Raw genomic sequence first — 72,089 nt, 5'->3', positions numbered from 1 at the left:
TGACATACAAAACTGAGAATCAGTTTGTGTGTCCTCTTTGGAACCCTTCGTTCAACCCTCAAACCTCCAACAAAACTCGAGTTTCTTGTTCCTAATTAACCACACAACATCCATCTATATCTTAGACAAAGATTTACGAGCCAAATTGCCCTTGAGAGTACAAGAATCCCCTCGAAAAACAGAGTGTTATACACTCTGTTTTCGCGGCTTTTCCTGTCTGTCCAGTTCTGTTTGTGCTCGTTTTTCGTGCCCAATAACTCAAAACAAGCAGGGATTGTTTTAAGATCTTTGTTCTCCTCTCTTTCTAGTTTTCAAAACATCTTTTAAATATAATTCCCACCGTGAAACGAGTGAGAAATTGCATTTTGAAAGTTGCTGTCCAGATTTACAAAAAACGTGTTGTTGCTTTGTTCCTTCGTCGACGACGGCCTCTCGAGGTAAAATATACCATCGATTACGACCCAAGACGGTGTCAACGATACATGTAGGTTGAGGGTTCATCAAATCCTCTTCTTCTCCCTTTTATTTCGTTCTTTTTTATGTTTGTTTTTTTATAGTTCTTTTTACTTTGTTTATCGTTTGTTTTCGTTAACTATGAAACTAGTTCAGTCCGAGTATGAGTTAAAGTACCACCACGAACACCCGTGTTGACTTGAGATGGGAAAGAAATCCGCTACATCAGTCGGTTGTATCCCCCGTCTCATTTACATATCCTCGTGTTCAAGGTAGGGCATTAATAAAACGAATTCTAACTTCGCTCTTCGCTTTTGACCCCTCTCTTGTTTCGTTTAATTCGACCTTCCCAAGGACCATTCACATGTTAGTTCGACCTCTGATTGTTAACTTATGACTCATTTAGATGACATTAGATCAATTTAATAACCTAATTAGACACGTTAGGTGGCATCGACGTAGCTTTAAAAACCGATTAACAATTCTGTAACTTAATTGAATGCATCTTTCTCTTTCACATAATTTCTCGCTAGTATAAGAGTGCATGATTAGCACCTTCTTATTAACACTCGATGAGTTAAATTAATTAGCGAACTTGACCTAATTCGACCCTTTAGGCCGTGTAGAGCACCCGGTTTTAGGCAAAGCTTTCTGACCTTTTTTTATCATCGTTTTCTAATATACATCCCGCATCGCTTCGCACATCTATCTAACCTAATGAATTTAACCTAGGAACTAGGTTGGACGTGGCTTTAGGCCGTGAGGGTGGCCGTGCTTCTTCTTGTTTCGTTTGTCTTATATCATTTGTTCTTTGTCGTTTCGTAGCTTGTAATTTATAGTTTGTCCATCGAGTTGTAACTTTCAAGTTTGTTTTACTTTTATCGAGTCAAAAGCTTCTTCAAAAACCTTAGTCTTGTTTGGTTAGATGGTTGTGCTCCAATTCATGTAAGGGCGTAGTAAATCGCATGTTGTTTAAAGCAATATGGCCCGATTTATGCTAATGCATGCTTTGGTGTGTGGCCCTATGTCTAATTCGATAAGATTAAGTGAAAGCACACATTACGAGGAGTGACCCAAGGCCGTGAGTCATGTAAGCCGTGGGCCACCCCCCTTGTGCACGTTTCCCTAGGCCGAATTGGCCGTGTAGTGTGTCGTGTATGGTTTTGCGTATAGCATTGTATTTAAATCGAGTTGTATCTTTAAATTCTCGTTGTGTCGGCATGAAATGCCTGGGTTGTAATAGGGTAGATCCCAACGGCTCCCCCATTCCCCCTAAGCCTTGTTTGCTTTGTTTTGTATGTTGTTATATCAATCAACCCACATGCTAAATTACAACTTTGACAAAGTTAGTTTAGTTGCATCTAAATCAACATAGAAACTTCACATGTTAGGGTTTTAAAACGATGTTTGCATATCATATATCGTAGTAGCTATGACCTTGTTTGAAATCCGACACTTGACTTAGTAGAGGCCGTTATTGACGGGCGGAGTTAGGTGTCCTTATGGGCTTCCTAACACGTACCCTCACCCCTTACTCAAGATCTATGGTTTGTGGATCCGTCTAAATACCATGGGATTACGAGAGTCATTCAAATCGAGTGACATAGGGTACAAGTCTTTATCTTTAATCACTCGTAGTCGATTGGCTTTATGCTTTTCGATGAAAGGTGTAAAGTTGACTTGAACGGTTCCAAGTTCCCAAAAAACTTGGTGGCGACTCTAATTTGTCTTAATTCGTTTCGAAAGAACCTCGAGTCGATTATGCCTAGTGTGGATCCCGCGGACGCAGTTCCCGAGGGCCTTGTCCACAGTTTGGCGACTCTGCTGGGGAAAAGAGGACTAGTTACACTTTGTTTCTAGGGTCTTTTCCTCCGAGGTGAAACTTGAAAAGAAAGTATTGGAAAGTTAAACATTACTCATAGTGCTACGATTTATGCATAAACCCTTAAGGACTTTCCCGGGCCGTCCCTGCGTTTCTTTGTGATGCGTGGGGGGCGACGTCCCATTATGCCAGGAACTCGCACATTGCTTGCTTCCACTCCGCCTCGTCGTGGTTCTTGATGGTGGGGATGCTCTTGTAGTTACTCTACCTAAAGGCCCTTGCTCTATAAGACCCAAAAAGGATGGAGGGCATAGACCTTCTTGTAGAAGACTTGCCGAGACTTAGAGATGTCTAGGAGCATACATCCTTCTAACATGAGAATGACAATGTGCGAAATGAATTTCCCGAGTCTTTTCAAATTTTCCGTATCGATTTCAAAATCGAACTTTTGAACAACTTACTTTCAAAATAGCATGGTTTTAAAAACGCGGAATGCTGCCCAAGTAGGACTAGATTTTTCGGCCCAAAATAAGCTTTTATAGCAAGATGTTGCCCATTTCAAATCTCATTTTCAAATCGATCATTCGTTTTTTTCAAATTCAATCCAAAATATTTCTCGAACCTTAACCAAGCATGAAATGCGTCGAGTCGTGTCCGGGCCCTGGCCGTGTTAGGCTAGGTGTGTTTTGCCCCGAGAGTCTAGAACCCGACCTTGTTGGGTCGCCCAAGCCCACTTCTTGGGATTCGAGTCATGTTGGTCGACCATTTGGTCTAGGATAGTCCACAGAAACTTCCAAGCTAGGCCCTTTAGGGCGTTTGACTTAAACCTATGGGCTATGATAGTCCAATTACGGGTTTAGTCACACCGAGTCCAGTTTAGAATCGAGTTATGATGGTTTGGGTCGTGTCATTTTGTCGAGTCCAAAATGAATCGAGGTCTAAATTCAACCGTGATTCGAACCTTTTGGTTAGTCAGTCATAAGTCGAGTCTTTGTTTGAGTCAAGTTGGTGTCGTGTCCTTAAGTGTGCAGGGGCTCTTACATTTGAATATTGACTCAGTTCGGGGTTTTCTTGTAGAAAGGCCGCCAAAAACCCGACTTCAAGCAATGGAAGATGCTTTTAACAAACTCACTGAGGCCGTGAACCTCATGATGGCCAGAATGGATGTGATCGAATCCAAGCTGGGTGAAGATTCCTCTTCATCTACCCCACCTCTGACTGATCTGGAGAAACGGTTTAAGTTCATTGAGGACCGTCTGAAACTCTCCCAGGGGAAGAACATCCATTACGAAAATGCTAGGGCCTATGCCCCAGTTCAGGATAAGTTGCCCACGAACATGGTAATCACTGATATCCCAAAGTTTAAGGGCACAGAAGATCTAGTCCACCATGTTAAGGCCTATAAGGGGTACTTAGCACTGAAGGGAGTACATGCTGAAATGCTCTCTGAAATTTTCGCTCAATCTCTGGATGAACACCAGAAGGCGTGGTTCTACAATCTGGACCTTGAGAACTTCCCCACTTTCGAAGATATTACGGTGGAGTTCTGCAAGCACTATGCTGATAATGTCGAGATTCAAACCAACATAAGAACATTGGAGGTGATGACACAGAGAGAAAAAGAAGGCTTTACTGAATTCCTTGCAAGATGGCGCGCTGAAAGCGTGAAACTAGCCAAGAAGCCTGATGAGGTTGAAATGGTAGATAAGTTCGTAAAGAATCTACGACCTGTTTACCGTAATGCTCTGAAATTCCAGAATTTTGGCTCTTTCAAAGAATTGATAAGAATCGGGATAAAGGTAGAAGATGATGTCATAAGGGCAGAGGCTGAAAAGCCGAAAGGGTACCAAGGGGCGTCATCGTCTAAGGGCAAGGCCCAAGCAGCGGCCCATATTAATGAAGCCATCAATCTCTTAGAAGGGTAATCGAAGAAGTCGCAGCGCCAAACACCTAGGGCATTCACCGATATCGGATGCACTTATACATACGCTCTCCAAAGGCTCATGGCCCAAGGAAAGCTGAAGCCTATTGGTCCAACTCCGGACCCTCCCACTGAACAACAAGGTAAATGGTATAAACCAAATGCCTATTGTGCCTTTCATCAAGGGAAAGGCCATGATACTGAAAGGTGCTATCGAATGAAGCACGAAATCCAAGACATGATTGAGAATAGAACACTCCCGATCCCAACTTTTAAACCCAATAACATCACCAATCCATTTGGTGATCACGCCAATTTTGTTTCTGTCGAAGACAATGTCGATTATTCCCATTTTATCCGCCCATGTCACTTGAAAGAGGTGTTTATCGGGGAAATATTTGTGGATTTCTTTGAATTATTGCCAAACCCGAAGAATGAAATTCAAATCGGGAGTCCTCGCTCTAGAATGTACTCCTCTCAATAACGAAGTTAATATAGGACAATTCGATTCACCAACCTTCATCACTAACGTAGATCCTCAGAGGACTACCTCGGGATGGAGGCAGATCATCAAAGGGATCAAGGACCAGAGCCGGGCATCTAAGCTGACAGCTGAATAAGAGAAAGCTCAAGACCAGATTTGAAAATTATGAGTCGGGATCTGTTTTCTTATCTTAGTCGAGTCGAGTCTAGAACTTTCTTTTTTTTGAATTTGAGTCGTTTGTTCCGCGATGACCTAGGATGTGTCATAGGAATCGTTTCTTCGAGTCTGTTAAGCATTTCTCATTCCAATAAAAAGTTGCAGTTTCGTTTCCAAATATCTCTTGTTTTCAATCCTCAATCATTCCGAAACATGATAAAATGCACAACACACTCAAAGGCATCCCTGGGGTAGAAATATGTCCTGTTTCAAAATGTAAGGTACACTAGGATCCTGTGTTTGATTCCTTTACCTATTCCATGTCTGGCGGTAGAAAACCTCCATCAGAACCAGTGCTTATGACAAGCTTTTAGATGATTCTATGACGAACCCGGACTAGCTCCTTGTTTCCCATATCGATGACGGAAGGCAAGCCTATCCCCAACAAAATCATCCCATCTCGAAGAGAGAAGATATCAACCCGTTCTAACAAGGAATTGTTAGTTCCTACCCAAACTAGTTGGCGAAGCCCAGTTTTCAAGGTGTATCCATTTATGACTAAGAGAATGAATAGAAGATCAAAGAGAGAAAAAAGATGAAAAAGAATGAAAAATGAGAAAAAGAGAAAAATTGGAAAAATGAAAAAAAATGAAAAAAAAGAAAAATGAAAAAAAGATGAAAGAAAAAGAAAAAAGGAAAAAAAATGTTGAAGTCATTGCAGAACGCTTTTGGTTGAATGTCGAAGTTACGGAAGCCAGAAGTCAAGTCAAGTACCCATACTTGAAGTTCAATGGGCGAAGCCCAAAAGCTTAAGTAGTAACCTCTTTACCCCTAAGTCCTTCCTGAGACGGTTACAAGGAGATAGTCAGGAATTTTGAGAATCATTCCGCTTGTGCTGTTACACCCAGCCTTTAGGGTCCAGATATGGAGATTTGAACCCACATTGTTTTCCAACCCATTTGCACTCGGGTTTCATCAAACCCGAGACACCTTTTCCAACCACGATGTAAGCCATAACCTTTTGGCCTTAGCACCAGAAAATGAACCTTCAGAATGACGGTCCACTATTCAAGCCTTTTGTTACCAAGCTCCACATCCCAAAGAACCACAACCTTTTGTACCAACCCTAGACACGGGATTTAACGGTACCTTACAGGCTAGAATGGGATACGACATGATACCTTAGGTGAAACCTTCGAGTGTGTACACACAATCAATATGCCAAGTTTATGCACCTTGATCGAACTACGTCGGATTTGATTTCGCTCCACGCGAATACGTAGGCAGTCCTTCAGAATAAGGGATTCAATCCACTCCTCAACCAAGTTGTCATCTTGTCGGTTTCTTACGGGTCTTAACCAAGTCCAAATAAAGCCACCTTTGTTTGAGTCGGTCTTAGCACTCGATGTAGGCTAGTATGAGGATATAGGTTCGGATGAATAGTATCGAGTCTCAGAATGAGCTTTATCTAATGGTTTAGGCGAAGATGCTGAGTCACATAGATGTGAGTTTGTGTTGGAAATAGAAAATATGAAAAACCCGCTGAAAAGAAAGAAGGCGTGGAAGAAAAATAGTAAAAGCCCGCTGAAAAGAAAGAAGGCGGTGGTAAGAAATGATGAAAACTCGCTGAAAAGAAAGGAGGCGAGAAGAAGAGTGGTAGAATGTTCCCAACAAAAGTCATGTGTGATGTCTAAGTGTTCTCATAAAATCAGTCTGTGTTTAGTGTCTGGGCGAAGCCAACGTTGTTGCTCCGTGAGTTTAATCCACCTTGTCAATGCCAAGTGATCTTGATTCCCATGTGCCCTTGGGAGAACGCCCATGCCATACGATATCTCCGTCCTAAGTCCGACGACCTTGTGATTCCCATTTGCCATCTTTTGGCGCCAGAATGGCCAATTTACATTTCTACCCCCAACCAGTTAATAATCGAATTAAAACCCGGGCACACTTACGGTTTTATTTTCCTTTTTGTTTTACGGTAGCGGGCTACGCCCACGTTGTTTACGGGTCATACAGAGTGTCTGAGTCGTATTTCAAGCTCACCAATCAAGGTTCGATTTCAAAACTTCAAAATTTCAAAATCACAAAAATTTCAAAATCACAAAAACTTTTTGACACTCTGTTTTTCGAGGGGATTCGTGTACTCTCAAGGGCAATTTGGCTCGTAAATCTTTGTCTAAGATGTAGACAAATTGGTAGTACGTTTAATTTTCGGGTCGATGACCCAATCTTTCAAATAATCCAATTTTAAGATCGATGATCCAAATGTGCTTATGTGATGATTATTGCTAGTACGTTTTTGTGTTTCAAATGTAGAAGGATATGCTTCAACTGGGGGCTCTAAAGTCTTCGACTTTAGGGCCATTGCAAACTGGGGGCTCTGAAGCCGTTGGCTTCAGAGACCATTATCAAGATGTAAAGGATGACATCCGCCAAGAATTCAATTCAATACAAGAGTATGAAATGGAAGAATTCCTTAGCTGAAAGCAAATGATGAAAGCGGCGGCAGCCTCCTTGGAAAGTCCCGTCCCATTCGGACAAGCGCCAGCAGATGATAAATTTTGGGCAAATGTCAGCAGATGATGAATTTTGGACATACGCCAGCAGATGATAAACTTTGGGCATGTGTCAGCAGTTGCCGAACTACGACGCGGGTTTGATGCCGTCAGAAACGGATACGTAGGCGCCCGAGGATAAGGCTCAACCCACCATATATGCAATTTATGGGTCGACGACCAATGATGACAATTCGACACAACGAAAGCAAGAGTCAATACCCAGCGAAGTTTCAGGTATAATCTCTTCTTATGGCTGGCGAGCTTATATACGCAAGTCTAATAGACTCTAAACGACCCGCAGAATCCTCAGGTCGAAAGGGACCTGGGGTATACTTTGACTTTCGCCTTGTGCAAGCCTCAGTCAAAGTGGGGGCTCTGTAGATACCCGTATCCGCCGATATTGGAATTTATAGAGAACCCGACAAACACCCGATGATGATAGGACACATGTATTTATTAGTTGTCATTGTCATTATTTGGGTTCGTTTTACGATGTAGAATGAGCGTTGTCGACGGAGTATTTTATTAATTTAAATGATATTTAAATTAAAGCTTTTTTAAGGTGAATTCATTTTATTTTATTTTGAATTTATTTTCTCAAGTTTATTTTATTGAAAATAAAATAAAATATTTGATTTGAAAAATCATTTTATGAGTGTATTTGATTTGAAAAATCATTTATTTTAATGTGTTAATCGATTTGAAAAATCGATTTAAAAATCGAAAACTCGTCTTAACCACACGTTTTGGAGCTTGATTATAGCTCGGTTTTTGAGCCCGTTTTCTTTACGAGTTGGCACGAATCTCGAGTATACTAACCAACCTAAGCCTCTACCCATCCAACCCCAGTTCGAACCCCCTTAACCACGGCCCAAATCCCGTCCCAAACACTCCCCAACAGCCCGCATAAAACACGAGCAGCCCCTCTGTTTTTTGTGCCAAATCCCGAGCCCAAAACCCGCTCCAAACTCCACCAAAACCCGTGCCCATTAACCCTAACACATACCCTAGTATCCTACCCATATTAACTTAGATTAACCACCAAGCAAACCCCCCATAAAAACCCTAAAAAACCCCACGAATAGCTGATGGGCAGCAGCTATGCGAAACAGGCCCGACTGCTTGTTGCCCTACTTCTACCCTTCGAAACTCCTTATAAATACCCCCCCTTCACCATACATTCATTCCTCTAAGTTCTCTATACATACTAACGTCACTTACAAGCTTTAAACTGACATACAAGACTGAGAATCAGTTTGTGTGTCCTCTTTGGAACCCTTCGTTCAACCCTCAAACCTCCATAAAAATTCGAGTTTCTTGTTCCTAATTAACCACACAACATCCATCTACATCTTAGACAAAGATTTACGAGCCAAATTGCCCTTAAGAGTACACGAATCCCCTCGAAAAACAGAGTGTTATACACTCTGTTTTCGCGGCTTTTCCTGTCTGTCCAGTTCTGTTTGTGCTCTTTTTTCGTGCCCAATAACTCAAAATGAGCAGGGATTTTTTTAAGATCTTTGTTCTCCTCTCTTTCTAGTTTTCAAAACATCTTTTAAATCTAATATCCACCGTGAAACGAGTGAGAAATTGCAGTTTGAAAGTTGATGTCCAGATTTACAAAAAAACGTGTTGTTGCTTTGTTCCTTCGTCGACGACGGCCTCTCGAGGTAAAATCTACCATCGATTACAACCCAAGACGGTGTCAACGATACATGTAGGTTGAGGGTGCATCAAATACTCCTCTTCTCCCTTTTATTTCCTTCTTTTTTATGTTTGTTTTTTTATAGTTCGTTTTACTTTGTTTATCGTTTGTTTTCGTTAACTATGAAACTAGTTTAGTCCGAGTATGAGTTAAAGTACCACCATGAACACCCGCGTTGACTTGAGATGGGAAATAAATCCGCTACATCAGTCGGTCGTATCCCCCGTCTCGTTTACATATCCTCGTGTTCAAGGTAGGGCATTAATAAAACGAATTCTAACTTCGCTCTTCGCTTTTGACCCCTCTCTTGTTTCGTTTAATTCGACCTGCCCAAGGACCATTCACATGTTAGTTCGACCTCTGATTGTTAACTTATGACTCATTTAGATGACATTAGATCAATTTAATAACCTAATTAGACACGTTAGGTGGCATCGACGTAGCTTTAAAAACTGATTAACAATTCTGTAACTTAATTGAATGCATCTTTCTCTTTCACATAATTTCTCGCTAGTATAAGAGTGCGTGATTAGCACCTTCTTATTAACACTCGATGAGTTAAATTAATTAGCGAACTTAACCTAATTCGACCCTTTAGGCCGTGTAGAGCACCCGGTTTTAGGCAAAGCTTTCTGACCTTTTTTTTATCATCGTTTTCTAATATACATCCCGCATCGCTTCGCACATCTATCTAACCTAATGAATTTAACCTAGGAACTAGGTTGGACGTGGCTTTAGGCCGTGAGGGTGGCCGTGCCTCTTCTTGTTTCGTTTGTCTTATATCATTTGTTCTTTGTCGTTTCGTAGCTTGTAATTTATAGTTTGTCCAACGAGTTGTAACTTTCAAGTTTGTTTTACTTTTATCGAGTCAAAAGCTTCTTCAAAAACCTTAGTCTTGTTTGGTTAGATGGTTGTGCTCCAATTCATGTAAGGGCGTAGTAAATCGCATGTTGTTTAAAGCAACATGGCCCGATTTATGCTAATGCATGCTTTGGTGTGTGGCCCTATGTCTAATTCGATAAGATTTAGTGAAAGCACGCATTACGAGGAGTGACCCAAGGCCGTGAATCATGTCACTACTACAAATACAGGCAACCACAACGGCCCTTTAAAAACGCTTATTCACGAAAATCATCAAAACACGTTGTAAAATTTATTCCGCGAATTTTACCAAACTTAATTACAACGGTTATGTGTTGTTAGCCGTTGTTATTGGTTTTAACAACGGGTCATACTTAAACAACCGTTGTTAATGAAAAAACTAATAACAACGGTTAAATTTTAACCGTTGTTAATGGTTTGGCGCCAAATTAGTGAAAATTAATCACAACGGTTATATTAGAACCCGTTTTTAATACTTTTTAACAACGGTTGTAGACTCAATAACCGTTGTTATTAATATTATGAAAATCTTAAGAACAACATATTGCTTTATTCTGCTATACGCTACAAACACAAACACAAGCTAATACTGCTACTATATCATCCTCCATTCCTCCCTGATCGTCTCTCTGTCTTCATCTCCGTCCACCGTTGTTGCGTCTTCTCTCCTCATCATCATGTTTATCAATCGTATATATATGTTTCTTAGCAACGCTTATAACTAGATATAGGATTTTTGGGTTATTATCTAATTTGTTGATAATTTAGCTTAATTGCTTTCCGAATTTCGTTTATTTGTTTGCCTATTATTGTATTTTCTTAATTAGTTGCCTATTATTACGAATGTAGAATAAGGACTCGAACTTGGATGATTGATGCAAATATGAGTGACCGCACCTACAAGGATGGTTTAGCTGAATTTTATGAATTCGTTTCGAACAATTTGAAAGGTTCTTCTAGTATTGCATGTCCTTGTGAAAGATGTGGTAATATTAGCTATATGGCTTTTTCGGACGTTAAAATACACCTAGAAAAGTGGAGATTTAGTCGATCCTATACACTTTGGATTTTTCATGGGGAATCATTAGAGGAAGAGAATAACTCTGAAGAAGATGATGTTGAGGTACACGAAAGGCTAACTGATGATCCTGAGTTTGCCGAGTTTTTTGAGTTGGAAGAGTTGGAAGTAGAGAAGTTGAATGTTGGGTCTATATATAATGAAGAGAATGATGATGAGTCCATTGCTTTTGAAGATGTAGGTGATGACACTAGTAATTGGGATGACCTTAACAACATGTATGAGAAGTTGTGTGAGTCCAAGCACCTCTCGTATCCCGGTTGTAAGTTCACAAAAATGTCGGCTGTGGTGAAGTTGTATAATATCAAGGGGGCAAATGGGGTGAGTGACACGTGTTTCACTAGTTTTTTAGCCTTGATAAAGGAGTTGCTTCCTGATGGTAATGTTCTACCTGTTAAGACATATGAGGCGAAAAAACTAATAAGAGGAGTAGGTATGAAATATGAGAAAATACATGCATGTCCAAATGATTGCATATTGTATCGGAAATTATATCAAAACTTAACCAATTGCCCTAAATGTTTGGAGTGGCGTTATAAGGATAAGGAAGGGATCCCGGCTAAGGTGTTGTGGTATTTTCCATTGATACCAAGAGTCATAAGGATTTATGCGAATCCCGATGATGCAAAAATGTTAACTTGGCATGAAACAGGAAGAATAAATGATGGAAAGCTAAGACACCCGGCAGATGGTAAGCAATGGAAATCGTTCGACGCTAAGTATCCCGAGTTCGGCAATGAACCTAGAAACTTACGTCTAGCGCTATCCACTGATGGAATGAACCCACACGGAAACATGAGTAGCCAACATAGTACTTGGCCAGTAGTGTTGGCTATTTATAACTTACCTCCATATGTGTGCATGAAAAGAAAGTATTTGATGTTGTCGTTGTTAATTTCCATCCCTAAACAACCTGGAAATGATATAGATGTATATTTGGAACCTCTTCTAGATGATTTGCGATTGTTGTGGGATAGTGGGATAGAAGTATTTGATGCATATAAGAACGAAACTTTCAATTTGAGAGCGATGTTATTGTGTACAATTACTGACTATCCGGCTTATGGCGACCTTTCTGGGCACACAGTTCATGGGAAAGAGGCTTGTCCATTGTGTGGGGAGGATATCGAGTCTGAATACTTGAAGTCTTCTCGTAAGTATGTGTATATGGGAAATAGGAGGTTCTTGTCTCATGACCATTGTTATCGCAAGATGCAGAAAGCATTCAATGGAAGACAAGAACTTCGTCAACCTCCTAGAATTTTGAGTGGGCATGAAGTTTATCAGAAAGTAAAGCATATTGAGATAGATTATGGGAAGAAGAGCGGCTCTAAATTGTCTACTCGTGGGTATAAGAAAAGATCCATATTTTTTGATAAACTTCCATATTGGCTCGACTGGAGGTCGGCATTGCCTCGATTTCATGCACATTGAGAAAAATGTCTGTGATAATATTATCAATACCCTTCTGAATGTTCCTGGTAAAACAAAGGATAACGCCGCAGCTAGGGAAGATATGAAAATGATGGGTATTAGGCTAGAGTTGGCACCACAGAAGAGAGGTAATCGTACATTTTTACCGCCTGCACTTTTACCCTTTCACGGAATGAGAGAAAAGAGTTTCGTGCATGCTTGAATGGAATTAAAGTGCCACATGGTTATTCGTCGAACATCAAAAGCCTAGTGTCGATGCAAGACCTAAAACTCACCGGGTTAAAGTCACATGATTGTCACACTTTGATGCAATAGTTACTACCTGTGGCTATTCGTTCCATTTTACCTGAAAAGGTAAGATATGCTATAACTAGATTATGTCTCTTCTTCCAGTCCATATGCGAGAAAGTCATCGATCTCGATGACGCGGATTCATTGCAGGATCTCGTTGTAACCTCTCTTTGTCAGTTGGAAATGTATTTTCCACCCTCTTTCTTCACTATCATGATTCATCTGACCATTCACTTGGTTAGGGAGATTTTGTACCTTGGGCCCGTGTACTTGAGATACCAGTATCCTTTCGAAAGATTGATGAAAGTCTACAAGGACTATACATCTAATCGGTATCATCCGGAAGGTTGTATTGCTGAACGGGCTATTTTAGACGAAGCTCTTTCATATTGTTACGCTCATCTGTCCCCTGAGGAGTTGATTGGCGTTCCTAAGAATCATCATAGTGACTGGATGACCGGAAAAGGTATTAGGGGCCGGGTTGAAAAAATTGTGACACGTGAAATGTTGCATTTAGCACACATGTATGTGCTAAACAACGAAGATGAGGTGCAACCTTATATTCAACAACACAAAGATGAGCTCAAATACGATCACCAAAACAAGACCGAGAAGTGGATTGCGAACGAGCATACGAAGACGTTTCCAGAGTGGTTTAGGAATATTATCTTACAAAGTGTATCTTGATCAAACTGGTGATGACATCTCTCCTAGGTTACTACGTCTTGGTTTAGGTCCAAATGCCAGGGTCACCTTTTACAACAGTTTTGCCATTAATGGATATACTTTTTTACCCATGAGCAAGATGAGGTCAGCACAATGCAAAATAGTGGTGTGAGTTCTGAATTTGAGGCAATGCACTTTGCTACTTCAAAAGATAAAAAGCCTATTTGGGGAAAATGCCTTTATTTTGGTATTATTCAAGAAATATTGGTACTAGATTACATTGATTTCACAATGCCTTTGTTTCGATGTAACTGGGTTGGTAACAACATCCATTGTGTCCGAAAGGATAAGATGGGATTTACGTTGGTCAATCTGGGTAAGGTTGGCAATAATAAGGATGATCCTTTCATAATGGCATCCCAAGCTAAACAAGTGTTCTATGTCACCGATCCTATGGATAAGAAGTGGTATGTTGTACTGTCTATAAGGAAAAGAAGGAGTAGTCCATCCGATAATGGTGATGATGATCAGGATGTCGTTTTTGAGGGAATGGATGTTGACACTGTATCTTATTTTGACGATGTTGACACTGATCATGAGGACACTGAAAGCATCTATATGCTTGATGACCATGGTGAAGGTATTTGGGTTAACGAAGAAACTATGACATCCAAGAAACGTCCCCGATCCTGAGATAGTTCATCGGGACACAAAGATGCATGCATCTTGGTGTTGTCTTATTTTCTTGATCTTATTATTAGATGTGGATGCTGGTGTTGAAATTTTGTTAAGTATGTATTGTTACAGTTTGGACCGTAATGGAATTACAAGTAATTTTAAAAAAAAAGAGAGGTTCAACAATAACAACGGTTGTATGTAAATTACCCGTTGTTAATACTTTCAACAACGGGTGTAGTACCTCTACCCGTTGTCAATTATTTTTTTGACATATTTCATTTTGGCGCAAATTTGGTGAAAATATATTACAACGGGTATATTTTAACCGTTGTAATAAAGTTTTGACAACGGTTGACTTTTATTGACCCGTTGTTATTAACATATAACAACGGTTTTGTTTTGAGAACCCGTTGTCAATAGTTTGTCATAATAAAAAACTAATATAGAAACCCATACAGCATGCCATACACAAACACACACAACATTATTAGATCAACCGTTGGTATCCTGAGTTAATTCTTCTCTCTTCCTCGCTTTTTACATTCTCGTCGCTGGCCGTCGCCCAGTTTCCGAAGCCCAGATTCCGTTGCTTTCCCTTATCATCCTGCTCGTTCTCTTTATCATCATCATCAACAGGTATGTTCACTTTAATTTTGTGTTTCGTCATTAGGGTTTTAAGACGATCATCTTGTTTCTTTTTCATGCATCTGTTTGTTTTTCGTCTTCTTTGTTATCTTTATCATCCCTCATCATCTACTTTACTCCTCTTATCATGGTTTAGGATTTTAGAAGCTCAATCTGTTGTTTTAAATTTTCATTCCTATTAGGGTTTAGGGTTTTAGATAATACTCTGCATGTACGTTGTTAAGTTGTTCATTTCATATATCATTCATATTTGGGTTTTAGGATTATCATGGGTGAAAACGTAAAAGAAGTCAAAAGAATAATGAGCCTGGTGATAATAAGCCTGGTGAGAGGGGTGCTACGAAGTGCAAGAAAGTCCTTGCAGCTATAGCCGCTAAACAGCCGTTCGAAATAATATGGAGTGAGATGGGTTTCCCTACTGGTCCAAATGCGGGTCTTTTCTCCAGTTGGATTGGTGCTTGCACAAGACAGTTTGTGCCTATCCATTTAGATGATGTTAGAACTTTGAATCCAAAATTGGCGGAGTTATACTTGGCTCGTGTAAAGGAAGGCTTTATTATACCCGATAAAAGCCATGATGAGTATTTAATGCATAAGGCAACGGATGTCCACAAAAGCGGTGGAAGTGTGGCATTGCTAGGGATTGGTTGTATGTGGACAAGGCAATGGGGGAGATGCGTAAGAGCCCACCGGAAAACAAGTGTCCCACCATCAAGCGGGGAAGAATGGGATCTTTTCAAAAGATGAGAACTACCGAGAAGTTTCGGGTTAAATATCCTCGCCTTTTAACGATTTACCTATCATTTTTTTAATTAATGAGTCCTTTATATAATCTTTTTATTATCTCATCTACTTGCGCTTTTATATAATTATTTGAAGGCCGTTAGCGGAAGAAATCGTGCTAACATTTCATGCAAGAAGGGGAAATTCTATGGTTCTCGAGGCGGTTCTGTAAAGATAGAAGAGGACCTCGTAAGTAGCATGCATTATTCCCCTGTGAGACTTTATTTTTTTAATCACACTTGGACTTGCATTGATACACATTTACGTGTATAAATGTTACCATGTTAATGTGTAGGTGGCAAAGGGAGTGAAAGAAGTGGATCGGCATGTAACTTATAAACAAGGGCACACGCCTAAAGGATCCCGGTCGTCGCGTGACAAATATGATGAGGAAGTTTTGGCCAACATAGTAAGCATTATTTTATTAAGACGAGTTCATTACTAACTTTATTATTTTAGTCACAAATATAATTTGAAGTTTATTTAATATATTATAGGATAACGTATTGAAAGAGGTAGAAGAAGGGAAATTCACCCAAAGTGGTCGTAATGACGTTCTTGCTAGAGCGATCGGTGACCCGAACATCCGGTCGTTTGAGGGGCGTCCCGTTACAGGTTGGAGTAACGAAATATTATGGGAAAACTGCCCAGATAAAGAAGAAAAGGAAGACTAAGTCTGAGAAGGCTGACATGGTAACATTTATTCTATTATTTTCATTTAAGTTCAATTCACATGTTATTGTTGGGATAAAAATTGCTGACACATTACATTCTTGGCAAGCGACTTGATTAATGGCATCCGTACTACTAAAGTGAATGCTTTCGGAGGTAAGCTTTCCGAAGAAGAAGTGAAGATGATGGAGGATGTCATTTCTAAAGGGGGTAATAATAAGGTACAACTGATTGGTCAAGAGGCCGCTACTACCTTGGCAATACATGAGAAGGAAGTATCGGTCAACGAGATTCAGAAAGATCAGGTACCTAATAATGCTTCTGAAGTTGTAACAACTAAAGCCGATCAGGTACCTAATATATACTTCCTTATTTTTCTTTTGTTTTTTTTTTTTGGGTAAGATCAGGGGGTGTTTTCACTGCCAGCTCTAATGCTATAACTTCTGACATGGTGCCATTGAATTGGCTAATTTTATTAGGTAAATAATGGGTCTAAAAAGGAGATCCAACTTGAGAAGACGGCTGATGGAAAACAAGATACATCCCCTTCAAGTCGTTTCCTGTTTTCGTAAGGTATGCATGAAGTGTTTAATTACTTAAATTTATATGAATGCTGAAGTTTGTGCAAAAATCGGCCCGAGATCGAAAGCGTTTTTGCAAAATCTTTTGAATGCTGAAGCGTTTTTGCAAAGATATAATAATGTATGTGTATATTCTTCAGGCCGTAAACAAGAGGCCAGTTATTCTTGCTGACCCTAATAGAACCGAAAAGCCACATGTGCGTGTTGGCCGGGGTCTCGTAGAAAACAAATCTGCAGCAGCGGAAACTGTAGTTCATGGCGAAAAACTTTTGCCGAATCATAGAATAGTAGAGATAACTACAGTCTTTCCAGGCCATGAAAACTTTCAACTGCCTGTCCCAGTTCGTGACGAAATTACCATTCTGGGAGATGCGCTTTGAAGTTTCATCCAATGGCCTGAAACTCACATCTACTTGGCGAAGATATCTCCGACGCCTCAGCAGCGGAAAGCAGTTGGGGTTAGAAGAAATACCTTTATATATATGTTACATTTTTAATTGTTGAATGTTTTTATATGTTAAATTTATATGTTATTTTTTTTTGTAGGGAAAAAAAAAGACGGCTTTGGCGGATAAGCCTAAGTCCACAGACATGCCAACGACCTCGACTTCACAACAACTTGATGAGGTATTTAATTAACTTCTCCATTTTTTTAAAAATTAACCTCGCTCCCTTTATTTATATTTTGTCTGTATTTATAAAAAGCATGGTAATTTTGTGTAGGGGACAAAAAAGACTGATAAGCCTAAGTCCCCAGTCTTACCTGCTACTACTACCTCATCATTGAAAGAGCAGGTTGACGAGGTATTTAATTAAGTACGCTTTTATTTTTATTACTCCAACTAGGATATGTTACCTTTGGATTTTTTATTATTTTAATTATCTACTACATGTGTAGGCTGGTGGTAGTAGCACAAAATCAAAGACTCATTCTTTCCGGACCGAAAGTTAGGACTTTAAACTCCACACAATATAAAGGGAAGGATTACATGCAAAAAGTAAGAACGGTGACGATGATGAGATCGCATGAGGAGGTGGCCATCATCGCATAGCCACCGAGCAAGTGATAGTTATTCCGCTCGAGGAGGATATTCTAGGGGCTGAGCGCCAAGCGCTTATATCATGGGATCTGCTAGCCGTATGGGCTGGCCTAGACCAGATTGATATATCACACATATTTGTTTGGATGAAGTAAGTTTCTTAATAAATAATTTCATAGTCTAATATTCTGACTACTAGATAGTGTTTTAAATACCGGAATTAATACCGTAATAATGTAGGATATTGAAATTGAGAGTGATCCCGGAGAAGAATATTCCATCCGATCTATACGGATTCTGTGCCCCTATGTTTTATCTTTATTTATTCCGGATTTCTCGTTCGAACAACGGGTAGATTATATTGCTCAAAGAATTGGCGACAACCAAGAAGCTGATTTTTGGCGCTTATAATGAAAAAGGGTAATAAACAAATTAATATTACGTTTTCCCCTACAATTGCATTTTCATAACTAATATATGTACTTGTTAATAATGATGATGTCTCTTGATGTAGGACTCATTGGGTGCTAGTCATCATCATGCCGACAAGGAATAAAGTTTTCGGTTGGACTCTTTACATCATCAACCAAGCGAGACTTTTAAGCACTTGATTAATATGTAAGTTTATAATATTGATTTATTTATAATAACATTTTCATTTTTTATTTATAGAAAAAAGCTCTTTCATATTTTTGCCCCTAAAAAATTAGTTTCGCCTCCTTTTTATTTTTTAAAAAAGGGCCTTTAAGAAGAAAAGAGCAAACGAGCAGGATCAACCCACGGAAGATTCTCGATGTTGGCCCGATTTTATTACGATAACAGGGGGTACGTGCTCAAATACAATAACATTAAGTGCAAAATCTGTGTTTAATACTAATACAATACCTAAAGTTCAAGATTCCGATGTGAGCCTTCTCTCGTCTGTTTTTTTTTATGTAATAATAGGCCCCTCGCCAGCCAGATAGCATACAATGTGGATACTACGCTTGTCGGTTCATGTTGGAGATTATTAGGCGAAGATATCTCGTTATTCCAGGAAAGGTTAGTAATAATTTAAACATGTGTTTATTACTTTTTTTAAATTAGAGCTAATGTTGTCTTGCTTGTTGCTATATATACCATGATGTTGCTAATGTTGTCTTGCTTTCTGCTATATATACCATAATGTCTTCTCTTTGTTTTTTCCGCAGATGCAATCAACCGGTCACAACAGATTGAGCAAAGACTCAAGTATAGATATAGACGAGGTAAGAGACATGTGGGGCAACTACGTCTTAGAATATATTACAAATGCATGATACTGATCAGAGTTTAGATCAACTTATTAGTAAATTTTTTGTTGAAGTTAGGGAATGATTAGTTCATGTAAATTCAACTCCTTGTAAGTATATATATATATATGATGCATTTCTTTGTTGTGGTTGAATTGAATCTATTGAGTTCGATGAACCCACTGTGATTTATCTTTGGTCTTTGGTATATGGTGTCACGACATCCGCAGGTTTTTGAATGGCATGAAACAAATTTATTTTTTCAAAACATTAGGAGTTTGTAATAAAAACGGTTACTAAAAAAAACCGTTGTGAATACCTTTCACAACGGTTAATAAAAATAAAACCGTTGTGAATGACATTCACAATTACCCGCACATAATATTCAACAACAGGTTTTAATCGAAGAACCGTTGTTAAAAGTCTTCACAATTTTGGAGGTAAATTTACAACAACGGGTATTAAACAAAGAACCGTTGTTACTAAAAATTTCAACAACGGGTATGTACCATAAACCCGTTGTCAAAAGACTTCACAATTTTGGAGGGAAAGTTACAACAACGGTTATACATACGACAACCGTTGTTATATTATTCCCTCCAAAATTTTGAAACACTTTCCACAACGGAGACCACCCAACAACAACGGCTTTTAACCGTGGTGAATACTTTAGACAACGGTTTCACTAAATAAACAAACCGTTGTAAATACCTTCTACAACGGCCGCTTTAACAACGTCCGATTTTTAATTTTACAACAGTTTTTACCCGTTCTTATAGGCTGTATCTGTAGTAGTGTGTAAGCCGTGGGCCACCCCCCTTGTGCACGTTTCCCTAGGCCGAATTGGCCGTGTAGTGTGTCGTGTATGGTTTTGCGTATAGCATTGTATTTAGATCGAGTTGTATCTTTAAATTCTCGTTGTGTCGGCATGAAATGCCTGGGTTGTAATAGGGTAGATCCAAACGGCTCCCCCATTCCCCCTAAGCCTTGTTTGCTTCATTTTGTATGTTGTTAGATCAATCAACCCACATGCTAAATTACAACTTTGACAAAGTTAGTTTAGTTGCATCTAAATCAATATAGAAACTTCACATGTTAGGGTTTTAAAACGATGTTTGCATATCATATGTCGTAGTAGCTATGACCTTGTTTGAAATCCGACACTTGACTTAGAAGAGGCCGTTATTGACGGGCGGGGTTAGGTGTCCTTATGGGCTTCCTAACACGTACCCTCACCCCTTACTCAAGATCTATGGTTTGTGGATCCGTCTAAATACCATGGGATTACGAGAGTCATTCAAATCGAGTGATATAGGGTACAAGTCTTTATCTTTAATCACTTGTAGTCGATTGGCTTTATGCTTTTTGATGAAAGGTGTAAAGTTGACTTGAACGGTTCCAAGTTCCCAAAAAACTTGGTGGCGACTCTAATTTGTCTTAATTCGATTCGAAAGAACCTCGAGTCGATTATGCCTAGTGTGGATCCCGCGGACGCAGTTCTCGAGGGCCTTGTGCACAACTCTTTTAATCTAATTTTTCACATTTTAACATGTACTAAATGAACAATTAAATCATGCAAGAATCCTATCAACCATGCAAATTACGACTTTAAAACACATCATATCCCAAACAGGCAACGCTCCTACAAATAAATGCATTTCATATGAAACAATTCTCTACTCATATCACATATACCCCACTCAAGTAGACATTTCCATTTCATCCTTTCAACTATCATATGTTATCATTCACCATACAACCACTATATCATGCAAGAAGCTCAACAAAACTATACATAAGTATATCATGCAACATTTTACTTCACATTTCCTGACTCATAACCACCCACGTAGTGACCAACCGAAACAATAGGATCTAGTTTTGAAATAAGGGATCTTTCTCACCCAAAACCAACCTTCTATTGTACTCAAGTCGGGTTCATTTTATTAGACACCCCTAGATTCATTTTCGTTCATTGGTTTAGGTTCCAAAATCGTCGCTCTGATACAACTTTGTAACACCCCCTTCTTACCAGGCCAAGGTAATTGGGAGATGTTACCTTCTCGGTTTCCGGAGGCGGTGAATCGGAGATACAATAAAGAAACACTTATTATAAATGACAAGTTTAGTGATTACAAACCATTAACTAATGAATAAATACAACTCATGGCTACTATACTCATCTAACTAACTACACTCGTCTCGTGACTCATCAAGCTCGTACCGCCTCCAGCGTACTATCTAAACAACCTGTACTTGGCACAATAGCGTACTATCCGAGATCAGGAATATACTATAGCTAAAGGGTATGAGTGTCTCCGGGACAAAGGAGAGATGGTTCCTTGGCACAATAGTGTCTGGACAAAGTGGACTCTACCTAAGCATGCTTTTATATCGTGGCTCTATCATCATAAAGGCATGAATACAAAGGCAAAACTCAAAAGAATAGGTATTTGTGAGGATGATACCTGTTATTTGTGTGGCAGGACCAGTGAAACAATTGATCACCTCTTTTTCGACTGTGAATATAGCAGACGACTCATGGATTGTATCAGTTTGTGGATTGGGGAGACCTTACCCATACAAGACATCTTGAATTGGAGACTAAGGTTACGAGGACCTAAGATACGGAAGGAAATTCTTAACTCCATCTTGAATGCATGTGTGTATCAAGTATGGCATCAAAGGAATGTGTGTAAAATTGATAACAAAATCTTGAGACCGGAAAAAGTGAGAGATCAATTGATTGTAGAGATAAGACTTAAGGTTATGGCGATTCGCTTTCAAGCAACAGATGCAGATCATAGATGGTTGTAGAGGATATGATTGAAAGGAGGGGAAGAATCAGTATATTCAAAGTGAGAAACTGAAGCAAGCGGATAATGGAGATGATGAAGGCGACATTTGTTTTTGTTGTCGGCTATTAGGTTTTGTTGGTTTGGTCTTTTGGACCGTATTGTTAATGTGGTTGTTGTGGGCTTGTCCAAAACAATCTAAAACCCGTGTATTTCTAGTTCTGATCTTAATATATTCTTACATTCTATCGAAAAAAAACAACCTGTACTTAGCCTGCTCCCCATATGGCCAAAGGATATCATAGAATTGACACAGGCCACCCCAAAAGAGACAGGTGACTATGCATAGACACACAAACGTCAGTTTCAATAAATAAATAAAGTGCAACACGACTCAAGTGTGTGAATATGCAACATGACTACTAATATGAATGAGACGCTATCAAACAACCACCACACCGGTACCGGGACACGCCCAGACGTACCCACAACCACCGCGGTACCGGGACACGCCCAGACATACCCACAACCACACTGGTACCGGGACACGCCCAGATATACCAACAACCACAAACAGGTACCAGGACACGCCCAGACCAGACGTACCGGGTCCGGAAGCCAACCGCATCCCCTGCCAGACGTCGTGTCTCAACCACACGCATCCCTCCAATCTCAAGCCATTAATGTGCACATCCCTCTTGGAGTGGGACGCTCCAAGAGGCGACTCAAGCGTAAGAGGGTCTCCCAACCGTCTTACATCTCCTCAACAACAAGAATCACCACCAACAATTATCAACCATCATAAATATCATTAAATGTATCACAATATGCCAATATGCTCATCTCTTAATGATTATGTATAACTCTTACCAATTAATCACCTTTTTCTCAAACATCATGAATACCAATTAACCACATGACACAATATAATCCCAACAACATAAAAGACTCACCAAAATCCTCAAGATTTCCATATGGTACAAATCCGACTCTTAAGATGCAAATGATGGAAAAGACATGAAATATGCACACACATTATTGAATCTGAGTAGGATTAACCTACCTTTTAGCATACTCCATAAGCTAATCCAAGACAACATGAATCCATGACATAAAACCGTCTCATCCTACAATAATCACATAATAACTATCATAATACATCCTAATCTATTATACAATACAAAACCCCTTCTTATAACCCATTAATTACCCATTTAACATATACTAATTAACTACCCATAGCAAAACCTCCAATTTCTAGGGTTCATACTAAATAAAAAGGGTAGATCTATACTTACAAATCAAGAGGAAGGAAGGAGGAAGGTGAGAAATCAACCAAACCATGCTTGAATCCCCTAATATGGTGTTCGTGAGGGTTTTAGAGAGAAGGGAGAGAGTTTAGAGTGATAAGGAAGAAGATAGAAATGAAATAGAAGAAAGAGGGTTTGTGGGTTTAAAACCCGTATGACCAACATGCACTCGACCGAGTACCGAGTCCACTCGGTCGAGTTCCAAACACTCAATCGAGTGACACTCCACTCGGTCGAGTGAAACTCACTCGGTCGAGTATAACGCAGTTCTCAGCAATGACCAATTTTCGTAAAATAGTCATATCTCACTTGTTTCTTGGTCAGTTTGTGCATATGAACTACCGTTGGAATCTTAAGAGAACAGGCTATCACCTCCAATTGGAATAACATCAATAGCATGTCTAGATATCAAGTTATGACAGTTTTAAGATGACCCTTCTATAAGCGGGCATTATAACAACTCCACTAAGTCTAGTATTGGTTATAGTCGGTCTACTCGGTCGATTGAACGCCTTAGAAACTACGGGGTATTAAATTAGGGTTGGATTAGGTGGCTCTGCGGTAGCGGGCCACCTAATCCAACCGTAAACCCTTTCCCGTCCCGCTTTAGGATACACGTCCCCCTCGTTCTGATAATAGGGGAAAGGGTTTAGGCTTGGATTAGGCGGCTTCGCGGTAGCGGGCCGTCTAATCCAACCCTAAACCCTTTCACGTTCCATTTTAGGATACCCGTCTCCCACGGAAAGGGGTTCACCCTTCCCTTTTAGTGTTCAGTTTACGGTTCCCGTTCCGATAACAAGGGAAAAGGTTTAGGGTTAGATTAGGCGTCTCCGCGGTAGCGGGACACCTAATCCAAACCTAAACCCTTTCCCGTCCCGCTTTAGGATCCCCGGCCCTCTCGTTTAATCCCTTTACCTAGTAGGTACATTTCAAAAGAGTCTTAGGTTCATTTTTAATGTATAGTAGGTATGTTTCTTCCGAATGACCGCTTTATGATAATAAGGGAAATGGTTTAAAGTTGTATTAGGTGGCTCCACTGTAGCGGGCCGCCTTATCAAACCCTAAATCCTTTCCCGTCCCGTTTTAAGATACCCGGCCCCCTCAAAAATGGTTCACCCTTCCTCTTTTAGGGCTTACTTTACGGTTCCCATTCTGATAATAACGGAAAGGGTTTAGGGTTGGATTAGGCGGCTCTGCGGTAGCGGGCGCCTATTCTAAACCTAAACCCTTTCCCGTCCCGTTTTAGGATACTCAGCCCCCTTGGAAAGGGGTTCACCCTTCTCCTTTTAGGGCTGAGTTTACGGTTCACATTCCATTAATAAGGGAAATGGTTTAGGATTGGATTAGGCGTCTCCACGGTAGCGGGCATCCAAATCAACCTCTAAACCCTTTCACGGCCCGCTTTAGGATTCCTGTCCCCCTCATTTAATCCCTTTACCTACTAGGTACGTTTCAAAAGAGTCTTAGGTTCATTTTTAATGTATCGTAGGTACGGTTCTTCCGAATGACTGCTTTATGATAATAAGGGAAAGGGTTTAGGGTTGGATTAGGCGGCTCCACAGTAGCGGGCCGCCTTATCGAACCCTTGATCCTTTCCCGTCCCATTTTAAGATACCCGCCCCCCTCGAAAAGGGGTTCACCCTTCCTCTTTAACGGCTTACTTTACGGTTCCCATTCTGATAATAAGGGAAGGGGTTTAGGGTTTGATTAGGCGGCTCTGTGGTAGCGGGCCGCCTAATCCAACCCTAAACCCTTTCCCGTCCCGTTTTAGGATACCCGCCCGTCTTGGAAAGGGGTTCACCCTTCCCCTTTTAAGGCTGAGTTTACAGTTCCCATTCCGATAATAAGGGAAATGGTTTAAGGTAGGATTAGGCGTCTCCGCGGTAGCAGGCCACCTAATCCAACCCTAAACCCTTTCCTATCCCGCATTAGGATACCCGACCCCCTCGTTTAATCCCCTTACCTACTAGGTAAGTTTTGAAAGAGTCTTAGGTTCATTTTTAGTGTATAGTAGGTACGTTTCTTCTGAATGACCGCTTTCTGACAATAAGGGAAATGGTTTAGGGTTGGATTAGGCGGCTCCATAGTAGCAGGCCACCTAATCCAACCCTAGATTCTTCCCCGTCCCGTTTTAAGATACTCGCCCCCCCCCCCCCCCGGGAAAGCGGTTCAGCCTTCCCCTTTTAGGGCTTACTTTATGGTTCCCGTTCTGATAATAAGGAAAAGGGTTTAGGGTTGGATTAGGCATCTCTGCAGTAGCAGGTCGCCTCATCCAACCCTTTTCCGTCCCATTTTAGGATACCCGACCCCTTCGGAAAGGGGTTCACGCTTCCCCTTTTGGGGTTGAGATTACGGTTCCCGTCTTGATAATAAATAAAATGGTTTAGGGTTTGATTAGGCGGGACCGCGGTAGCGGGCCGCCTAATCCAACCCTAAACCATTTCTCTTCCCGCTTTAGGATACCCGGCCCCCTCGTTTAATCCCTTTACCTACTGGGTACGTTTCAAAAGAGTCCTAGGTTCATTTTAAATGTTTAGTAGGTACGTTTCCTCTAAATCTATAGTAGGTACGTTGCTTCTGTCTAATCCCTTTACCAATACTTGTTAACAAAGACTCAAAGAGGCAGAACACTCGAATTCTACAGCATATAAAACAGTGAAACATATCACGACTCATCTAATTATATGACGGACAATCAAAAGAAATTGAACGACGTGTCAGTGATGTCACACAGCAAATTCAAAGAGTAATAGCTGTTGCACATCATTGTTCTTGAGGCAAAGTACTGACTTCAATTTAACAACTCAGAAGCATGATCAATACAAATTAGATCTAAAATCTTCAGCAATGGAACAATTTATCCACCAAAAATTAGAATAATGATTCAATTTAAACATAACCAATAAATCGAGTTAAATAGTACGTAGTAAAAGACTGTTCCACTGCCAACTTCATTCAATTTACACATATTCACTTCCAACTTTTCACAGTCTTCTCTAAGAGAGATTTTAACCAATAACTGCAAACTAATAGAGGGCACAACACACACCAACAGCTTAGATCAACAAAATTCAATATCCATTCAAATTAAAGTTTCCTCCTACATTTGGACATACATATATTTAAATCCATCTTGTGTAGTCGGCTGTTACACCCATCTGGGTATAATTGATGCGCATCTCAAACCACAACTATTTCATTGTCAATATCTATATCATCAGATCATGTAAAATATCATTAATACTTTGTATATAGGCCCTCCTTCACTAATATGTAAATTAAAAAAAAAACAAGCAAATAAAGTACCTGACTATGAGATTACTTGTGAGCAACTTGACTCGGGCAATTTCTACTATCATGGTGTGCCATTTCCCCACAAGCACGACAGTTTCTTAGAGGCTTAGAGTGCTCCTCCGCCGCCATTTATTTTTCATAAGTCATCCTTCTACCAGGTCCCTTATTTTTTGCTTGCTTTGGAGGTAGAATATTAGCTTTAGTAGATATTTTAGACCCAAGAACTGTCTCGATTTGAGTTTTCTTACTTTTTGACTTCCCACCACCACTTGAATGCAATAACTTCTCATTGAAACTCTGACGCAATTCGAGTAACTCTTTCTCCTTCTCCTCATCATCCTCCACAAGTGACACTGAAGTGAATACCTCTGACCATAACTCACTTATATTGTTTTGTCTTGTGTCAATTGACGCACAATCAGCTTCTAAAGACGTCCCTACAACATTAAAGATAGGATAAAATGTTGCACAATTGCTCCACCTGGCCAATATATATTCAGAAGGTATTTCATCAAACCCCTTGTTATGCAACATCCATACACAATGTCTACAAAGTATCCCAAGTCTCTGAAACCCCTTGTATAAACACACACAAATTTTCCCACCAAAATCGACATCATAGACTTTCTTGCTCTCACAATCCATAACAAATAAACGCTCCACTTCACCTTCTTTCGTGATTTTGTTGCTTCATTACAAGAGTAGCATGCACCTTTCAACTCTTCTTGAAAATCATAAAACACAGGTGGTGTGTAAAATTCAGCACACTTCTTTCTATAGAAAGGGGAGTTGACAAGATAGGAGAGGAGTTTTTAGAATCAGCAGTTAACTTAGAATGCTTCCAGCGTTGAGCATCTATTGCGGACTGGAAGCGCATCCAAAACTGAACAAGTGATATGTTGGAGCTGGTGAAGTTGTCGAAGAAACTATTCTTGGATTCTGACCTTGAAGTTGTCCTCATAATCCCACCCATATAAGTGTCCCGAAAATATGCAGGAATCCATAACTTGTGGTCCTCAAACATGGATTTCAGCCACACATTTCCAAACAAATCATGTTTTTCAATAATTGAAAACCAGCTCGACTCAAATTCAGTTTGCTCAAGATCTTCATTCCAAACGATAAAACTTATTTCTTTTAGAAGGTCCGTGTCTTTGTAAATGGTTGAACCAAAGTTGTGAGCCAATTTTTTCATGATATGCCACATACAGAATCTGTGTTGCGTATTTCCTGAAAACACATTTTTATCCCCTGCGTTAATACTAAAACATTGGTTAGTAATTAGAGTAATAGAATAACACCCACCCATTGCCTTCATAAAATTGTCAAAAAGCCCGGTAAAAGACTCTTCATTATCCCACATTATCAAACCAGCCGCAACAGTGACACATTTTTTATGGTTGTCAACACCCGTAAAAGGACAAAACACCATACAATATTCGTTAAAATCGAATGTGGTGTCAAAGGACACAGAATCACCAAAGAGCGCGTAGTTCTTAATTACAATTGGATCAGCCCAAAAAACCTTAGTGAGTCTTTTGTCCTCATCAACGTCAAAATCGAAATAAAATGAGGGACACCTAGCTCTTTTTTGTATGAAGCCCTCTATCAGCATTTCCGCATCATACTCTTTGATGTATTTCTTTACATCCCTTGAAAAATTCTTAAAATATTCTAAGGACGCCCTTACGTTTTTATATCTCTTAACGTACTCTTTAAACATTCTAAATGTCTTCACAGGCCCATGGTTAACACGTGAGTTATCCATTATCATTTTCTTATGCACAAGGTTGACCTTCCTACATGACTTTAGGTGAATCATTATGGCTGGAGTTACCATTGCATGTGAGTGCACCTCAGCAAATTCATACATCTCATACTCACCAGCAGGTAGCCTCCTAAACTTAATCTTGGCATACAGTACACCCAACTCTTGTTATTGCCCTCCTTCTTTTTTTCCCACCGTGCTTACTAGTACCTTCCTTGTTAGACACACAACACTTGTGTGTAGTAACTTCATCGACGATTTTACTTGAATCCAATCTCGGACTAAAGCCAGAAGCTTTGGCATATGCTTTGTAGAAAGGCAAGCCATGCTCCAATTTCTCAAATATCATTCCAGCAAATCGTTTAAGCTCTTCTGAACAATGAGGCACTCCGTGAATCTCACTACTAGCAACAATTTCCGGGGCATCAAGAGCACACAAATTAACAAAAATTACTTATAAACTGTCGTCTTTCTTCACACTAACAAAATGCAATAAATAAAACTAAATGATTTACCTGGCATATCATTCACTAATAATTTATCTCGACAGTTAGTAACCAATAATATTTCTCCATCTGGATTTGTTGAAAAAGTCATGTCATTAGTATTGTTAGGTCCAATTTAGCCTGGTTTGACTTCAGTCTAGCCTGACTTAATTAGGCTGATTGGGGCAACCAGAGTCCGGACAATTACAGTTATTATTTGAAAGGAAAGCTGCTCAAGAGGCCTGATAGCAATAGTAGAGTAGCCTGGTGGGAATCTTTAGCAGGATGAATAATCAACAAATCAACAAGACAATTATGCACATGCTATATTCTTACGGAAGACCAAGTCCAACTACAAGAACGTGCAATTTCCATAAACTACAACGTGCAAGAAGAGAAAAAGGAGAAGTTGTTGAGTTAGAATAAGTCAACCGGATTAATAGTGCACATTCCCTATTAATTAGGAGACGGTTTCAACAACCAGGGGGAGCGTAAAATAAATTGTAACGTTAGAATAGAAAGAGTATAAATAGAGTGGAGGAACATTTGTAAAGCATACGAAGCAATATACAAAAAACATATATAATTAGCTTCTTATTCTTACTACACTTTCTTCTTACTTTCTTTATTATCATTCAACTTATCCAGGAAACATAAACATTATTGCTCTTATATAATTTATTTCATTCATCACTGTACATTTTTCCTTAAATATTAGAACTAGATACCTACACTACTAAATCTTCAGGCCGGATCCTTTCAGAGGAATTCGTGCTAAAACAATTGGTGCCCACCATGGGGCATCTAGTTCATTAATCAAAAAATTTCCTTCATCATTTTCCATTTAATACTCAGATATAAAAATGGCAGAACTCACCCCAGAACAACAATTGGCAGCTGCCTTGGCTAAGATCAAATAATTGGAAACAATTCAGGAAAAGGCGGCTCAAGTGGAGGCTGAGATCACTAGGCTTAAGGAATCTGAGTCTAACTTGAGAAAGAAATTGGAAAGTCGGGCTTCAGACTCCAAAACCAGATTCGAGCCAGGAACCCCATTCTCATCCATCATCAAGCAAATTGATTTCTCCAGTTTTGGAACTCCGGAGAAGGATACCTCCTCTGGTCTGCAAATCATTCCTGACAACGAGACAAACAAGACTGAAGCAGCCATAATGATGGCTATGCTTCAGGAAATCCCAAAACTCCATAACAAGATAGCAAATATACCCGGGTGCCAGACCTTGTGGCTGAGGTGGAAATTGATAGCTTCGCTGACTCACCCTTTGCAGATGAAATTGGAAAGATTGATCTCCCCAAGAAATTTACCGTCCCATCCATGAGAACTTATGATGGGACCTCTGATTCACAAAACCACGTTGTTATATTCAAACAGAAGATGTTAGCTGCCTCAATACCCAGTGAACTCAGGCAGGTTTGCATGTGTAAAGGCTTTGGTACAACCCTGACTGGAGCAGCGTTGCAATGGTTCATCAATCTCCCAAATGGAAGTATCAGGAACTTTGCAGACCTGGTCAATGCCTTCAATCAACAATTTGCATGCAGCAGAGACATGGCTAAGAGACCCAGTATTTTGTTCAGGGTAAAACAGCTTCCTGAAGAATCCCTCAAAGAATTCCTAGCCAGATTTGTCAAAGAAAAGGTGGCCATTCCCAGATGCGACGAAGAAACAGCGATGTAAGCTTTCAGGCAAGGATTTCTGCTTGGCAGTGACATCTACGCATACCTAACCAAAAAAGCCTGTCTAACCTTTGCCACTGTTCAATCCATCGCCTTAGAGCATGTCAGATTGGAAGAATATCTCAACTTCACAACAAACTCATCCGGAGGAAAGCAAAGCTATGGACACACTAACAGGAAGAGCTCCTACCAGAAAGGAAGCAACCCCAGATCATCACCCTATTCCAGATCTGAACGATCTGAAGTCAACATGGCACAGGAACACAAAGGTAACCTTTCTAGCTTACCAACTATTCCTGAATATAACTTCTCTATAAATACTGCAGAATTGAGCAAACGCTTGGAAAACCTGGGAGACATGGTTAGATGGCCCAAGAAATCTGACAACCCCAGGAAAGATCCAACAAGATGGTGTGACTTTCACCAGGATATCGGACACACCACAGAATAATGCATTTAGCTCAGGAAACAAGTGGCTTACCTTCTAAATAAGGGCTATCTGAAAGACTTAATCCAGCAGCCCAAGAACAAAGATAAAGGACCGGGCAAGAGAGATCCAGGAAACTGCAGAGATCCTCCTCCTCTTCCCCCCATCTATGAAGTCAAGTTCATAAACGGAGGCTTTGAAATCTGTGGCTTAACCAGCTCGGCTGCTAAAAGAATCGCCAGGGGGTCTAAACTTCAACCCCCTTCTAGATCTAAATTATTACCTGTCGTTACTTTTGATGACTCAGACTTGCAGGGAGTACCAAACTTACACCATGATAGCCTGGTAATTACCATGCAAATCGGCAAGGCTAAGGTATCAAGAATCCTGATAGACGGAGGTAGTTCAATCAACTTGGTGATGCTCGATGTCCTTAAAGCGATAAAAATAGATGAAGAGAAAATCATCAAGAAATCTAGTGTCCTGGTCGGATTCAGAGGAGAAACAAAGAACACCCTGGGAGAAATTAGCATACCAACCTATGTGGAAGGTGTAGCTTCCTATGAAAGATTCGGGGTAATGGATTGCCTATCCTCGTACAACGTAATCCTGGACAGACCTTGGATCCACAACGTCAAAGCAATCCCGTCTACAAATCATCAATGCGTGAAAATACCAACCGAATGGGGGATAACCACCATTAGAGGAGAACAGAAAGCAACCCAGGAATGTTACACCCAGGCTTTGAAACCTTCAAAGTCAGGTAAGTCCCTCACATATCAACTAAAGTCCCATGTCAGGAAAGAATATATTGCCCAATCACAAATGGAAACAGGAGAGGTCATTCTGGACCCAGAATTCCCTAACAGGAAGGTACTTGTAGGATCAGACGCACCTGACTTAGTCAGGCCCAATCTGGTCAGCTTCCTCAAAACTAAAATGTCTTGTTTTGCCTGGTCACATTTTGATATGACTGGTATAGATGCTTATATTATAACTCATAAATTAAATATTGAAAAATCGTTTAAGCCTGTACAGCAAAAGAGGAGAAAATTTGTTGCAGAGAGAAATGAAATTATCAATCAAGAAGTCGACAAGCTATTGGACATGGTAATGATCAGGGAAGTGATGTACCCTGACTGGCTTGCAAATGTAGTAGTTGTCCAAAATAAGAATGGCAAGTGGAGAGTCTGTGTGGACTACACCGACCTAAACAAGGCCTGCCCAAAAGATCCATTTCCCCTGCCACATATTGATGCAATGGTAGACGCCACTGCAGGCCACGAGATGTTAACATTCATGGATGCTTCCAGTGGATTCAACCAAATAAAGATGCATCCCGCGGATCAGGAAAGCACAGCCTTCATTACTGAAAGAGGAGTATATTGTTATACTGCCATGCCCTTTGAATTAAAAAATGCAGGTGCAACCTATTAAAGATTAGTCAACATGATGTTCAAAGATCAAGTTGGAGTCACCATGGAAGTCTACATTGATGACATGGTAGTCAAGTCAAAAAAGGAAGAAGACCACGTCAATGACCTGGAAGTAGCATTCCAAATCTTGGAGAAATTCAACATGAAGCTAAATCCACAAAAATGCCATTTCGGAGTCTCAGCAGGCAAATTCTTAGGCTATATGGTGACAAAAAGAGGAATATAGGCCAGCCCTGAATAGATCAAAGCCATCCTGGAGCTAGAACCACCAAAAACGGTCAAAGACATACAAAAGCTGACAGGAAGATTAGCAGCCCTGAACAGGTTCATTTCAAGGTCATCAGAGAGGTACAAATCATTTTACAACCTGCTCAGGAAGAATAAAGACTTCCAGTGGACCCCAGATCACCAAGCTTCCTTTGAAGATTTGAAATCATACCTATCCTCTCCGCCCTTGCTGGCAAAACCAGTCAAAGACGAACCCCTGATAGTATACCTGTCAGTCACTGAGACTACTGTCAGTGCAGTTCTGGTCAAAGAAATGGACATACAGCAACACCCTGTCTATTACGTAAGTAAAAGTCTACTAGATGCAGAGATCAGGTATGGCCTACTTGAAAAATATGTTTTACCTTTAATTATGAGTTGTACCAAATTAAGACCATACTTCGAAAGTCACCCTATAATAGTCAGAACCAATGTTCCTATTAAGTCTGTACTTAGGAAACCAGAACTATCCGGACGAATGTGCAAGTGGTCAGTCCAGCTAAGTACCTACAATATAACCTTTGAACCCAGGACAGCAATTAAGTCACAGGCACTAGCAGACTTTGTGGCTGATTTTAGTCCAACCCTAGAACCCGGCCTGATAAAAGAAGTAAACAGACTGACCAATGACCAGACAAACCTAGAATGGACCCTGTTTGTCGACGGTGTAGCCAACATGAAGGGTACCGGCCTAGGCGTAGTCCTAAAATCGCCACATGGGGGATAAGATAGTACAGGCTATAAGTTGTGCATTTGAAGCTACCGACAATGAGGCTGAATATGAAGCCCTAATAGCTGGATTAAAGGTATGTATTGACCTTGGTGTACAAAACTTAAAGGTTCGTCCTGATTCCCTCCTTATTTCAAACCAAGTAAATGGAGTCTATACTGCAAAAGACTCAAAAATGATGCTCTATTTAGAAGTTATCCAAAATTTAAAAAGAAAATTTCGTAACTTTAATATTGATCAAATACCTAGGGACTTGAATACCCAGGTCGATGCCCTAGCCAGCCTAAGATCCAATTTCAGCCCCCCTGATTTTGATAAAATCCCTATCATACATTTATTACAACCTGCAATAAATAAACAAGATGAAACTTTCCCAATATATGTCGCCAATTCATGGACAAAACCTTACTATGATTGGCTCCAGCAGGGAATCCTTCTCCTGAATAAACAAGATGCCAGAGCACTTAAAATAATATTTGCTTCATATACTATTAATAACAATGTGCTTTTTAAGACATCGCAGGCAGGACCATACCTCAGATGCCTGGAGCCACAGGAAGCTGAACAGATACTATCAGAAATCCATGGAGGATACCGTGGCAATCATAAAGGTGGCAGGAGCTGTTGGAATATGTGTCCTCCGACAATAATGCGATCACAACTGTCGATCATAATGATCACATGTTTAAATCTTATTTTTTAGAATACACGTGGGATGTAATATTTTACTGTCAACTGGTCCACACATATCGGTAATGATTGGCTGACTAGAGTTTGACATTACTGTCGTGCGACAGTGGTGATCAGTTGATCCCCTTAGGTCATACCTATAGGGAAATACTCTTAATTGATTATTTAATTAATCGTATGCCGATACGAGTTAATTAAATTGCTTAAAATTGACGGATGATTTGTGAGTAAGATTAACGTGTCTTATTATAATTCGATTAAATTAGATACAGTCTAAGTAATCGAATTGTTTTATTACTTAGATAAAGTTATTGTTTACGAAATAATTGAAATTGAAATTGAATGAATAATTTATTATAAATACAAGACGTTGTAATTTATAATTTGATAAACCGTTTTGGTACAAGTAATTACGAATTACTAGTCGATTTTGTATATGAGTATGTTGACTTTTAATATGTTAAAAATACATTACAATTTCACATGTCAAGTAACATGTCACATATGTCACAATTGACAAATGACAAAAATAAAATGGACCTTCCATTTTATGTTAAGTGTGCCGAAATGGGGACGGTTAGGGTTTTTAAATTGTGTTAATTATTTTACATGGAAAACACAATGATCACCCGAGTGAATAGCCATGCAAACCTATTATTTCTTGGGAAGAATACAAGCTCATGCATTGGCCACCCTTCCCCCCTCCCCACCGGTTTTCTAGAGGAAAAGATAGAGGTTTTTTCCTCTATTATTGATTCACCACTTTACTAAATTTTTCTAGTGTGAGAAAAATTCTCTCTACAATTGTGAAAACTTAGAGAAATAAAAACCTCATAAATAATTCATCTCTTGGCCGAAAAACACAAGAGAACAAAATTTATTTTTGTGTTAAATTTTAAGTAAGACTAATATCATTACTAGTTCATAATAATATTAGTTATTAAAAGTATTCCTTGGGTATATGCTTTTGGGAGAGGTTCTAATTTGAACCTTGTTCATCCATTGTTGGAAAGCTCAAGAACTAACAAGAATGAGATCTTGTTGGTGCCCAAAAATCCGAAATCCCAAAGTAAGATTGACGATTTCTTCTCTAATCTTGTTTTAGTTTGCATGCATAAGATCTTGTATTTATTTTATCACCAAATAAATTAATTCATATATGAATATGTAATCTTATGAGATTATTAAATTCTAAAAAGTGGTATCAGAGCCTTAGGTTGTTTGCATGCAAATCGGTTTATGGTTTTTCGGAGTTATAAGATTAACATACAAAACTAATTAATTTGGATTTATGAAGATAAACCTATAAATAACTTTGCATGTTAAAAGTTTCTGGTCCTAAGTGATTTTTAGGATATTTTGGTTTATTTATGGATTTTATTGTTCATTTTATATATTATTGGCATTAAAATGCGATTTTTATCATAAAAATGTCATTTTTGGACGAAAAATAGCTAACCTTCGAATTTTCCAGTGGTTTTTGGATATGTTTTCACATGTAATACATACTGATGGCCTGTAAATCTTCATATTAAAATAAGTTGTTTTGCTCGAAATATGAATTTTATAAGTTAAAATCGTATTTAAATGGGTAAATAGGTTAATATGAGTTATATTTCGAATCTGATTATGGAAATTTAGTATGTTGTCACATGCAATTTTACAAGATATGTGTAAGATATTCGGCTATAGTGAAGTCTTTTTGCATGATTTATGAATTTTTTGATGAAAAATCACATAAATAGTGACTATAATTAGTAATAATGCTAAAACATACTTCATGACTAAAGAAAAACGTCACATGTTGCATTTTATCATATATTTCAGATCTAAAAGTGATAAGTTGATGAAAATAATTTTTCCCATATTTTAATGGTCATATTTGTTAAAACCGATAAACCGCAACATTGTTTTTTCTCGATATTTTTCGAAATTTTTAACCTAAGTTTTGAACATTATGAGTCATGGTATTTTTCCAGAATGTTCATAAATTTCAAATTTTGAAATTATTTGAAATTTTTATAATTTAATTTGAAGTTTATAGCATAATTTTGTATTTTTGGTCCATAATGAACAATATTAAGAAATCAAGTTGAGTTATTGTCAAAATATTAGTGAAGACTAAGTTTTGAGTCCTAAGATGGTTAGGGTAATTAACTTGTACATAAATATGAATTTATGTAATTATTGTGATTTTAACAAGTTATAATCACGCAAATCCATAAAAACCGATAAATATACGATATTGGCTCTTAAAAGGCGATTTAGCATAAAATTAAGCATGTTCGTACATTTTATAATGCTGCATTTTATTTAAGATTGTCATATTTTAGTTTTATGTAATTTTTTGAAATTATGTAATTTTACTTAGTATGGCCTTAGTTTTTAATTGGTATTACCCGAAATGTATGGGAATATCGATTCGGTTGTAATTATTGTGATCTCGTATCACCGTTTTGTAATTTAATAGATTTATTTTATTTTTATTACAAATGTATAATAGGAAATTATGTAATTCGTTTTGTAATTTATTTATTCCGGAGTTCCTTGAAGACGGTGTCATTCGAGAAGGCGGTCCATCAAAGAAAGTGTTACCTCGAGATGCGCACCAAGACCGAAGTTCAAGGGACCAAACGAGTTGGTTTCCGAATTTGTAATAGTTTATTAGATTTACTTTTTTAGGAGGCCATACTAGGATTTTATTTTTATGCTTTGCATTTTATTTATATGTTGCATGCATCGCTAAATCGCCATAACTAAACATGCATTTCATTTTAAATCGAGTTTATCGACCGTGTCAATTAAAAATATCATAGTTCACCGCTTTAGTTCACTTAAAACGTGATAAATAATAAATTGACATGACCTCTCGCTAAAATAAACAATTGAGACTTAGCCTTACCAAAAAGTAGAAACCATAAAAACCTATTTCGTGAGGAAGTGCGCTCGACCAAACCGGGGTACAAACCTTGTTACGTAGGGGAAGTGGGTGATAAATGTCTATCCACCGAATTCGTGTTGATGAGGGTTGTATCGCTAAAGCGTGCCCAAGTTAATGTGGATTTGGATCATGGACACATTTATTCGAAATTTGGGTTGAACTCAACAAAAGTATTCTCGACCATAGCCGGATGTGTTTGGGGCTAAAGATAAATATTAATGTAATTTTCTCGACCAAAAGTTCTAAAAGTAGAATCGATTAAAGAGTTAATCCACCGAGTTATATTGATGAGGGTTGTATCGCCAAAGCGTGCCCAAGTTGATAAGAATTTGGGTCTTGGAATCATTTATCAAGTTGGGTAGAGGTCACTAGATAAATGCAATAAAACTTGTTTAAATTAAAATTTACGAGTATTATTATTATTTAAAAAAAAAAACGACAAGTGTTTTATTCCTTCTATTTTTGTTTTGTAGACCACTTTTATTTCTCATAACAAATGGCCGCACCAAACACCAATGCCACCACACTTACTAATGTTTCATGGCTCCGATCTTTTATGGATCGTTGTAAACTTGAAAAGAATGGGTCAAATTTCTCCGATTGGGATGCCGAACTCAAATTAGCCGCTCAAGGTGACGACAAGCTTCGTTACCTCATTGAGCCCTCTCCACCCGAACCTAATGCTAGGTCGAGTGCCGCCACTAGGGAAGCATATGAGGCTTACCACAAAGAATCCGCCGCTATGAAAAATGTGTTGATTTTTGCTATGGAGGCGGATCTTCAAAGGAGATCCTTTAAAATGGGCACCGCTTATGAAATCTATTCCAAACTTATGACAATGTTCTCACAAGCACTGAGGATCGTCCAATATGAGGCGGCCTCGGTATTCTTTGATCTCGATTTCAAGGAGGGCCAAAAGGTTAGCCCTCACGTGCTCAAATTATTGGAGCTAGTCGAGACATTGAAAATTCAAAAGGTTGAAATCCCCAAGGAGCTCATTGTTGATAGGATTCTTCACTCCTTATCCAAAGTCAAAGCATATGTACAATTCCGGGTGAATTTCAATATGCAAGACAAGGACATGTCTCTTGAAGAGTTGCACAAGTTACTTGTGCAAGCCAAAAGAGACATGGGGCTAAATGTTAACCCACCTAAGGATGTGCTTAATATAAGCACTAAGAGCAAGGGGAAGTTCATGAAGAATGGGAAAAAGGGTAAGAGGCAAGCTCCTATGTCCACCAAGGCTAAGACTTTTGAAGCTAGAACTTCCAAAACCAAGAAGGGTCCTCTTGGTAAATGCCATTATTGTAATGGTGTTGGACATTGGAAGAGGAATTATTCTAAGTATCTTGGTGACATCAAAGCTGGAAAGATCACTCCAGTAGGTAAATGACTATCCTTTCTTTTGTGTTTCTAATTCAACTATGGTATTTTAATACAAAGTAGTGATAATGTATCCCCTTTTTATTGTAAATAGGGCCTCCTCCAAGCAAAGACAAGGGAAAAAAGAAGCAAGCTTAAGAAATCATGAAGGAGCTAGGAGTAGCTACCAATGAAGCTTGGCTTTTATTATTGTCTTTATTTTAATGTTATGAATTTTAGAACTATTTTGATTTCCGTGTTCGACATGGAAATGGTTTATCCTTTTAAACAATGGTTGCATTTTGGATTTTGGTGGCTTAGCTTACAACCCACGTCACCCCTTTTATCGTATTTGTTTGTTCTAAAAATTCGTCTTTTATATGCTTGCACATAGAAACATATGATCATCTATTTAAAGTGATCCAATAGACAAGTATAATGATAGGATTCATTATATGTCCACAAGCTTGAGGCTTGTGTATGATCAATTATAAAGTGATGTTGAGTTGATGAACTCTCCTAAAGGAATGTCAATTACCAAGTACACTCATCAAATCTAAAATCTATTAGTCAATCTATGAGATAATCCTCCTTCTACTTCAAAATCATTATTTGTTTCTTATAAAGCTATCTTTGAATATCTAGTGTATTTATTCTAAAGATAGAGTGGGAGAAAAATGAAGACACAAAGAATACAAAGAATAATTTGTATGCTTGAGTAAATGAGATCTACGAATGAAAGAATGACTTGTATACCAAAATAGATAGTATACATGAATAGATGCGATCTATGGTCTCGAATAGATGAAATCTACATGAAAAAAGAGACCAAGTGAAGTAATCAAAAGAATATGTTCTTAAGATAACTACACGAGGAGACCAAAAGAAAGTTTTTGAAAGATAATGACTAAAGAAAAGTCTCAACAAGAAATTTTGCTAGTTTATGACCTAGATATAAATAGAGTTTCAATATTGATATTTACTTAAGAGCCTAAATGAAACAAAGTTGAATCCTTGAATATAAATGAGATTTATGCTTAAAAGTTGCAAAGAAAGATATGTCGATATCTACAAAAGCTAAGTTAATTGTTAACCACGCTAGTGTCGTTACTTAACCTCATTATGAAAATGAAATGGTTAAAACCTCCTTCCGAAAAGGGTATTTTGAGAATGACGTGTATTAAATGGGATTTAGCATTTAAGTGATGACATTGCTATGCATCATTATAAAAATGAATGAGTTAGAGATTAAAATCTCATTCCATAAGTTTAAGATTGAAACCTTTTCAAAATAGGTATTTTGAAAAGATATGTTGGGAACATATATGGTTTTATCTTAATAACTTGGCAAAGCAAAATTGATTTCAATTCTTGAAATGTTTCGATTGAGTAGTCAAATACGAAACATGTGGGATTAAGTGGGAGTTTGAAATTATCATGTGAAGACATGAAATTTAGTGGGAGCTATCATCTTCTAAAATTTATAACTCATCACTCATTGAGAATGACGAGCTAGTACTATCTTTCACAAAGAAGTATTTGAGTTTTTAATTTTGGATGAAAATGGACTACGATGAATCCAATCACGTGGGATGTTGGATAGGCATTGAGATATGCACATCAAATCAACAAGAAACGTAGGTTATTCATATCGATGAAAATAGAATTACCATAAGCAGTCACGGTCATTCATTGAACCTAAGAATGGTTGATTACATGATTTAAGATTACTAATATTTCCGCCATTAGAATAATCATGCACATGTCCTATAATGAATCATATGCTTAAGAGCATGATGAGTCATTGGTAAGCCATATAACAATCGTCATGAATTCTCGAGGAGAACTAATGAGCTATTCTAATGTTTGATAGAACACTCTGTTATCACTACAACAAATTGTCACTTGCGCAACGAATTATGCCACGGGAATTTAGAATTCGTGGCTAAATTCAGCTTAGCCACGGGAAAAATGTATTCATTATTTTGGAAAACAAATTATGCCACGGGATAACTTTTCCCGTGGCAAAAAGTCACTTGCGCCACGAAATAGGCTACACCCGTGGCAAATAATCATTTTAGCCATGAACTATGTCACACCCGTGACGAAAATTTAATAAGCCACGAATTGTTCTGTGGCCAAAAAAAAAATTTAGCCACAAACTAACAAACTCCCGTGGCGAGTATCTTTTCTGCCTTAAATTAAGATATTTTCATGTTAAGGCAAACTTAAAATCGAAAAGAAATTTAATCAAATATAAATAATATGAAAATGCATTTAAATATAATATTTTGCAAACACTTTGATTAATTTAATTAATATTTTATTATTGTTTTAATTTTTTTATAAAAAATTTTAAAATTTTATAAATTTATATGCAAGCAAAGAAATGTTTATCGTCCAAATTTTTTTATTCTTTCATAAATCACAATTATGTTTTGGAGGTTTTTCAAAACATTTCTAATTTAAGAAATTTGTTTTAATATATAATTCTGTTTATTAGAGTCGTGAATTTCTTTTAAGTTTTTAATTAAAACATTATAATCTTGAATAACAATCTTAAATGATTGTATCACATTTAAAGACATAGCATATAAAATTAAATAAATAAGTTATTTATCATCTATCTTTGATAAATCTAAAATTAACATATTGTCAAATTGGTTTATTCAAAATTTGATTTACAACTTTATTTGTGAGATATTTGTAGAAAATTTTGAATTTGATATATAATTTAACTTGGTGAGAAAAAAAGTTTGGGAAATTTTTTTTTAGGAGTGAAAAAAAACGACAATTAGATTACAAAATTGATTAAATAAAATAAGTGCGCTGAGAAATGAAAGAAAAAAAATGATCTTCCACAAATCAATTAAGAAAAAAACATATCAGAAAAATTATCAATATAAAAAATTCAAGGGTTAATTGATAAATATTACCAATATAATGACCTTTTCATAATCAGTACCAACATAATCAATAATTAGTAATCAATACCAAAATATTAACTTTTTTCTACAACCGGTACTAAGTCGCCTGAAAATCTAATCTCAACTTACTTGAGAAAATCCAAAAAGTTATCATTCAAGTACAAATCTCCACTCACCCACTTCCAAAATCTCTCTCTTAGAAGAAAACACCTTTAAAGTAGGAAAAAGAAAATAGAGCAAGAAGGCGACTTGATACCTATCGTAGAAAAAAGTTAATATTTTGGTAGTGATTACTAATTATTGGTTATGTAAAAGATGACTAAAGTTGGTAGTTTTTATCAATTTACCCAAAATTCGATATGGAGAAATTTTTTCCATTGAAAATGAGCACATCACTGGGAAAATATAGAAATTATAATAATTTAATGTCACATGTGCAAAAAATGTGAAAAATTTGAGAAAAAAATGATAAATTATAACAAAGAGAAATCAGTTTAAGAAAATAAGCGATGATGTTGTACGACAATGTTTTTCATGTTTCTTGAGTAAAACGTGATTACTTTTTGGTTAATAGTGACCCCATTTGGGAGGAAAAAAGACCTTAAGTTATAAAAAGTGGTCATTATTTTACCAAAAAACGGTTAATTTTTCATATCGTATGTACGACGGTCATACAATAATATTTGCGTAAAAATAATATACGAAAACATGAGTACAAGAGAAATAAAAATAAGAATGTCGATAAACTAAAGAAATAAAAAAATATTAGGAAAAAACGATTAAGTTTACTTTTTAGAGAAAATGGTTTTCCTAACGCGGGCAAAAAAATGACGTCAAAATCATTATTCGGGAGGGTAACATCGAAAATTTGATTGTTTTAGCCAACATAATGTTTTTCCCACAAAAATTCGTAAATCATGTAACATTTTTGTAATTAAATAGTACTAAAGGTAAATATTGAAAAGAAAAAAATAAACTTAAAAGGATTAGAAGTACTAATTATATCAACAAAATTAACTTTCAGTTTCGGTAGCACATCAAAAGAACTCTACAGTTAAGCGTGCTCAGGTGAGAGTAGTGTTGGGATGGGTGACCTCCTGGGAAGCCTCTTTGATGCGCGCGAATGCATGACCGGTGAACGTTCAAATGAATCGAGTTAACTAGCGAAATCAGTACTGAGATTGTCACTATTCCATATATGATAAAATATCGATGGTGAAAAAAAAAATTATTTACCATTTTATTTATTTAATTTCATATATATTTTTTTGGCCACGGGAGTTATTAGCCACGAGAGAATCCGTGGCCAAAAATTTAATAATAGCCACGTTCTTGTTTTTCCCGTGGCCATCTCTTTGCCACGGCCACTTGCGTCACGGAAGGTATTCCCGTGGCCAAATGATTTAGCCACGGAAATTTAACACTTGCGCCACAAATTTAGCCGTGGCCCAAGTGCTCATTTGTAGTAGTGTATGTGACAAGAAGTTGCACATATTGAAGTTCGAAAACGCGTAAGGATTTATGAAAATCCTAAGCTATTTAAGCTAAAAAGAGAAATAAGAAGTTTGAAAAGATACTTGGTTATAGTAAGAAGTTACTCAAAACTAGTATTTTCAAATTTACTAGGACTTATGAGATATGCTAAGCTAATCATCTTGACAATTGTTGCAAGATCCTACAAAACATATACCTGGTACATTATGAGTTGGAAGAACACTTGACTAGTGCAAGTTATGTCGTCCACCATAATACGTTTTTTATGTGATAAGCAACAAGAAAGTTCTCTCAAAATAAAGAACCGAAACCTAGTCAGGGTAACTAGATATGTACTTGGTAAGATTCATGCTATGTAAGACAAACATGAAAATAAAGGAAAATGCAATTCAAGAGTTTGAACACATGGACACATGGTGTGTTAAACTCATGTTGCAAATGACTAGTGTTTACACACTTACAATATACATCACAAGGTGGTAATATGGTATTGACTACCCGAATGTGATGTCCATATTAGTCGTTTGAGTTATTATTAACTCACCCTATACATTGTTACATCCAAACGGGTTGTAGAGATAATTGAACCCCGTTAAAGTGAACACGCATTAGCATTGTATTCGCCCATAGTCACTTTCATGAGGTGACGTCTCGAAGTGACTAGAGTGTGATGCGATTGATGGCAAGTTCAAGTGCCATGGAGTCATGTGAGATGACTAGTCGATCACATAGGCAGACTGTTAGGAACACTTTGTCGGGCTAATGACCGCTTATAGAGTTCTGGCAAATTTATATAGCCTGGTCGTGGCAAGAGCTACTATAGTATTCTAAAGAGTCAATTCTTTGAGTAAAGATTGTTCGCCTAAGGTGGCACAGTTTCAGATTAACTTTGATTTATGTTACTACGACCTTCGTAAATGGGGTCAAATGGGCATATTTTCGGTGATGATGGCTGTGGCTAATCGAAGGGAATAGTGCGATAGGAATTGTCCACCCCTTGTCAGGGTTAAAACAATATCTCAGGGCCACTCGAGGAGTAATAAACTGTAAATGCGTGGCCACGCTCGGAAGGTATCTATGGTAGATAATTCCGGTCAATCAGTTATTCTCCAGATCGAGGAAACCACTCTCGATATGATCACTTGCAAGTACGACCTGAAAGACACCTTGCATTGAGTGGGAGATAGTAATAGGATAAGAGAGTTGGTGACGCACACTTGTCGAGGACAAGTGGGAGATTGTTGGAATATGTGTCTTCCGACAATAATGCAATCACAACTGTCGATCATAATGATCACATGTTTAAATCTCATTTTTTAGAATACATGTGGGATGTAATATTTTACTGTGAACTGGTCCACAGATATCGGTAATGATTGGCTGACTAGAGTTTGACATTACTGTCGTGCGACGGTGGTGATCAGTTGATCCCCTTAAGTCATACCTGTAGGGAAATACTCTTAATTGATTATTTAATTAATCGTATGCCGATACGAGTTAATTAATTTGCTTAAAATTGACGGATGATTTGTGAGTAAGATTAACGTGTCTTATTATAATTCGATTAAATTAGATACGGTCTAAGTAATAGAATTGTTTTATTACTTAGATAAAATTATTGTTTACGAAACAATTGAAATTGAAATTGAATGAATAATTTATTATAAATACAAGACGTTGTAATTTATAATTTGATAAACCGTTTTGGTACAAGTAATTACGAATTACTAGTCGATTTTGTATATGAGTATGTTGATTTTTAATATGTTAAAAATACATTACAATTTCACATGTCAAGTAACATGTCACATATGTCACAATTGACAAATGACAAAAATAAAATGGACCTTCCAGTTTATGTTAAGTGTGCCGGTATGGGGAGGGTTAGGGTTTTTAAATTGTGTTAATTATTTTAAATGGAAAACACAATGATCACCCTAGTGAATAGCCATGCAAACCTATTATTTCTTGGGAAGAATACAAGCTCATGCATTGGCCACCCTTCCCCCCTCCCCACCGGTTTTCTAGAGGAAAAGATAGAGGTTTTTTCCTCTATTATTGATTCACCACTTTACTAAATTTTTCTAGTGTTAGAAAAATTCTCTCTACAATTGTGAAAACTTAGAGAAATAAAACCCTCATAAATCATTCCTCTCTTGGCCGAAAAACACAAGAGAACAAAATTTATTTTTGTGTCAAATTTTAAGTAAGACTAATATCATTACTAGTTCATAATAATATTAGTTATTAAAATTATTCCTTGGGTATATGCTTTTGGGAGAGGTTCTAATTTGACCCTTGTTCATCCATTGTTGGAAAGCTCAAGAACTAACAAGAAGGAGATCTTGTTGGTGCCCAAAAATCCGAAATCCCAAAGTAAGATTGACGATTTCTTCTCTAATCTTGTTTTAGTTTGCCTGCATAAGATCTTGTATTTATTTTATGACCAAATAAATTAATTCATATATGAATATGTAATCTTACGAGATTATTGAATTCTAACAGGAGCCTGGCAAGCAAATTACTCAGAACAGGCTACTTCTGGCCTACCCTGAGGGCCGATTGCTTGGAATTCAGTTCTAAATGCGAAGCCTGCCAAACTCATGGACTATATACCCACCAACCATCTGAGGAGCTACATTCCATATCCGCTCCCTGGCCATTTATGAAATGGGGCATGGATATAGTAAGAAAACTACCTCAAGCACCCGGGCAAAAAGTTTTCAGGCTAGCAATAACTGACTACTTCTCCAAATGGATAGAGGCTGATTCATACAGGCAAGTCAAAGATAAGGATGTCATAGCATTCATCAAACGTAACATCATATGCATATATGGCATACCCTCAGAAATAGTATGTGACAATGGCACGCAATTCGTCGGAAAAAGAATAGCAGCTTTCTGTGCTCAATGGAATATCAACCTGGTGACCTCCACGCCAGGTTATCCAAAAGCCAATGGCCAGGCAGAATCCAGCAACAAAGTAATAATCAGTTGTCTCAAGAAGAAGCTAGAAAAAAGGAAAGGTAGATGGGCTGAAGAACTCCCTTTGGTCCTCTGGGCTGACCGGACCACGCCTAAAACATCCACAGGCCAAACCCCCTACTCCTTGGTCTATGGGTGTGAAGCAGTAATCCTAGCAGAAGTCGACATCCCATCAGCCAGATGCAACCTGAATACAATAACAAGCAATACACCTCTAATGGAGGATAGCCTGGACTTAACAGAAGAACTGAGAGATGCAGTCAGCATTAGAATGGCAGCCTATCAACAAACAGTTGCCAAAAGCTACAACAAGACTGTTAAAGCCAGAGTATTCAGGATAGGAGACCTCGTCCTCAGAAAAGTTTTTCAAAATATAAAGGAGAAAAACGCAGGCAATTTGGCCCTAACCTGGGAAGGTCCCTACCTGATCGACTCAATAGTTGGTCAGAGCGCTTACAGACTACAGACCCTGGATGGCGAAATGATCCCCAGAGCTTGGAATGTTGCACATTTAAAAATAATTCAGATATAAAATATATCCCCCAGCCCAGGTAAAATCTTTACCTTACCTCTTTTTGCCTCGCCTGATATGCAACTAAATGTATGATACTTACCATTATATGAATAAATGTCTTATATGATTCTTCTTATTATGTGCCTAAATACTTGTTAATGTTCTCGTTTTTCTTTTTTCCCCTACCAAGTAGAATCTTCAATATTTGTTTAAAATAATGCATTCAATTAACACCTTACTTAAAACAAATTTTCAAGATTGAGGGCCACTCCACTAGCATACATATTACTCATATACAAAAAATATCCAACTTTCAGTTGTAAAAATAGGCCTTAAAATACTGAGCTTAATTCAAATATACAAACTTGGGAAAACTTTTTCTTGATTGTATATCATAAATGGGTTATAAGCCCTCCAGACAGGCATGGGACATAAGCCCTCCAGACAGGCAATAACCCCACCTATGACACAAAAGCCTGGCCAAAACCAGTGCAACGAAACCTGGCCTGATCCAGTTAAATAACTGGCCCGATCCAGTACACATCCAATACTACAAATATGCCTTATCCAACTATCCAAAACACAAAGATAAACCATCAAAGATCGATTGTTTAAAGATCGAAACAAAATGTTCATTCCAAAAACATCAACCCCAGAAACGATATACCCAAAATTACCTGAAAAAGAAACAAGTATCCATTCCAGGAACGTCCCCCCTGGATGGGTCAAAACAAAAAAAAAACAAAAACACAAGTCTAAACAGGTTTCGAATCAGAAACCGACCCACAACCTTCTACCATTTCCCGATCAGCAGATTTTTCCTTGGAAGGAGGAGAGTCTACTTCTTCTTTATGACCCATATTGGCCAAGTTAGGATACTGGGTGTCCAGAGCTGTCTCGTCCCGATCTGGATCCCACTTAGCCCTGTTAGATTCCGGATCCCTCATAGCATCAACCCATCATTTCCCAAAGAAGTACTGAGTAACATCAGTAAGCCGTGCCTCCACCAGCTCCTTCTCAGCACCAAGATCTTCATTTTTCCTCAGAGGATCCTGCATTGCCTGCTTCTTAGCAGCCAACTCTCTCTGAACAGCTTCAAGCTCTTCCCTTACAGCTTCGAGCTCTTGATTGGCTGCTTTCTCATCATTTTTTCCAGCCACCTCACAAACCTAAGCAGCCTTAGATGCCTCCCTGGCTGACCCTAGCTGAGACTGAAGTATTGACTCATTACCCCTGGATGGGTGCAAATCATGGTTAACCTTTTCCAATTTTTCTTCCAAGCCAATGATTTTAGCCCGGGCATCCTTGAGCTGACCAACAGTAATTAGCCCAGCATCCATGCCCTATAGAAGGATGAAAGGAAACCAATTAACCAAACCCAAGGGAAAAAAGGAAATACAAAAATACATAATAATAAAGGTAATAAACCCTTTGCAACTAACCTCCTTGGCTTGAGAAGCAAGAGCAGCAGCCTTTGCCATAAGAGAAGACAGGAGAGCCACAACCTTAGTAGAAGATTCAAGGGCATTATCAGATAAAAGCAGGCCACTGACATTGGTAGAAAAATCATTTATCTGTGCTCGAGCAGCATCCATATCATCCAACTGAGCAGGCACCCCCTTGAAGTTTTTTATTGGTTGGGCCCGAATAGGCTCCTTTTCTCCCCCTTCTTCCTCAGAGATAGTAGCCTCTCTTCTCCTCTTGGAAGGCTGGACAACCTCTGGGCACACAAGCCTGGGCGACACTTTATGAGGCTGAACATCAGAAACCAAAATATCAAGACTCTTGTCGCTCCCACTACCAGTAGCCTCTTAACTCTTGGATTGCTCAGAAATCCTAGTAACCCCAGCCTTCAAGTCGGCTGCACTGAAGCTAGCCAGTCTAGCAGAAGGCCTATATACTGAATAAAAATAATAATAATAAGTAGCAGGAAAGAAATAACAAGAAGACAGTAGTCAACACAAAAATATAAAGAAGACACACAGGAGAGAGCAGTAGAGCTGGGCTTGCCTCTGGGCACTTTAACTACACTCAGCTTAGGCTTCAAGTACCGGGGCAACAAATCCCAACCCAGACTACCAGGCCAAGTCCTTTATTCCTCGGGAAGAGCAAGAAATGCCTCTATCCTTGAAACGGATTCCTCATCAAGAGGATCAAAGTTCCAGTCAGGTGCTGCAATCACCCCCAAAATACTCAGGTAAAAATTAAATATTTCGAATTCATACAATATAAAATGCAAATCAAGAATACAGGACACCTACCACTCTCCAAAGGAGGATATCTAGGATAATCCAGGCCAGACCCCAGGGTGTCAGTCCGGATGAATAAGTAAGTCTTCCCCCAGCCTTTATCGTCTCCAGAATCCAGATTAGTAATTAATGGAGACATTTTTTACTTAATTCTTAAATTAAAACGACCAGTAGAGGGGTTTTTCAGGTGATATACTGCCTTGATGTCATTGACAGTAATTGTAAGTTTATGTTTAGTACATAAATTCTCAATGGAATGGACAAGTTTCCAAACCATTGGCATAATTTGGAAGGGTGATACTTCCAAGGCTCGGATAGTATCAATCATCAAAGGAGTAAAAGGCAACTTACAACCAGCCTTGAACGCCCATTCATAGATGCAGAACCAGCCAGGTGACACCCAATTAGCTCTGACCGGATAAGATTCAGGGATCCAAACCTTAGCTGAATCAGGGATCAATTTTTTCTCCCTTAAAACCCTATCATAGTTCGTTTTCAACAGATTCTCTTCAGGAAAAGAGGATTCAAGTGATCGGAGAGCAGAGAAAACAGAATCCTGGTATTTAAACGCTAAAGCACGAGCAGGAGGATCAATCTCAACCACCTCCTCTTCGTGGATATCTGCTGGTTCAGGTTCAGCTGCAGCCTTCTGAGAAGCAGGATGTTTTTTGGCTCCCATACTCTTTATTGTTTCTTTAAATAAAGATTTTTGTGAAAGATTAATGAGATTTATTGAAGAATTGCATGTAGCAGACTAAATTCCTGGGAAGATAAGAAAGAATTTCAGAGAGAATATAGTGAGAGAAGTAGAAAATTTTTGGTGAAGAATAAACTCACCATCAATACCGTATTTATAGGAGAAGAATAACGGTGTAAAAACCCTAGAAATAGCAAAACTGTCAGCGTGACATAATCTAACGGTCACTAGAAGTCTAAGAGTCATTGAGTAATTGTGATTCTTTTTTATTTTTGAGCCCGGTAAAATTGACATCTCACCCCTGGCCTGATCCAGCACGGGTAAAATGTCAAGGGGCAATTGTTAGGTCCAATTTAGCCTGGTCTGACTTCAGTCTAGCCTGACTTAATTAGGCTGATTGGGGCAACCAGAGTCCGGACAATTACAGTTATTATTTGACAGGAAAGCTGCTCAAGAGGCCGGATAGCAATAGTAGGGTAGCCTGGTGAGAATCTCCAGTAGGATGAATAATCAGCAAATCAACAAGACAATTATGCACATGCTCTATTTTTACGGAAGACTAACTCCAACTACAAGAACATGCAATTTCCATAAACTACAACGGGCAAGAATAGAAAAAGGAGAAGTTGTTGAGTTAGAATAAGTCAACCGGATTAATAGGGCACATTCCCTATTAATCAGGAGACGGTTTCAACAACCAGGGTGAGCGTAAAATAAATCTTAACGTTAGAATAGAAAGTGTATAAATAGAGTGGAGGAACATTTGTAAAGCATACGAAGCAATATACAAAAAACATATATAATTAGCTTGTTATTTTTACTACTCTTTCTTCTTACTTTCTTTATTATCATTCAACTTATCCAGGAAACATAAACATTATTGCTCTTATATAATTTATTTCATTCATCACTGTACATTTTTCCTTAAATATTAGAACTAGATACCTACACTACTAAATCTTCAGGCCGGATCCTTTCAGGGATATTCGTGCTAAAACAAGTATCACCAACTATACCTGCACAAATAACAAATGACCAAATTAGCACTTATTCGCTAATAATTTTGAAATATGATGATTGTCCTAGCTCTAACTAATGTAATTCAACAGTAGATGAGCTCTTGTATGATGGCAAAATCCTTCCAACTTGTGTAAAGAAAGATAATGCAATTATTATTCCAAAAGTAAAACAAGATGTTATAGCAGTGCAATGTTTGGACCCTGATCATTCTATGACGGCAATAAAAAAGAGTGTGAACGAATTCTTAGAAGACAGTTCAGAAGAAGAAGAAGAAGAAGAAGAAGAAGAAGAAGAAGAAGAAGAAGAAGAAAAAGAAGAAGAAGAAGAAGAGGACATAACAAGTAATGTAGTGGTTCTGAAATCGTTTTGGATGTTTAGGAGAAGTAACAGTCTAATCTGGTAAATTCTTAGAGAAAATCCTCGAGGAGGACGAGGAAAAACCCGTTAAAAATCCGAGATTTGTTTGGAAATTCAACAGAAGCAACGGCTTAATTTCTGATCAGAGGTAATAATGTTGGTAATAACAAAGGTGCACCAAATACGGCAATCAACTTATCACGACGAAGCAGTTCAACTAAGAAATATTTGTTGGCGTGAGTGTCCTCCACAACAGTGCGTTTACATCATAAATCTCATTAAAGGAATATCATCAGGATATTTAATTTATGATCCTTGTCAGTTGATTAACGTAAATGGTTGGCTGACGAGAGTTTGACGTTATTATCATGTGACGGCGGTGATCAACTGCCCCATTTCGGTCACACCTAAAGAAACAACCCCCAATTGACAACTAATTAATTGTATGAGATACAATTTATTTAGTCCCTTGATTTATTGACTAAAAGGTTAGTCGATCTTTTTACAGAGATTTCGAGTTGCGAACTCGAGGCGCGGCAGTTATTATTTAATTATGGGATAATTGAGTAATAAATTTTATGAGACGCGTTTTAGTTAATTAATTGTTAATTCACTAAAATTGTACTAATTTATTAATGTGATTAATATTAGTACGTAAATAATATGTGTAGCTGTACACGTATTTTTACGGAGTGTTTTGGACAAAATTAATCGGAAATTATTTGAACATAAAACGATGTTTAAAATAATAATTGTGCGTATTTATGCGACAAATATAAGAACCAAAATGGACCCGATTACGTAACATCGGACCATGTGTACATCAATTATTGTGCATGAACACAATGATTATGCACCTCATTGTTTTATTGGTTGTGCAACTTCCCACAACATTTGTCTTCAACATGCAATTCTTATTGGACATAAAAATTGCAAAAAGCACTCCACTCCCCATCACCACCTACCCGACCTCCCTCCTCTTAATTCACCCACATTTTGTTCATTTTTAGACACTTGAACATTTATTGTGTTTGTGTATAAAAAAATAAAAATTCCTCTCTCTTTCTAAAAATAATAAAAACCTTACTAATAGTTAGTAAAGAAAAAGAAGAAAAAATACTAAGAATGTTAGTATTATTCTTATATAATCAAGGGTATTTCTAGCACAATATCTAGTTAGTATTTGTTAGAAATTTGGGTATTTTGTTCTTGGGTGCTACTAGAAGGAGATCTTCTATTTGGAGATTTGTGTTAGGAGGATATTCCATCATTTTAAGCTCAAGAAAAATCTAGATAGGTGATCTTGATTGTGCCCTAATTTTTCCATACCCAATGTAAGGAGATTCGATTTCCTTCTTATAAATCTTTTATTAAAATGCTTTAATATTGCATGCATGTTACATAGATCACCTAAACACAAATTATGAGATAATTTGATATTTAATTAGAGAGTCTAATTAGTATCTATGGTCTTCCAAGTGGTATCTGAGCTAAGCCTTGTAATTTGTATGTTAATTTTTAGCATATTTAACAAATTATGAGATAATTTGGAAAAATCAAAAATAGTGTTAAAAGAGGTTTTAGCACGAAAAATTTTGGACATGCATACCTACTGATATCAAAGAGTTTGTGGCAAACTTTGGTGACTTGTGAAGTTATTTTGCTATTTTTAATGATTTTTGTAGAAAACCGAGTCAAAAATATCGTATTTTTGTTAAGAGTTAACTAAAAATAGTGAGAGTTGATTTGGGTCTTGAAATTTTTATATTGTTTAATATATTTTCTACAGATTGTATGTAAAATTTTGAAGGTTGGTTTAGAGTTTTGCATGTTTATTGATTTTTATGAGATAAAAGTTGATAAAAGTGAATTATTTTAATCATAAATTTGAAATAAATGTTTCTGCCCTTGATAAATTTATATAGATTCAATAAATATGTTTTAAAAGTCAAAATTGAAATTTAAAATGTATTTTCATCTTGTTTTGTTGTTTATTGCTTTTAATGGTTCAAAACAGATAAATATCGATCTATTTCTTCATAAAATTTATCCGAAATTTTTGGGCAATATTTTTGACCTTTTGATGTTCCTGAGAGTGTTCCAGAATACTTAAAATATTTAGTTTCAATTTTTGGTAATATTTTCAATTATTTTGGATTTATTACTTAAGAGATATGATTTTTACCAATAAAATTAGCAAATAACACCAAATCAAACTAATTATTTATCATCAAATTAGTGAGGACTAATTTTTGAGGTCCAAAACAGTTTGGACAATTATTTTGGACTCAAATGAGGTTTAAGTGTTTATTATTGATTTTTAATAGTTAAAAATCGACTAAATCCACAAAACCGAGCAAGATACCAACGATTGTGCGATAGGGCAATTTTGGCATCATTTTACAGCATTTTTAAGCATATTTATTTATGTTGAATGAATGAATTACATTTATTTAAAGTATTTATTTTTTTGTACCTAGTATGGCCTAATTATTTTTAATCGTTATTTCCCGAAATGTATGGGAATAGCGATTTGTTTGTAATTTAAATGTGATCTCATATCGTCGGTTTGTAATTAATTAATAGTTTTATTTATTTTTGTTAATTAATGTATAATAGGAATAGCTATGTAATTTGATTGTAATAGTTATTTTTATCGGCGTTTCCAAAAGACGGATTTACATCGAGACCGAGTCTATTTTTTGGAAAGGTGTTCCAAATCTCACAAGAATGAGCCACTTTTGGAAGATGTTCCTATGAAGAGTCAAGGATCAAGGATTAGTTTCCGATTTGTAATAGTCTAGTTATTTTTTAACTAGGAGGCTATACTAGGATTATTCATATGCTTGTTTGCTTTCATTTTTTCCGCGCATGCCAAAATCGCCATTCACATACATTTTATTTTCGCGGTTGTCAATTCACATCATTTACATTCACCGACTTAGTTCACTTATAGGGAATTTATGACTAAAATTGACAAGATCTCTCACATATCTACAAATTGAGATTAGCCTTACCAATTAGTAACACCTATGAATCTCTTTTCATTAGAGCCACGCTCGCCCAAGCGGGGTGTTCTCTTTTTACCTCGGGTAACTAGGGTGATAAAAGGTTATCACACGCCAAACTTGGTTGGACTCAACGGGATATTAAGATGGTCTTGTATTCCGGGGCTAGTAGATGGATTTAAGGAAATCCGTCGACCGAGAGTTCTAAAGGTAGAATTAGTCAAACGTTGACTTATCGAATTTACACGATTATAGGATGTTTCGCCCAAGCGATGCTCATTTTTGTTTAAAAATGGATCTTGAATCATTTATATAATTTAGTGGGAGATCATTATATAAATGTTAAAACTTGTTAAAAATGTTTCACAAGTAAATTTAAAACAATGAATGTTCATATTTCCTTGTTATGTTGTAGCATTTTAATTCGCAATGTCATCTTCAACAACTCCATCGACTAATCCACTAGGCAAAGATTCATGGCTAAGGTCCATAATGGACAAATTTACCTTAAAATATGACGGTAGTAACTTTCTTGAATGGGAATCCAACATCAAAAGCACCGCGTTGTCCGACAACGTACTCACTTACTTGACTGATGCCCTACCCATCGAGCCCGGTCTAAGGGCTTCATCGGCTGTGCGGACCGGCTACGATGACTATATGAGGATGGCCAATGATATCAAAAATGTATTGATATGGTCGATGTCCCTAACTCTCAAGCTTTCATACATTTCCTTGAATGCGTACTAGATATTCACTCGTATGACTACTATGTTTTCACAAACACCCAAAGTCTGCCAATACGAAGCGGTGGCACGCTTTTTTGAAGCAAAGCTTGACAGGGGCCAAAAGGTTGGTCCCCATGTACTAAAAATAGTCAAACATGTCAACACCCTAGAGCGTCTAGGGTGTAACATTCCTAAAACTCTTGTGGTGGATCGCATCCTTCACTCACTTCCTACCAAGTTTGCACACTTTAGGGTAAACTATAACATGAATGGTATGGATAAGAGTTATCATGAAATTCATGCGCTTCTCACCCAAGCGGAGAGGGATATAGAAGCAAGTGGGAGTGAGAAAGGGGATGTTCTCACTATGAAGTTAAAAAACATGTCCCTTGTAGTTAGGAAGGGAAAGGGGAAAGAAAAGTCCCAATTTAAGAAACCGTCAAAGAAACAAGACAAGGGAAAGGGGAAAGCCATTGAGAATGGCAAACCTAAGACTAATAATGTCAAGCTCTCCGAGGCCGAATATTTCCATTGTAATGGGAAGGGGCATTATAGGAGAAGTTACCCCAAATACTTGAAGGACCTCAAGGAAGGGCGTGTGACGCCTATTGGTATGATCTCCTCTCTCTATGTGATAGACGTTAATTATGCTTGCACTTCCACTTGGGTATTAGATACCGGAAGTGGGTCTCACCTTTGTAATCATTTGCAGGGTTTAATGGACGTGCGAGCTCTAGCAAAAGGTGATGTAGATCTCCGCATGGAGAATGGAGCTAGAGTACCGGCCGTTTCCCTAGGGACCTATGTGCTCACTTTAGCTAGTGGTTTAGAGTTGTTATTAAATAAGTGTTATTTTGTACCAACTTTAACCAAGAACATCATCTCCATTTCCGCGTTAGATGCGGAAGGCTTTTGTTTTATGATTAAGAACAATAGCTGTACTTTTTCGTTGAATGATTTGGTTTATGCAATGCCATTTCAATTGGAAGAATTTATGTTTTAAATGATGTTAACGACGTTTATCATGTGGAAACCAAAATGCTCAAAACGGGTGATCCAAATGAATCCTACCTTTGGCATTGTCGTTTAGGTCACATAAACAAAAGACGCATTAAGAGACTTGCTTCATCAAAAGTGCTCAAACCATTTGATTTCGAATCCTATGGTATATGCGAGTCTTGCCTTTTAGGCAAGATGACTCGTGCACCTTTTGCGGGAAAAGGGACACGAGCAAGTGAGGTTTTGGCTCTCATACATGCGGATGTGTGTGGACCATTAACCATCACCGCTAAAGGAGGTTTTAACTACTTCATTACTTTTACTGATGATTTGAGTAGATATGGGTATATCTACTTGATGAAGAACAAAAGTGAAGCTTTTGACAAGTTCAAAGAGTTTCAGAATGAAGTAGAGAACCAATTGGATAAAAGGATTAAGACCATATGATCCGATCGTAGTGGTGAATACCTAAATTTTGAATTTGATTCACACCTAAAAGATTGTGGTATAGTTTCACAATGCACTCCTCCTGGCACACCACAACTAAATGGTGTGGCCGAAAGGAGAAACCGAACTTTATTAGATATGGTTCGGTCTATGATGAGTCTAATAGAGCTTCCTGATTCATTTTGGGGTTTTGCCCTCTTATGTGCAATATTTTCATTAAATCGAAGCCCGACTAAATCGGTCGATAAGAGTCCATATGAGATATGTGTTAGAAATCTAGATCTCTATACTAACATATTCATATATATGTTTTATGTTAATTTGTCATAAAATTAAATGGTGATCTTATGCATGCAAACAATAAAAAGTTAAAGAAGAAATCTCTATCTTACATTGGAATTTCGGTTTATTTGGGCACAAGAGAGATCTCCTTCTCTCTTATTCTTGTGCTCTCCTCAATGGATGAACTAGGATCCAAGTGTAGAATCCCTCCCAAAGTAAAATACCCAAGGTAGACTCTTAATCAAATTAATATTATGTATACTAGAATAATATTAATTTGGTGTAAAAATGACCCAAAAATATTTGGTTTTGGTCTCCTAAAGCCGGTTAGGAGAAGGAGAAGAAGGAAGAAAAATATTTTTTATCTCTCTAAAATATTTTTGATGGATGATGAATGAATTAATACACTAAAATGTTATCTTGTGTATATCATAAATTATAAGGCAAAACCCTTGATTTTGCCCTTCTGAAAAACCGGGTAAGGGAAGAGAGGGGAGCCAATGCATGCTTGAGTTTGTCTTCACAATGACAACTAGGTTTTGCATGGCTAGTTTAATAGGTAATGATCATGTTTACCACTAACATAATCAACACAATATAATCCTAAAACTCCTCTTCATTTCGGCACATATGTAAAATGAAATCCATTTTATTTTTGTCAATTTGTCAATATGTCACATGTCACATGTCACATAAAATTGTTATGTATTTTTAACATATTAAAAATCAACGTATTAATAAAAATACTACATATACAAAAATCGACTTAGTAATTCATAATTACTTGTACCAAAATATTTTAACAATTATAAATCACAATAATTTGTATTTATAATAATTCATTCAATTTCAATGGTTTCCTTAAACAATAATTTCATCTGAGTAATGAAACAATTGGATTACTCAGACCGTATCTCATTTAATCAAATTTCAATGAGACACGTAAATATTACTTCCAAAATCGTCCGTCAATTTTAAATAATTTAATTGACTCGTAACATTATACGATCAATTAAATGATCAATTAAGAGTGTTACCCTTTAGGTATGACCTAAGGGGATCAACTGGTCATCACCGTCTCACGACATTAATGTCAAACTCTAGTCAGCCAATCATTACCGATATGTGTGGACCAGTTGACAGTAAAATATTATTTCCCAATTGTATTCTTTAAAATGAGACTTAAACATGTGATCATCATGATCAACAGCTGTGATCGCATTATTGTCGGAGGACACATATTCCAACAATCTCCCACTTGTCCTCGACAAGTGTGCGTCACCAATTCTCTTGTCCTATTACTATCTCCCACTCAATGCAAGGTGTCTTTCAGGTCGTACTTGCAAGTGATCATATCGAGAGTGGTTTCCTCGATCTTGAGAATAACTGATTGACCGGATTTATCCACTATGGATACATTCCGAGCGTGGCCACGCATTTCCAGTTCATTACTCCTCGAGTGGCCCTGAGATATTGTTATAACCCTGACTAGGGATGGACAATTCCTATCGCACTCATTCCCTTTGACTAGCCACAACGATCATAACCCAAAATATGCCCATTTGACCCCATTTACGAAGGTCGTAGTAACACAAATCAAAGTTAATCTGAAACTGTGCCATCTTAGGTGAATAGTCTTTAGTCAAAAGAATCGACTCATTAGAATACTATAGCAGCTCTAGCCCCGACCAGGCTATATAAATTTACCAGAACTCTATAAGCGGTCATAAGGCCCGACAAAATGTTCCTAACAGTCCGCCTATGTGATCGACTAGTCATTCTCATATGACTCTATGGCACTTGAACTTGCCATCAATCGCATCACACTCTAGTCACTTCGAGATGTCACCTCATGTAAGTAACTATGGGCAAATACAATGTTAATCCGTGTTCACTTAAACGGGGTTCAATTGTCTCTACAACCCGTTGGATGTAACAAAGTATAAAGTGAGTTAATAATAACTCAAACGACAAATGTCGACATCCCACTCGGGTAGTCAATACCATATTACAACCTTGTGATGCATATCGTAAGTGTGTAAACACTTGTTGATTGCAATAGAAGTTTAACATGTCACGTGTCCATGTGTTCAAACTTCTTAATCGTATTATCCTTTACTTTCATGTTATCACTCATAGCATGAACCTCACCAAGTACACATCAAGGTTCCCGACCTTGGTTTCAGTTCTTTATCTTGGAAGAACTTCCTTATCGATTATCACATAACGAACGAATTTGTGGTGAATGATATAACTTGTACTGATCAAGTACTCCATCCACACAATACACTAGGTAAATGTTTTGTAGAGTCTTGCAACAATTTGTCAAGATGATTAGCCTAGCACTTCTCACAAGTCCTAGCATATTAGGAAAGATTAGTTTTGAGCAACTTCTTATTCAACTAAGTATCTTTCCAAACTTCCTATTTCTCCCTTTAGCTTGTAAAGTTTAGGATTTTCATAAATCTTTACGTGTGTTCGGATTTCTTTAATATGTGCAACCTCTTGACACATAACACCTCGATAATTCATGACGTTTCTACTATGGCTTACCAATGATTCATCATGCTCTTATGCATGTGATTCATAATTGGACATGTGCATGATTATTCTAATGGCGGAAACATTAGTAACTTTTAATCATGTCATCAACTATATTTAGGTTCAAGGAACGACCATGACTGCTAATGGCAATTCCATTTTCATTTAAATGAATAACCTTCGTTTCTCGTTGATTCGATGTGTATCTTTCAATACTTATCCAACATCTCATGATGTAGTTGGATTGATCGTGGTCCATTTTCATCCAGAATTGAAAACTCAAATCTTCCTCTGTGAAGGAAGGTATTAGCTCGTCATTCTTCAATGAGTGATGAGTTTAAACTTTTATAAGATGATTACTCCCACTAAATTCCATGTCTTCACATGATAATTTCTAACTCCCACTTGATTCGCAATCGACTACTCAATTGAGACATTATATTGCTTTTGTTTGAGATAAAACCATATATGTTCCCATCATATCCTTTCAAAATACCTATTTTGAAGTGGTCTCATTTTTAACCTTATAGAAAGAAATTTTTAATCTGTAACATATTCATGTCATAGTGATGTGTGGCAATGTCATTTATTAAATATAAGTAAAATCTAATACACGTCCTTCAAAATATCCCTTTCAGAAGGAGGTTTAACCAATTCATTTTCATAATGTGGCTAAGTAATGACTTTTGCGTGGTTTCAAACTTAACTTAGCAATTGAGGATATCGGTATATCAATCCTTGCAACCTCTAGTCATAAATATTGTTTATTACTAGGGTGTTACTTTGATTCATTTAGGCTCTTAAGTAAATCTCAAGGTTGAAACTATTGGTCAAAATTTATCATAAACTAGTCAAAACTTAGTCAAAACGCTTGTTAAGACTTTACATTAGTCATTTTTCTTCCAAAACTTTCTTTTGGTCTCCTCGTGTAGTTACCTTGAGAACATACTCTTATGATTACTTCACTTGGTCTCTTTAGTCATGAAGAACTAGTTGAGACCATAGATCTCATCTATAGGGTATACTATATAAATAGATATACCTTCATTCAAATCAATCTTCATTGCGTAGATCTCATTTACACAAGTACACAAATTTATCTTGGTGTGTGTTGTGTCCTCATTTTTCTCCCACTCTATCTTTAGAATAAATACACTAGAGATTAAAAGATAGCATATGAGACACAAATAATGATTTTGAAGTATGAGGAGAAATATCTCATAGGTTGACTAATAGTTTTAGATTTTGTAAGTGTACTTGGTGATTGACATTCCTTTAAGAGAGTTCATAGACTCAATATCACTTTATAAATGATCATACACAAGCCTTAAGCATGTGGACATATAATAAATTCCATCATTATAGTTGTCTATTAGATCACTTTAAGTGAATAATCATATGTTTCTAAGAGCAAGCATTTGAATACGAATTTTAGAACAAGGATAAAATGATAAAACGGGTGACTTGGGTTGCAAACCAAGCCACCATTATCCAAAATACAACCAATTATCCAAAATACCATTCCATGTCGAACACGGAAACTTAAAAGGTTCTAAAATCCAAAACATAATTAAAATAAGACAATAAAAAAGCGAAGCTCCATGAAAGCTATTCCAAGCTTCTTGATGGTTTCTCAAGCTTGCTTTTCTTTTCCTTTGTCTTTGCTTGGTGGAGGCCCTATTTACAATAAAAAGGGAGATACATTATCACAACTTTGTATCACAATACCATAATTGAATTAGAAACATAAAAGAAAGGATAGTCATTTACCTACTGGAGTAATCTTTCCAGCCTGAATATCAGCAAGGTATTTGGAACAATTTCTTTTCCAATGTCCAACACCATTACAATAATGGCATTTATCAAGAGGGCCCTTCTTGATTTTTGAAGTGCTAGCTTCATAAGTCCTAGCTTTGGTGAAAGTGGGAGCTTGCTTCTTACCCTTCCTCCCATTCTTCTTGAACTTCCCCTTCCTTTTGGTGCTAATATTAAGCACATCCTTGGGTGGGTTCACATTTAACCCCATGTCCCTTTCGGCTTGCACAAGTAACTTATGCAATTCTTCAAGAGACACGTCCTTGTCTTGCATGTTAAAATTCACCCGGAACTGAACATACGCTTTGACTTTGGACAAGGAGTGTAGAATCCTATCTACAATAAGTTCTTTGGAGATTTCAACCTTTTGAATTTTCAAGGTCTCGACAAGCTTCATAAGTTTGAGCACATGAGGGCTAACCTTTTGGCCCTCTTTGAAGTCGAGATCAAAGAATGCCACGGCCGCCTCATATTGGACGATCCGCGGAGTTTGTGAAAACATTGTCACAAGCTTGGAGTAAATCTCATTAGCGGTGCCCATCTTGAAGGCTCTCCTTTGGAGATCCACCTCCATCGCAAAGATCAACACGTTTTTCATTGCGGCGGACTCCTTATAGTAAGCCTCATATGCTTCCCTAGTAGCGGCACTCGACCTAGCATTAGGTTCGGGTGGAGAGGCCTCGGTGAGGTAACGAAGCTTGTCGTCACCATGGGCGGCTAATTTGAGTTGGGCATCCCAATCTGAGAAATTTGACCCATTCTTTTCAAGTTTACATCGATCCATAAAGGATCGGAGCCATGACGAATTAGCAAGAGGCGTGGCGTTTGGGTTTAGTGTAGCCATTTGTAATGAGAAAAAGAAGTGGTCTACAAAATAAAATAGAAGGAGTAAAACAAATGTCGTTTTAATAATAATACTCGTGAAAACTAATTGAAACAAGTTTTATTGCATTTTTCTAGTGACCTCTACCCAACTAGATAAATGATTCCAAGATCCAAATCCATATTAATTTAGGGCACGGTATTCCGAAATACCCTTTGTTAACATAACTCGGTGGATTAACATTTTAATCGATTCTACTTTTAGAACTCTTGGTCGATAAAATTTACATTAATATTTATCTATCTCTAGCCCGAAACACATCCGGAAATCGTCGTGAATACTTTCGTTGAGTACAACCCAAATTTCGAATAAATGTGTCCATAATCCAAACCCATATCAACTTAGGGCACGGTGTGCCGAAATACCCCTCATTGACATGAATTCGGTGGATAGACATTTATCACCCACTTTCCCTACGTAACAAGGTTTGTACCCCGGTAGGGCCGAGTGCACTCCCTCGCTAAATAGGTTTTCATGGTTTCTATTATTTGGTAAGGCTATGTCTCAATTGATTGTTTTAGCGAAAGGTCATGTCAGTTTATTATCTATCACGTTTTAAGTGAACTAAAGCGGTGAACTACGATAATTGTAATTGACACGGTCGATAAAATCGATGAAAGATAGATGCATGTTTTAGTTATGGCGATTTAGCGATGCATGCAACATATAAATAAAATGCAAAACATAAAATAAATCCTAGTATGGCCTTCCTAAAATAGAAAATATAATTAACTATTACATATTCGGAAACCAACTACATTGGTCTCTTGAACTTCGGTTGTGTCACGCATCTCGAGGTAACACCGTCTTTATGTATCGCCATCTTGAAGAAATCCATCTTTGGGAACTACCGAAATAAATAAAATTACATAAAAATTACATAATTTCCTATTATACATTTGTAACTAAAATAAAATAAATATATTAAATTACAAAACGGTGATACGAGATCACAATAAAATTACAACCGAATCGATATTCCCTTACATTTCGGGTAATACCAATTAAAAACTAAGGCCATACTAAGTAAAAATACATAATTCAAAATTACATAAAATAAAATTTATGACAATCATAAAGAAATTTCAGCATTATGATATGTATGAACATGCCCAATTTTATGCTAAATCGTCTTTAAGTAGCCAATATCGTATATTACTCGGTTATTACGGATTTGCGTGATTCAACATTTTATAATCACAAAAATCACATAAATTCATATTTATGCATAAGTTAATTACCCTAACCTCTTAGGACTAAAAATTTAGTCTTCACTAATTATTTGACCATAATTAACTCATATTTCTAAAATTTGTTCATTAATGGACTTAAAAGTATAATAAAATAAGCTATAAACTTCAATTAAATCACAAAATTTCAAATAAATTTGAAATTTGAAATTTAAACTCATGAACATTCTGGAAAAATACCATGACACTCATAATGTTCAAAAAACTTAGGTTAAATATTTCAAAATTTATCCGGAAAAACAATGTTGCGGTTTATCGGTTTTAACAAAAATAATCATAAAAACATGATAAAAATTATATTCATCAACTTTTCAATTTTAGATCTGAAAAAGATAATAGAATGCAACATGTGACGTTTTTCCTTAGTCATGGAGTATGTTTTATTAATATTTCACTAATTAAGTCACTATTTATGCTATTTTTCTTCAAAAAATCATAAATCATGCAAAAAGACTTCAATATAGCCTATTATTTTACACACATTTTCTAAAATTGTATGTGACAACATACTAAATTTCTATGACCAGATTCGAAATTTATCTCATATTAACCTATTTTTCATCTAAATCCGATTTTAATAATGAAAAATCCATTTTTCGAGCATAACAAGTCCAAAAATTATGAAAAGTTACAGGTTATCGCAAAATAATATATGTGACAACATATCCAAAAATCACTCTAAAATTCGAAGTTTAGATAATTTTAGTTCGAAAATGACATTTTATTCATAAAATCATATTTTTAATGCCATTATTATGTAATATGAACAATAAAAATCCATAAATTAACCAAAATATCCTAAAAATATTTTAGGACCAGAAACTTTAACATGCATAACGATTTTCGTGATATATCATAATAACACAAATTAAACAAGTTTTATATGTTAATCGTATAACTCGGAAAAACTTTTAGCCGATTTGCATGCAAACAACCAAGGCTCTGATACCGATTGTTAGAAATCTAGATCTCTATACTAACATATTCATATATGTTTTATGTTAATTTGTCATAAAATTAAATGGTGATCTTATGCATGCAAACAATAAAAAGTTAAAGAAGAAATCTCTATCTTACATTGGAATTTCGGTTTATTTGGGCACAAGAGAGATCTCCTTCTCTCTTTTTCTTGTGCTCTCCTCAATGGATGAACTAGGATCCAAGTGTAGAATCCCTCACAAAGTAAAATACCCAAGGTAGACTCTTAATCAAATTAATATTATGTATACTAGAATAATATTAATTTGGTGTAAAAATGACCCAAAAATATTTGGTTTTGGTCTCCTAAAACCGTTAGGAGAAAGAGAAGAAGGAAGAAAAATATTTTTTATCTCTCTAAAATATTTTTGATGGATGATGAATGAATTAATACACTAAAATGTTATCTTGTGTATATCATAAATTATAAGGCAAAACCCTTGGTTTTGCCCTTGTGAAAAACCGGGTAAGGGAAGAGAGGGGAGCCAATGCATGCTTGAGTTTGTCTTCACAATGACAACTAGGTTTTGCATGGCTAGTTTAATAGGTAATGATCACGTTTACCACTAACATAATCAACACAATATAATCCTAAAACTCCTCTTCATTTCGACACATATGTAAAATGGAATCCATTTTATTTTTGTCAATTTGTCAATATGTCACATGTCACATGTCACATGTCACATAAAATATTTTTGTATTTTTAACATATTAAAAATCAACGTATTAATAAAAATACGTCATATACAAAAATCGACTTAGTAATTCATAATTAGTTGTACCAAAATATTTTACCAATTATAAATCACAATAATTTGTATTTATAACAATTCATTCAATTTCAATTGTTTTCTTAAACAATAATTTCATCTGAGTAATGAAACAATTCGATTACTCAGACCGTATCTCATTTAATCAAATTTCAATGAGACACGTAAATATTACTTCCAAAATCGTCCGTCAATTTTAAATAATTTAATTGACTCGTAACATTATACGATCAATTAAATTATCAATTAAGAGTGTTACCCTTTAGGTATGACCTAAGGGGATCAACTGGTCACCACCGTCTCACGACAGTAATGTCAAACTCTAGTCAGCCAATCATTACCAATATGTGTGGACCAGTTGACAGTAAAATATTACTTCCCAATTGTATTCTTTAAAATGAGACTTAAACATGTGATCATCATGATCAACAGTTGTGATCGCATTATTGTCGGAGGACACATATTCCAACAATATGGACAAAGAAAGTCCCTAATTTGTCATTCATGTGCATTTGGGGTTGCGAAGCTTATATCAAGATTAAATCTGGCAATAAACTTGCACCCAAGTCTGACAAATGTCTTTTTATAGGATATCCAAATGAAACACGTGGCTATTACTTCTACAATAAAAACGAGAACAAAGTGTTTGTGGCTCGTGATGCTGTCTTCCTAGAAAAGGTGTTTATTTATAGGAGACGTGGTGGGAGAAAATTTGAACTTGACGAAGTTCGAGAGCCACAAACTGAGAATGAAGTAGAGGAGAACGTGGAGGATAACGTTCCCCCCTCCTCTGAAACGATAATCGTTCCTAGAAAGTCAGGTAGGATTTCTAAGCCACCTGACCGCTACCTTTGTAACATCGAAGAGGATGGTGTTTTATTACTTTTGGAAAGTAATGAACCCACTACCTACAAATCGGTCATGTCTAGTCCCGACTCCTCGCATTGACTAGAAGCCTTGCGGTCCGAAATGGATTCCATGTACGAGAACCAAGTATGGGACATGGTGGATTTAACTGACGGAGTGCGACCCCTTCAGTGTAAATGGATATATAAAATTAAGCTTTGCGTGGATAATCTTAGCGGTTGCCGCGTTTCATGATTATGAGATTTGGCAAATTGATGTCAAAACCGCCTTCTTGAATGGGATTCTAGAAGAGGAAGTGTACATGACACAACCAGAAGGTTTTGTGGATACGGCTAACCCTAAGAAGGTGTGTAAGCTCAAGAAGTCCATCTATGGTCTTAAGCAAGCATCTCGGAGTTGGAATCATCGCTTTGATCATGTTATTAAACAATACGGCTTCACTCGAAGTGTTGAAGAACCGTGTTTGTACATGAAGTTTATTTGGAGTAAGGTTGCATTCCTTGTCCTATATGTGGATGACATATTGCTCATTGGGAATGATGTTCCATCGCTCACCTCAGTTAAGGAGTGGCTAGGGAATCACTTCCGGATGAAGGACTTGGGAGAGGCACAACGAATCTTAGGTATCCGGATCTATCGAGATAGGTCCAACAGGATACTAGCATTGAGTCAAGAAGCTTATATTGACAAAGTTATTGACCGGTTCAATATGAAAGACTCTAAGTGAGGATTTCTACCTATGGGCCAAGGGATCACTTTGAGCAAGTCACAGTCTCCCTCTACCCCTAAGGAGAGTGAACGCATGAAGACCATCCCTTATGCTTATGTTGTTGGGTCTATCATGTATGTTATGATTTGCACTCGTCCCGACATCACGTATGCCTTGAGCATGACAAGTCGTTATCAAGCCAAGCCCGGTGAGAGTCACTGGATAGCCGTAAAGAACATCCTTAACTACTTGAGAAGAACTAAGGATTCGTTCTTAGTGTTTGGAGGAGAAAATGAGTTGCGTGTAAGAGGTTTCACGGACGTAAGTTTCGAACTTGATCGGGATGGTATGAAATCCCAATCCGGCTATGTGTTTATGCTAAATGGAGGAGCTGTTTGCTGGAAGAGCTTCAAGCAAAGCGTTACTGCAGATTGTACAACAGAGGCTGAGTACCTTGCAGCGTCTGAGGCTGGAAAGGAAGCTGTTTGGATTCGGCATATTATGGAGGGACTAGGAGTAGTCCATTCCGCCAAAGATCCGATCACTCTATATTGTGATAACAGTGGGGCTATTTTTCAAGCCAAAGAGCTAAAGTCTAGTAATAAATCTAGACACATTGAAAGGAAATACCATGTAATTAGAGATTATGTGGAAAGGAAGGAAATAGACATTTGTAAGGTTGGGACAGACGATAATATTAGTGATCCTTTAACCAAGCCTTTTTCAAAGGCTAATCATGATGGTCATGTCATCGCAATGGGATTGAGACGAGTACCATAATTTCGTTAGATTATGGATATTTAATAATTGGATATTGTATCACTTTTTATATATATGATAATCGCATTCATTGTTTAAACATTATTTTATGAATTCTTCTATTTAGTGTGACTAAGTTTATAATACCTTGTTTATCTGAATAAGTTGTGGAGACAATATTGAACACTATTCAATTGAATAAGATGAACATTGTATATTGTCCATAGTCACTTAATGAGGTGACGTCTCGGAGTGACTAGATTGTAAGTCGATTGATGGTTAGTTCAACACCATAAGGTCATATGTGATGACTAGTCGATTACATAGGCAGAGTGTGTGACACTTTGCCGGACAGTGACCATTTAGAGAGTCCCTTAGTTCTATTATAGACGCCTAGTCGTGGCAGGGATCTCTAAGATGTTCCTATGAGTCTATTGTTTTGACTGGAGGCTATTATACAAGTCAGTGCAGTTTTTGAGTGACTTTGGTTTTTGTCCTAGGTCGTGCCGTGAAAGGAGGCCAAAGGGCATCTTCTGAGTCATGGTGATCTGTATTGAGCAATGATAGATAGGGCATACATGAATTGTCCGCCCACATTGGGTTACTATATCTCAAGGGCACTCGAGGAGTTGTGACTATAAATGCGTGGCCACGCTTGGAAGTAATCTATGGTAGATTTTTCCGGTCTTGTAGTCACACTCCCGATCGAGAAAACCACACGCGATATGTTCATGTGCAAGTGCGACCTGAAAGACACCTTGCATTGAGTGGGAGATTAAAACGGATAAGAGAATTAGTAGCATACACTTTGTGTCGCATAAGTGGGAGATTGTTGGAGTGAGTTTCCTCCAAAATAGTGCGTTTACATCATAAATCTCATTAAAGGAATGTCATCAGGATATTTATTTTATGATCCTCGTCAGTTGATTAACGTAAATCAATAACGGTTGGCTGACTAGAATTTGACGTTATTGTCGTGTGACGGCGATGATCAACTGACCCCTTTCAGTCACACCTAAAGGAACAAACAAGATCTTTTTAGAGAGATTAGTCGATCTTTTTCGAGAGATTTCGAGTTGCGAACTCGAGGCGCGACAGTTATTATTTAATTATGCGATAATTGAATAATAAATTTTATGAGACGGGTTTTAGTTAATTAATTGTTAATTCACTAAAATTGTACTAATTGATTAATGTGATTAATATTAGTACGTAAATAATATGTATAGCTGTACACGTATTTTTACGGAGTGTTTTGGAAAAATTAATCGGGAATTATTTGAACATAAAACGATGTTTAAAATAATAATTAGGCGTATTTGTGTGACAAATATAAGAACCAAAATGGACCCGATTATGTAATATCGGACCGTGTGTACATCAATTATTGTGCATGAACATAATGATTATGCACCTCATTGTTTTATTGGTTTTGCAACTTCCCACAACATTTGTCTTCCACATGCAATTCTTATTGGACATAAAAATTGCAAAAAGCACTCCACTCCGCATCACCACCTACCCGGCCTCCCTCCTCATAACACACCTACATTTTGTTCATTTTTACACACTTGAACATTGTGTTTATGTAAAAAAAAGTAATTTAAACAAAATTCAACCGAATTTTCGAGTAATTTAGACAAAAAAGTAAGTTACACTTCATAATGCTCAAACTTATACTTTTATAACTCCAAAGTTACACTTTTTATGCCCTGAAGGTTACAAATAAATTCAGAAGAAAAATTGACAAAAACTTTTACCAAAAAAAAAATATGTCAATCGAAAGGTTCAAACAAGATCCAACAAAATAATTCATAAGAAACAAACACACAACCTCTATTTTTCAACATAAACAAGTAATTTAGACAAAATTCAACCGAATTTTTGAGTTACTTTTTAAAACGTCACAGTTACACTTTTTAAACATCAAAGTGACACTTTTTAAAACATGAAAGTTACACTTCATAATGCTCAAGGTTACTCTTTTATAACCCCAAAGTTACGCTTTTTATGCCTTAAAGGTTACAAGAAGTCACAAGAAAAATTCACAAACCTTTTACAAAAAAAACAAAATAAATCAAACCAACGGCTCAAACAAGAACTAACAAAATAATTCATAAGAAACAAGCAAACAAACCTCTATTTTTCAACATAAACAAGTAATTTAAACAAAATTCAACCGAATTTTCGAGCACAATCTAGCAGTAATCAATATTTAGAAAATCCAATGGTATACAAAAATATCTACATTGCGACAGGCTTGAAAAAATAATAAATTTATGCTTTTGTTTTGCTTTAATCGATGTCCGGATAAAGATTTACGACGCCTTTTATAAAACCGATCCTATTTTATACAGGATTGTATAAAAAAATAGAAATAAGAGAGAGAGACAGAGAGAGAGAGAGAGAGAGAGAGAGAGAGTTTTGGTCTGAGTGTTTTAAGAATGAATGATGAGACAAGGAAGAAGAGTATAAATGAATGAGGAGAGAGTAAGTCAAACGGCTACGAGTCTATATGAGAGAGGTAAATAAGCTACACAGTTTTTTGATAGTTTTCTTTACTTTTTTTCTCTTTATCTCAACCATCCATATCAATAATCCAATGACACATATATATATATAGATAGATTTAGGATCCGATGAGAACGACCATTCGGTGAGAACGGTGAGAACAAGCTAACTATATGGAGTTACTAAGACAAGTGACGTGTGTCTGCCATTTCATCTCAGAATGAAAACACAATTATTGAACAAACACATCTCGACATCTAATCCTACCCATCTTTGGCCACCATCACCGTTAGAGGTCGGCGACCACCACGACCAGCAGCCACCGTACCACCAGACGACGCCGACGAGCTGCTCGACCACCACTAGACGTCGGCAACTCTTCCTATCACTGTTTCATTACCTCTCTTAAACTCTCTCGCGTCCCATACTCCGGTGACAATTCCCTTACCACTTGGCGCCTGTGGGCACCACCATAAAGATGTTGGAGTTAGTGTCCTCCACAATAGTGCGTTAACATAATAAATATCATTAATGGAATATCATCAGATATTTAATTATTTGATCCTTGTCAGTTGATTAACGTAAATCGATAACGGTTGGCTTACTAGAGTTTGACGTTATTGTCGTGAGACGGCGCTGATCAACTAACCCCTTTCGGTCACACGTATAGGAACGAACCCCAATAGACAACTAATTAATTGTATGAGATACAATTTATTTAGTCCCTTGATTTGTAGACTAAAAGGTTAGTCAATTATTTTAAGAGAGAATTCGAGTTGCGAACTCGAGGAATGGCAGTTATTATTTAATTATGTGATAATTGAATAATAAATTTTGGGAGACGGGATTTAGTTAAGTAATTGTTAATTCACTAAAATTGTACTAATTGATTAATGTGATTAATATTAGTACGTAAATAATATGTGTAGTGGTACACGTAAATCTACGGAGTGATTTGGACGAATTAATTATGGGACTATTTAAACATGAAAAGATGTTTAAAATAAAATTACACGTATTTGTGCGACAAATATAAGAACCAATATGGACCCGTAAGTGGGCAAGTGGACCGTGTAAAATAGAGTAGTGGATGATTACACACATAATCATTTCACCTTACTTTATATACTAACATAATTTATCTTATATAGATTTTGCATGTGATGTAAGATTAAATAATATAAGACAATTTGTCCACTCCACCCCACTCGCCACTTTCCCTTCCTATATACTCCATCCTTTGTTCATTTCTACACTACATCATTTTTGTATGTTTTGCATGTGAACAAAAATCAATCATCTCTCTAAAATAATTATTCATATTTAGTAAGATTGTTAGTAAACAAATTTTATTACTAAGACTTGTTAGTAATATTACAAATAATATCAAGGGTATAATTTTAATAAGTTCTAGTTAAATACTTATTATTTTTGGGTAAGTTCTTGGGTGCATCTTGAAGGAGATCTTCTCTTTGAATATTAGTAAGGAGGATCATCCATTTGGTATAAGCTCAAGAACAAACTAGTAAGGTGAACTAGTGTGTGCCCATTTTACCATAAAATCAATGTAAGGAAATTGTTTTTCCTTAAACTTTCATTTTCATGCTTTTATATTTGCATGCATGTTACATAGATCACCTAAATGATAAATTATGAGATAATTTAATTTTTATTAGAGAGTCTAATATGGATCTATGATCTTTCAAGTGGTATCAGAGCTTAGGCTTGTAATTTGCATGTTGATTTTAAGCATTTTAATGAATTAAGATATAATTTATAAAAACTCAAAAATTGTGTTAGAAGAGGTTTTAGCACGAAATTTTTGGGACATGCATACCTACTGATCTTAAAAGATTTGTGGTTAAATTTGGTAATTTTTAAAGTTATTTTGCTATTTTTAATTATTTTTGGTAGAAAACCGAGTCAAAATGCCGTATTTTAGTTAAAAATTGACTAAAAATAGTTAAAAGTTGATTCGGTACATGGATTCTTTATGGTATTTCATGCATATTTTCTACTGATTGTATGGAAAAGGTTGAAGGTTGGTTCGAATTTTTTGCATGTTTATTGATTTTATGAGATAAAAGTCGATAAAAGTGAAATTAATTAATCATAATTTCGAAACATTTGATTCTGCCCATGATAAATTTATTTACATTTAAAACTATTATTTAAATGTTAAAAGTAAATTTTAATATGTGTTTTCACTTTGTTTTGATGTTTATTGGTTTTAGTGGTTAAAAACCGATAAATATTGATCTTTTTCTTCATAAAATTTATCCCGAAATTTTGGGCAATTTTTCTGACATTTTGGTGTTATTGAGAGTGTTCCAGAATACTAAAAATTTTTGTTTCATTTTTTTGGGTAATTTTTCAATTATTTTGGATTTTTACTTAAATATTTTGATTTTACCGATTAAACTAGCAAAATATCACCAAATCAAACTAATTATTCATCATAAAATTAGTGAGGACTAATTTTGAGGTTCAAAACAGATTGGACAATTAGGACTTAAATGAGATTTAAGAGTTGATTATTGATTTTTACATGTTAAAAATCGATTAATTCAACAAAAACCGAGATGGATACCATCGATTCATAGATAGGGCGATTTTGGCATCATTTTACAGCATTTTAAGCATATTTATTTAAGTTGAATGAATAATTGTCATTTATTTAAGGTATTTATCTTGTTGTACCTAGTATGGCCTAGTTAATTTTAATCGTTATTACCCGAAATGAATGGGAATATCGATTTGTTTGTAATTAAATACGATCTCGTATCGTCGGTTTGTAATTAATTAATATTTTTATTTATTTTATTAATTAATGTATAATAGGAATAGTTATGTAATTTAATTGTAATAGTTATTCTTACCGGCGTTTCCAAAAGACGGATTACATCGAAACGGAGTCTATTTTTGGAAGGTGTTCCAAATCCCACAAGGAAGAGCCACTTTTGGAATGAAGAG

At 37.0% G+C, this 72,089-nt stretch overlaps 2 protein-coding genes across 2 annotated transcripts; both read right to left on the bottom strand.

The window, feature by feature from the left end:
- Positions 1-26,648: 26,648 nt before the first annotated feature.
- Positions 26,649-27,164, bottom strand: LOC141632822 (uncharacterized). Its single transcript, XM_074445332.1, has one exon. The coding sequence runs from the start codon at positions 27,162-27,164 to the stop codon at positions 26,649-26,651; it is 516 nt and encodes a 171-aa protein (XP_074301433.1).
- Positions 27,165-27,234: 70 nt separating this feature from the next.
- Positions 27,235-28,392, bottom strand: LOC141632821 (protein FAR1-RELATED SEQUENCE 5-like). The gene has a single exon (XM_074445331.1). It carries the CDS (start codon positions 28,390-28,392, stop codon positions 27,235-27,237), a length of 1,158 nt encoding a protein of 385 aa, XP_074301432.1.
- Positions 28,393-72,089: the final 43,697 nt, after the last annotated feature.

This window comes from Silene latifolia, chromosome Y, assembly GCF_048544455.1.
Source record: "Silene latifolia isolate original U9 population chromosome Y, ASM4854445v1, whole genome shotgun sequence".
NCBI classification, from domain to species: Eukaryota; Viridiplantae; Streptophyta; class Magnoliopsida; order Caryophyllales; family Caryophyllaceae; genus Silene; species Silene latifolia.
The sequence above is the reverse complement of the archived record's forward strand: the minus strand, read 5'-3'. Positions and strand labels throughout refer to the sequence as shown.

Coding starts and splice junctions, on each gene's coding strand:
- LOC141632822 (XM_074445332.1), bottom strand. CDS start 27,164: ATGGATTGTGAGAGCAAGAAAGTCTATGATGTCGATTTTGGTGGGAAA.
- LOC141632821 (XM_074445331.1), bottom strand. CDS start 28,392: ATGTATGAATTTGCTGAGGTGCACTCACATGCAATGGTAACTCCAGCC.